General features: G+C 43.4%; 5 protein-coding genes across 6 annotated transcripts in view; 4 read left to right on the top strand and 1 right to left on the bottom strand.

The window, feature by feature from the left end:
- The first annotated feature begins 31,364 nt into the window (after positions 1-31,364).
- Positions 31,365-34,109, top strand: LOC121554575 (claudin-15-like). Its single transcript, XM_041868192.2, has 5 exons — positions 31,365-31,769; positions 32,316-32,480; positions 32,602-32,683; positions 32,837-32,944; positions 33,162-34,109. Exons 1-5 carry the CDS (start codon positions 31,553-31,555, stop codon positions 33,256-33,258), a joined length of 669 nt encoding a protein of 222 aa, XP_041724126.2. The 5' UTR covers positions 31,365-31,552; the 3' UTR covers positions 33,259-34,109.
- Positions 34,110-37,200: 3,091 nt separating this feature from the next.
- Positions 37,201-44,932, top strand: LOC121554522 (dnaJ homolog subfamily C member 3). Its single transcript, XM_041868135.2, has 12 exons — positions 37,201-37,722; positions 38,147-38,257; positions 38,605-38,729; positions 39,007-39,081; positions 39,480-39,623; positions 40,091-40,272; positions 40,614-40,733; positions 41,798-41,903; positions 42,170-42,290; positions 42,744-42,876; positions 43,110-43,258; positions 43,469-44,932. The coding sequence occupies exons 1-12, from the start codon at positions 37,638-37,640 to the stop codon at positions 43,612-43,614; spliced, it is 1,497 nt and encodes a 498-aa protein (XP_041724069.1). The 5' UTR covers positions 37,201-37,637; the 3' UTR covers positions 43,615-44,932.
- Positions 44,933-55,374: 10,442 nt separating this feature from the next.
- On the bottom strand, positions 55,375-58,083 carry LOC121554537 (N-alpha-acetyltransferase 38, NatC auxiliary subunit). The gene is made up of 3 exons (XM_041868148.2): positions 57,977-58,083; positions 56,226-56,403; positions 55,375-55,899 (listed from the first exon to the last, which is right to left on the bottom strand). The coding sequence occupies exons 1-3, from the start codon at positions 58,013-58,015 to the stop codon at positions 55,775-55,777; spliced, it is 342 nt and encodes a 113-aa protein (XP_041724082.1). The 5' UTR covers positions 58,016-58,083; the 3' UTR covers positions 55,375-55,774.
- A 274-nt stretch (positions 58,084-58,357) lies between these two features.
- LOC121554536 (cytochrome b5 domain-containing protein 1) lies at positions 58,358-60,803 on the top strand. The gene is made up of 4 exons (XM_041868147.1): positions 58,358-58,656; positions 58,725-58,801; positions 58,906-59,124; positions 60,495-60,803. The coding sequence occupies exons 1-4, from the start codon at positions 58,536-58,538 to the stop codon at positions 60,723-60,725; spliced, it is 648 nt and encodes a 215-aa protein (XP_041724081.1). The 5' UTR covers positions 58,358-58,535; the 3' UTR covers positions 60,726-60,803.
- A 1,877-nt stretch (positions 60,804-62,680) lies between these two features.
- Positions 62,681-70,323, top strand: part of LOC121554402 (chromodomain-helicase-DNA-binding protein 3) — a 50,319-nt gene continuing 42,676 nt past the window's right edge. For both annotated transcript variants that reach the window (XM_045211907.1, XM_041867977.2), the window contains exons 1-6: positions 62,681-63,068; positions 65,185-65,321; positions 65,541-65,720; positions 65,828-65,952; positions 66,255-66,544; positions 66,934-67,097. In XM_045211907.1, coding sequence (XP_045067842.1) covers positions 62,903-63,068; positions 65,185-65,321; positions 65,541-65,720; positions 65,828-65,952; positions 66,255-66,544; positions 66,934-67,097 — 1,062 coding nt within the window. In that variant the 5' untranslated portion in view covers positions 62,681-62,902. The remainder of the gene's footprint in view (positions 63,069-65,184; positions 65,322-65,540; positions 65,721-65,827; positions 65,953-66,254; positions 66,545-66,933; positions 67,098-70,323) is intronic.

Raw genomic sequence — 70,323 nt, 5'->3', positions numbered from 1 at the left:
TGGACTCTACAAGGTGTCGAATGTTGACTCCAATGCTTCCCAATTGGCTGGATGTCCTTTGGGTGGTGGACCTTTCTTGATACACACGGCAAACTGTTGACCGTGAAAAACCCAGCAGCATTGCAATTCTTGACACACTCAAATCGGTGAGCCTGGCACATACTACCATACTCCATTCAAAGGCACTTAAAAAAAAATCTTTCCCATTCACCCACTGAATGGCACACATACACAATCCATGTCTCTTTTCTTAAGGCTTAAAAACTATCCTTTAACCTGTCTCCTTCCCTTCATCTACACTGATCGAAGTGGATTTAACAAGTGATATCAATAAGGGATCATACACTATATTTTCAAAAGTATGTGGACATCGCTTCAAATTAGTGGATTTGGCCATTTCAGACACACCCGTTGCTGACAGGTGTATAAAGTAGAGCACACAGCCATACAATCTCCAAAGATTAACATTGGCAGTAAAATGGCCTTACTGAAGAGCTCAGTGACTTTCAACGTGGCACCATCATAGAATGCCACCTTTCCAACATGTCAGTTCATCAAATTTCGGCCCTGCTAGAGCTGCCCTGGTCAATTGTAAGTACTGTTATTGTGAAGTGGAAACGTCTAGGAGCAACAACGGCTCAGCCGCGAAGTGTTAGGCCACACAAGCTCACAGAACGGGACCGCCGAGTGCTGAAGCGCGTAGCGCATAAAAATAATCTGTCCTCGGAAGCAACACTCACTACCAAGCTCCAAACTGCCTCTGGAAGCAACGTCTACACAATAACTGTTCGTCAGGAGCTTCATGAAATGGGTTTCTATGGCCGAGCAGCCGCACACAAGCCTAAGATCTCCATACGCAATGCCAAGCATCGGTTGGAGTGGTGTAAAGCTCGCCGCCATTGGACTCTGGAGCAGTGGAAAAGCATTCTCTGGAGTGATGAATCACGCTTCACCATCTGGGTTTGGCGTACGCCAGGAGAATGCTACCTGCCCGAATGCATAGTGCCAACTGTAAAGTTTGGTGGAGGAGGAATAATGATCTGGGGCTGTTTTTCATGGTTCGGGCTAGGTCCCTTAGTTCCAGTGAAATGAAATCTTAATGCTACAGCATACAATGACATTCTAGACGATTCTGTGCTTCCAACTTTGTGGCAACAGTTTGGGGAAGGCCCTTTCCTGTTTCAGCATTTAAATGCCCCCATGCACAAAGTGAGGTTGATACAGAAATGGTTTGTCGAGATCGGTGTGGAAGAACTTGACTGACCTGCACAGTGTCCTGACCTCAACCCCATCGAACACCTTTGGGATGAATTGGAACGCCGACTGCGAGCCAGGCCTAATCGCCCAACATCAGTGCCCGAACCTGACTAATGCTCTTTTGGCTGAATGGAAGCAAGTCCCTGCAGCAATGTTCCAACATCTAGTGGAAAGCCTTCCCAGAAGCGTAGAGGCTGTTATAGCAGCAAAGGGGGGACCAACTCCATATTAATGCCCATGATTTTGGAATGAGATGTTCGACGAGCAGGTGTCCACATACTTTTGGTCATGTAGTGTTGCTTTCACCTGGATTCGCCTGGTCAGTCTATGTCATGGAAAGAGCAGGTGTTCCTAATGTTTTGTAGAGTCAGTGTATTTATCCCAAAATATTTATTCCAGTGGATATTTCCTTTTTCTGGAGATTATAATTTCAGGAAAATGTTACATTTCAAGCCCTGTACTTGGTCCCACTTTCCTGTCCATCTCGCTGATGTGTTCCTTTAGCAGGCTGATGTTCAGGGCCATGAGTAAGTATCTGCGCTCTGTTTCCTGTCTGTGCTCTTCTACATCAATGTCCTGCACCTCAGCTTCAGCCCTCATCAGCCTTACATCTATAGGGAAAAGGAGACAGAGATACTAGAGTTGTCAGTACACTGCACACGCATACACACACACACTCACTCTCTCTCCCTGAATGTCAACACAAAGAGGCTAGATGATTAATCCACTCCTGATGTCCACCAGAGTGGCAAGGGAGTTCTCTGTTCGTTCTTAACTCGTACACAGAGGGAGGACTGTACACTATAGAGAGAAAGAGAAAGAGAGAGATACTTCCAGCAGTGGACAAAACTTTATTCAAAATGTCAGGAAAATGACCTTAACATTTCTATTCCTCCTCCTTGCCCTGTGCAAAGATACTTTTGAGGAGACGGGAAACTTCATTGGAAAGCCCATTGTGTATATTGCCCATGCATTGTCAATGGGCCGTGCGGTGCATTCTGGGCGATTCTGGGACAACGAGAGCTCTCCTTCAAGGCGTGAATGGGAGTCAATTGGGCGCTAGCTCAAAAACCCAACATTAGCATGAATTTCATCAACAAAAAGTACAACATTACAAATATTTTCCGAGATGTGAGATAATTAACCAGTTCTCTGTCATATCATATAGCTTTGGAATTGTGACATTACGTACTTTTTAGGAAAATAGGCAGGTTTTGCGACTCATACTCTGACTTTGAGATTGCGTTACGATTAGATTAGCAAACGCGTGACGCAGCATGACAAACTGAACGCGATTGGTCGACAGTCTGCTGGGCGGGGCGTTTTACGTTCCGCCATTGATTGCCAAAAGGGATTCCTATCTCCTCCTTTCTCTAATATCTTTGTCCTGTGTCACTCTCCTGTCCATCTCGCCGATATGTTCCTTGAGCAGGCCGGTGATCAGATCCATGAGCGCTTGGAGGGTTCTTTTCCCTGTCTGCACTCCTCCACTTGCACACTCTGGATCTCCGCCTCGACCAGCCTAACACCTAAAGGGAGAAGGAGCGGGCAACTGAATAAGCAATTCAAAATCAACAGGTTTTTTAATATACGACTGAGGCCTGTATGTACCCCACCTACAGTAACTGGGACTGGATCGCAGCCTGGGGAGTGGGGACAGACCATTGTAAACGGTTTAGGTAGGGCTTTACGTGAATGCAGCCAATGTAAAAGAGAAATACATTATTTTCTACTTTCTGTCGTGCTTCTACTAAAACTCCAGATCTAACTGGGTGATCAATAAATCTTGGGATTTATGTCAGTTGTGAGGTCTTAGCAGGTGAATGATTCCTTTCTAATGAATATGCCAGCTATGGCTCCATACATAAGAATTAAATAGTTGGCAAAATAACTTCACCTAAAAGTTTTCGGTAGCAGACAGAGTTACACTTACAGCAAACTCCTGATAATAATGACTTAGATAATAGGTTCCAAAAAAAAGTATTTAATAGAAGAAAAAAGCTTGCTACCTAGCCAGAGCAGAAAGTAAATGAAACTTACCCACCATGACAGCTGTGACAGATGGGCTAGTTTGATGGATATGCGCACTCAGTGTTAGTTAAAATCGTCAAGAAATTACCATTGAAAGGCTCGCCTATCACACAGTCCGACGTGTGGTTCTGAATCACCATTTAAGGGTATCAAATAAAATGTTATTGGCGCGTACACATATTTTGCAGATGGTATTGCAGGTGTAGCTAAATGCTTGTGTTCCAACAGTGCAGTAATATCTAACAATACAAAACAAAACAATACAAATCCCCAAAATAAAAAGAAAGGGATTAAGAAATATAGAAATATTACAACGAGCAATGTCAGAGTCCAGAATATAAATATTCTGTATACAGTGCATTCGGAAAGTATTCAGACCCCTTGACTTTTTCCACATTTTGCTACGTTACAGCCTTATTCTAAAATCAATTACATTGTTTTTTTCCCTCATCAATCTACACACAATACCCAATAATGACAAAGCAAAAACAGGTTTTTAGAAATGTTTGCAAATGTATTCAAAATATAAAACTGAACTATCACATTTACATAAGTACTCAGACCCTTTACTCAGTACTTTGATGAAACACCTTTGGCAGCGATTACAGCCTCGAGTCTTCTTGGGTATGAAGCTACAAGCTTGGCACACCTGTATTTGGGGAGTTTCTGCCATTATTCTCTGCAGATCCTCTCAAGCTCTGTCTGTTTAGATGGGGATTGTCGCTGCACAGCTATTTCAGGTCTCTCCAGGGATGTTCGATCGGGTTCAAGTCCGGGCTCTAGCTGGGCCACTCAAGGACATTCAGAGACTTGTCCCGAAGCCACTCCTGCGTTGTCTTGGCTGTGTGCTTGGGGTTGTTGTCCCAGTCTGAGGTCCTGAGAGCTCTGCAGCAGGTTTTCATCAAGGATCTCTCTGTACTTTGCTCCGTTCATCTTTCCCTCGATCCTGACTGGTCTCCCAGTCCCTGCCACTAAAAAACATTCCCACAGCATGATGCTGCTTCACCATAAGGATGGCGTCAGGTTTCCTCCAGACATGACGCTTGGCATTCAGGCCAAAGAGTTCAATCTTGGTTTCATCAGACCAGATAATCTTGTTTCTTATGGTCTGAGAGTCCTTTAAGTGCCTTTTGTTAAACTCCAAGCTGTCCTGTGCCTTTTACTGAGGATTGGCTTCCGTCTGGCCACTCTACCATAAAGGACTGATTGGTGGAGTGCTGCAGGGATGTTTGTCCTTCTGGAAGGTTCTTTCATCTCCACAGAGGAACTCTGGAGCTCTGTCAGAGTGACCATCGGATTCATGGTCACCTCCCTGACCAAGGCCCTTCTCCCCCAATTGCTCAGTTTGGCCGGGGGGCCAGCTCTAGGAAGAGTCTTGGGGGATCCACATTTCTTCCATTTAAGAATTGGGGACCCTCAATGCTGCAGAAATGTTTTGCTACCCTTCCCCAGATCTGTGCCTCGACACAATCCTGTCTCGGAGCTCTATGGACAATTCCTTCGACCTCATGGCTTGGTTTTTGCTCTGACATGCACTGTCAACTGTGGGACCTTATTTAGACCGGTCTGTGCCTTTCCAAATCATGTCCAATCAATTGAATTTACCACAGATGGACTCAAATCAAGTTGTAGAAACATCTCAAGGTTGATCAAATGAAAAAGGATGCACCTGAGCTCAATTTCGAGTCTCATAGCAAAGGATCTGAATACTTATGTAAAGAAGGTATTTCTGTTTTTTGTTATTTTATACATTTGCAAAAAATTATAAAAACCTGTTTTCACTTTGTCATTATGCAGCATTGTGTGTAGATTGATGAGGGGAAAAAACTATTTAATCCATTTTAGAATAAGGCTGTAACATGAAGGGGTCTGAATACTTTCCGGATGCACTGTATATACATTGATTTACAAAAGTATTGGGACAGTGACAATTGTTTTGTTGTTTTGGCTCTTTACTCCAGCACTTGAAATGATACAATGAGGTTGAGGTGCAGACTGTCAGCTTTAATTTGAGGGTATTTTCATCCTTATCGGGTGAATCGTTTAGCAATCGATGTGGATGGGGGCGGGGCGTTCTCCCTCTGCTGTCTCCTGAAGTCCACGATCAGCTCCTTTGTTTTTGTTGACATTTTACATTTTAGTAATTTAGCAGACGCTCTTATCCAGAGCGACTTACAGTTAGTGAGTGCATACATTTTTCATACTGGCCCCCCGTGGGAATCAAACCCACAGGTCATGGATGAACAGGGAGTACAGGAAGGGGCTGAGCATGGCGTGTGATTGGTAAGAGGATTTACACCTTTTAATGGTGTGATTGTAGTCTAATCGGGTGCACTTATCTAGTTAACTAACAAACTGTTAGTTAATGAGTTAAACAAATTAATTTAGTGTGACAACAAAGCAACATTGGTTAGATATGAGTTTTGGGTCATAAAAGCATTTGGATAAAATGCTAGTTGCCTATCTAAATGCCTTGGCCAACGAAATATTTAAAATGTATTTATTTCTAATGATGTACAATTAACCCTAATATGTGTGCAATGTAATTCGACATATGCCTACTTAATATTATTTTTCATTTTCTCCCAATTGTATTTACTCCTACATACTTTATATACTAGAAATACCATTCAAACGTAAGTATGTACTATGTACTTATGTATGCTATGTCTTTTATTTTTTACTTAAACGTTTTTAAATGTATACTTCCATAGACTTCCAATGTATTTATAATTCAATGACTCTTTATGCTTCAGACTCCATTTCAATTGCAAAATACTCATACTGGTGAGATGATTCAAGTTAAAGAGGCTAATTTTTATACCATTTTTAGCATTGAACTACAAAATGTATTTGCGATCAATGGAGCGCTAAAATGCACTGTTGTCTATGAGGACTATACTTTAAATTATTGCTGCTCTCTAAAACTTTGAAAGAAAAACACTGTAAAGTGGCTTGTAAGACCAGACTAAAGAAGTGTTGTAGTGTAACGAGACTAAAGACTGTAGTTGTGGGTGGATGCTAACTGCCAATTCGGCTCCGGTTTGAAAGCAAGGTGGACTTCAATGAACATTTCACCTTTTATTGTAGCACCAAAAACCGTCCCAAGGTAACTGAAATATTAGCATAAAGCTTAACATTAGAATTAACACACTGTGAATTGATCAAAGAGTACACAATAGTCATAGGGTAAACATAAAGGGCAATTAGTGGCATTGTTAGCAGTAATATTAAATCAAATCAAATGTTATTCGTCACATACACGTGTTTAGCAGATGTTATTGTGGGTGTAGCGAAATGCTTGTGTTTCTAGCTCCAACAGGGCAGTAATATATAACAAGTAACATCTAACAATTTCACAACATATACCCCATACACACAAATCTAGTAAGGAATGGAATTAAGAATACATATATGGACGAAAAATGTCAGAGTGGCATAGACTAAGATACAGTAGAATAGTATAGAATACAGTATATACATATGAGATGAGTAATGCAAGATATGTAAACATTATTAAAGTGACTAGTGTTCCATTTCTTAAAGTGGCCAGTGATTTCTAGTCTATGTCTATAGGCAGCAGCCTCTAATGTGCTAGTGATGGCTATTTAACAGTCTGATGGCCTTGAGATAGAAGCTGTTTTTCAGGGTCTCGGTCCCAGCTTTGATGTACCTGTACTGACCTCGCCTTCTGGATTATAGCGGGGTGAACAGGCAGTGGCTCGGCTGGTTGTTGTCCTTGATGATCTTTTTGGCCTTCCTGTGACATCGGGTCCTGTAGGTGTCCTGGAGGGCAGGTAGTTTGCCCCCGGTAATGCATTGGGCAGACCGCACCACCCTCTGGAGAGCCATGCGGTTGCGGGCAATGCAGTTGCCGTACGAGCCGGTAATAAAGCCCGACAGAATGCTCTCGATTGTGCATCTGTAAAAGCTTGTGAGGGTTTTAGGTGCCAAGCCAAATGTCTTCAGCCTCCTGAGGTTGAAGAGGCGATGTTGCGCCTTCTTCACCACACTGCCTTTGTGGGTGGACCATTTCAGTTTGTCAGTGATGTGTACGCCGAGGAACAGTATAATCATACACAACATAGATAACTTGCAGGGGCGGTGTGTTCATTAGGGCGATATGGGCGACGCACTGCCAAACGGGAAAAGGAAGGGATTTTTTTCTAATCAATTATATCACGGCAACAGTAGTTATCAGTGTTCTAATCTAGACGTCTGATCTGCCACTAAATGTCCAATCAGGCTAAAGTCGTGCTTCAAATGCCCCCTTTTGGGGCGATTTCAGTCAGGTTGAAAATCGCCCCAGAAGTCTCTCATAGACTCTCATGTAAAAAAAAAAAATTCAAATATCAGAGCTTTCAATACAATCTCTATGGGTTTCTGAGGGCTTGCACTTACGCGCTTTCGTCATACGTAACATAACCATGAACGTAACTAAGAAAAGAGCGGGTAGCAGCGTCAATCAATTCACGTACTACTCTCTCACTCAAGATGGCTAGCGTTCAGTGCAACTCGATTGTCTCTTTGAAAGAAGTTCACATCAAAGACCATTCAAAACGAGCTACTGGAGTGTATGCTAGCGGTCATGAGGGAACATATTGTGGAGGAGGTGAAGTCGGTGAACTTCGTAGCTATCCAAGCTGACGAGACCACGGACGTTTCTACACAGACACAGCTGGTGCTTGTGCTGAGGTACATAGATAGCAACCACAAAGTGCAGGAGCGCTTTTTTGAGTTCCTTCCCATCTCGGAATCAACCTCAGTCTCAATCGCCAGTGTGCTTTTGGAGAGACTGAACGGTATTTTTGCCGACTGACGAGAAAGTCAAACTGTGGTGCACTGGCACTGTACCAGGTTCTCATGAGCTACAACCTCCAGGAGACGTTCTCTGAGACTGTGACTCTGTTGAACATCCTCATAACTACTCCAATGACAACAGCTGAAGCTGAGAGATGTTTCTCAACTTTGACACGAGTTAAGACATTCCTGCGAAATTCAATGGGCCAGGAACGTCTGAATGCACTGGCCATGCTTTCCATGGAGAGGGAACTAGTCTTCAGCATGCCTGATTTCAATGAGAAAGTCATTGACCGCTTTGCTGCATTGAAAGAGAGAAGAGAACAGTTTCAGTACAAGTAATGTAGCCTCTCGCTCTCTTTGTCCCTCCCTGTCTGTCTCTTTAACACACTCACGCCCAAATCAGTTCACAGTTGATGTTGTTTAAAATAGTTATTTTTCATTTTTAAAAAAGTAAAAAAAAAAAAAAATTCTGTTCATGTTCATTTTTACAAATCTATACAATTGGCCAGAATATGGTTGTTCATATTTACAAATCTATACAATTGGCCAGAATATGGTTGTTCATTTTTACAAAGCCATACAGATAGCTGTGTTTACCTTTTCTAGAAATTATTTTCAAATTCTGTTTTCAGGCAAAATGTCTATTACTGTTCATTTTCACAAATATATACAAGAGGGCAGAATATGGAAGTCTATAAAAATTTCTTATTACCAATAACTTGCATCAATGTTTTCAGTAGCCTCTATCAAAAGCTCCTGCTTGCTTGTTGTGAATTATGCTCAGGTGCACATATTTCCAATTCAACCATGAGGCAAAAAATGTGGTAAAAGCTCTTGTTGATCCTGCAATCTGAACAAATACCAAGATGCTGTATTTTCAGCTGATATTTCATTTGTTTATGGAAATGCATATTGTTTATGCAGTGTTGAGGAATGTGAAAGAACACCCTTGATTATTTTTACTGTGATAACTTATTTTGCTTTTGTAAGCCAACACTTTTGAGATCAGTCAATAAATGCTTCTGGCATTGACTTATATGCTGCCCCTGTCTTCATGTTGTTGCTGGACATATCTTTTTGAAAATGTGTGTAGGTCACCTAAATCATCAGAAAAATTGCCCCCCCTGAGAATTTTTTCAGGAGCCGCCACTGATAACTTGTATACAGACCTGAATGTGGTTCTACTAGCAAAAAATATGCTAAATAGGCTTGTAGTTAGCATGACAATAGACAATGTAGCTAGAATGCTAATGAGTCCAAACATAACACATCAAGCTAGTGAGTTGAACTACGAGATAAACAATGTCAAAGGCACAGGTAACACACTCACATTTTCGTCATTTATACTACATTTATACTATATTTTCCATTCATATTACTTAATGAACCCTCCCTAATTTTTTGAATTAGGGGTTATGTAGACTCTCCATAGCCCATAGCATTGATAACTTATTTAAAACTGCAATATGTAACTTTTTGAGTGACCAGACCAAATTCACATAGAAGTGTGAGTTATAAATCTGTCATTCTCATTGAAAACAAGTCTAAGAAGTTATGTGCAATATTTCTATGCTTCCTGTTCTTAAGTTTCATTTTTGCGTCTTTTACTGTTAGTTTTGTACAACAGCTTCAAACAGCGAATATAAAATATTTTGGGTTATGGAAAAGGTATTTCACAGTGGTTTGGATTGTATAATGACACTCTACACAATGACTGCTTCTTTTGACACATGAAATGAAATTAGGCGAACTATGAATTTCAGCAACCAGAAAATGGCGGAGAGATTTCTGTATATTTCTGCACCTTTAAGCTGTAGGCCTAGACTCCATTTCAAATGCTCAGGGTGATGAGATTATTAAAGCTGCCAAGACACAATTTGATTGAATTTATACTTTTTTTTTTAAGTAGAGGCTTGTGTCTCATAGCTACTTTTAAAGCTGTGATTAATATCCATTACTATACCACTTTCAGGTGCTGGTAAGAATGCTTTCAAAAGCACACACACTGTAGATATGGTGGCTAAATTACAATACATTACCAAAGGTATGTGGACATCTGATCGTCGAACATCTCATTCCAAGATACTTACTCATGGAACTGAACACCAACTTGCTAAAGGAACACATCAGCGAGATGGACAGAAAAGTGGGAAATGTAAAATGTTCCTGAAGTTATTGACTCAGAAAAGGAAATAACTATTGGAAGAAGTACTTTGGGTTAAATACACTGAGTCTGCAAAACATTCGGACTGAGAATCCAGGTGAAAGCTACACTACATGACCAAAGGTATGTGGACACCTGCTCATCGAACATCTCATTCCAAAATCATGGGCATTAATATGGAGTTGGTCCCCCCTTTGCTGCTATAACAGCCTCCACTCTTCTAAGAAGGCTTTCCACTAGATGTTGGAACATTGCTGCAGGGACTTGCTTCGATTCAGCCACAAGAGCATTAGTGAGGTCTCACAAAGACACAGCGGTTCGAATCAAAAATCTCAAATTTGGACTCCAGACCAAAGGACAAATTTCCACTGGTCTAATATCCATTGCTCGTGTTTCTTGGCCCAAGCAAGTCTCTTCTTTTTATTGGTGCCCTTTAGTAGTTGTTTATTTGCAGCAATTCGACCATGAAGCCCTGATTCACACAGTCTCCTTTGAACAGTTGATGTTGAGATGTGTCTTTTACTTGAACTCTGTGAAACATTTATTTGGGCTGCAATTTCTGAGGCTGGTAACTCTAATGAACTTATCCTCTGCAGCAGAGGTAACTCTGGGTCTTCCATTCCTGTGGCGGTCCTCATGAGTTCCAGTTTTATCATAGCGCTTGATGGTTTTTTTCGACTGCACTTGAAGAAACGTTCAAAGTTCTTGAAGTGTTCTGTATTGACTGACCTTCATGTCTTAAAGTAGTGATGGACTGTCGTTTCTCTTTGCTTATTTGAGCTGTTCTTGCCATAATATGGTCTTGGTCTTTTACCAAATAGGGCTAGCTTGTGTATACCCCACCTACCTTGTCACAACACAACTGATTGGCTCAAACACATTAAGAAGGAAAGAAATTCCACAAATTAACTTTTAAGAAGGCACACCTGTTAATTGAAATGCATTCCAGGTGACTACCTCATGAAGCTGGTTGAGAGAATGCCAAGAGTGTGCAAAGCTGTCATCAAGGCAAAGGGTGGCTATTTGAAGAATCCCAAATATAAAATGTGTTTTTGGATACTACATGATTCCATATGTGTTATTTCATAGTTTTGATGTCTTCACTATTATTCTACAATGTAGAAAATAGTAAAAATAAAGAAAAACCCTTGAATGAGTAGGTGTTCTAAAACATTTGACCGGTAGTGTAGATACTTTATCCCAACTATGCAACTTCATTGTGGTCAAAGTGACTGCTCATAAAGGAATATATTTGTATGTACAGTTGAAGTCGGAAGTTTACATACACCTTAGCCAAATACATTTAAACTCAGTTTTTCACAATTCCTGACATTTAATCCTAGTAAAAATTCCCTGTCTTAGGTCAGTTAGGATCACCACTTTATTTTAAGAATGTGAAATATCAGAATAATAGTAGAGAGAATGATTTCTTTAAGCTTTTATTACTTTCATCACATTCCCTGTGGGTCAGAAGTTTACATGCACTAAATTAGTATTTGGTAGCATTGTTTAACTTGGGTCAAACTTTTCGGGTAGCCTTCCACAAGCTTCCCACAATAAGTTGGGTGAATTTTGGCCCATTCCTCCTGACAGAGCTGGTGTATCTGAGTCAGGTTTGTAGGCTTCCTTGCTCGTTCACGCTTTTTCAGTTCTGCCCACACATTTTCTATAGGATTGAAGCCAGTGCTTTGTGATGGCCACTCCAATACCTTGAGTTTGTTGTCCTTAAGCCATTTTGCCACACCTTTGGAAGTATGCTTGGGGTCATTGTCCATTTGGAAGACACATTTGCGACCAAGCTTTAACTTCCTGACTGATGTCTTGTTATGTTGCTTCAAAATATCCACATCATTTTCCTTCCTCATTATGCCATCTATTTTGTGAAGTGCACCAGTCCCTCCTGCAGGAAAGCACCCCCACAGCATGATGCTGCCACCCCTGTGCTTCACGGTTGGGATGGTGTTCTTCAGCTTGCAAGCATACCCCTTTTACCTCCAAACATAACAATGGTCATTATGGCCAAACAGTTCTATTTTTGTTTCATCTCACCAAAAAGTACGATCTTTGTCCCCATGTGCAGTTGCAAACCGTAGTCTGGTTTTTTTATGGCGGTTTTGGAGCAGTGGCTTCTTCCTTGCTGAGTGGCCTTTCAGGTTATGTCGATATAGGAGTCGTTTTACTGTGGATATAGATACTTTTGTACCTGTTTCCTCCAGCATCTTCACAAGGTCCTTTGCTGTTGTTCTGGGATTGATTTGCACTTTTCGCACCAAAGTACGTTCATCTCTAGGAGACAGAACGCGTCTCCTTCCTGAGCGGTATGACGGCTGCGTGGTCCCATGGTGTTTATAATTGTGTATTATTGTTTGTACAACGTGGTACCTTCAGGCGTTTGGAAATTGCTCCCAAGGATGAACCAGACTTGTGGAGGTCTACAATTCTTTCTGAGGTCTTGGCTGATTTCTTTTGATTTCCCCATGATGTCAAGCAAAGAGGCACTGAGTTTGAAGGTAGGCCTTAAAATACATCCACAGGTACACCTCCAATAGACTCAAAGTATGTCAATTAACCTATCAGAAGATTCTAAAGCCATGATATCATTTACTGGAATTTTCCAACCTGTTTAAAGGCACAGTCAACTTAGTGTATGTAAACTTCTGACCCACTGAAATTGTGATACAGTGAATTATAAGTGAAATAATCTGTCTGTAAACAATTGTTGGAAACATTACTTGTGTCATGCACAAAGTAGATGTCCTAACCGATTTGCCAAAACTATAGTTTGTTAACAAGAAATGTGTGGAGGGGTTGAAAAACAAGTTTTAATGACTCCAACCTTAGTGTATGTAAACTTCCGAATTCAACTGTATTCTGCCCTGTAATAAAGATAACATTTTATTGTCAGCCATGTTTACCAAAGCCTAGTTTTATGGCTCCCTCAGCAACAGCATGGATTGTGAGCTGTTCTCCGAACCATTAGTTATTCTGTCGCTGTGACTTTTACTCTGAAAACATTTTAATGTGATGTTTTTATGACTTTTTTCTTGGAAGGGTTTGTAACTTTCCCTAACTCTTTCCAGGTATTTGTCATCATTACTCTACACTGGCTAAAGCTGTGAGCCAAGGGTGGGTTAGATTAATCTAATGTAGCAGGCGCCTGAGCGGAGTTCCCACATCAGGTTTTCAGCAGAAAAGGGAGCTAATTGAATTAGCTGTATCCCTGAAAACCGGATGCATCCGGTTGTTGGCAACTCCGCTAAGGGTGGGCGTAGATGTACGTTAGGGTTAAGGTTTGTCTGGACCAGTGTTTCTCAGTGTTGATTATGGGGACTCGCGGTCTATGTTGATTTCACTCCAGCTAATTATCAATTAGGCACTAATTACTGTATCTGACAATTAAATAGTTAGTTAGCTATATACACTGAGTGTACAAAACGTTAGGAACACCTTCCTAATATTGAGTTGCACCCCCTTATGCCCTCAGAACAGCCTCAATTTGTTGGGGCATGGACTCTACAAGGTGTCGAAAGCATTCCACAGGGATGCTGGCCCATGTTGACTCCAATGCTTCCCAATTGGCTGGATGTCCTTTGGGTGGTGGACCTTTCTTGATACACACGGCAAACTGTTGAGCGTGAAAAACCCAGCAGCATTGCAATTCTTGACACACTCAAACCGGTGAGCCTGGCGCAGACTACCATACCCCGTTCAAAGGCACTTCAAAAAGATGTCTTGTAAAAAAATAAAATGTATTCACTAACTGTAAGTCGCTCTGGATAAGAGCGTCTGCTAAATGACTAAAATGTAATGTAAATGTAATGTCCACCAGAGTGGCAAGGGAGTTCTCTGTTCGTTCTTAACTCGTACACAGAGGGAGGACTGTAAGAGAGATACTTCTAGCAGTGGACAAAACTTTATTCAAAAATGACCTTAACATTTCTATTCCTCCTCCTTACCCTGTGCAGAGATACTTTGAGGAGACGGGAAACTCCATTGGAAAGCCCATTGTGCATATTTTGCAGATGGTATTGCAGGTGTAGCTAAATGCTTGTGTTCCAACGGTGCAGTAATATCTAACAATACAAAACAAATCCCCAAAATAAAAAGGAAGGGATTAAGAAATATAGAAATATTACAACGAGCAATGTCAGAGTCTGGAATATAAATATACTGTATACAGTGCATTCGGAAAGTATTCAGACCCCTTTACTTTTTCCACATTTTGCTACGTTACAGCCTTATTCTAAAATGAATTACATTGTTTTTTTTCCTCATTCATCTACACACAATACCCAATAATGACAAAGCAAAAACAGGTTTTTAGAAATGTTTGCAAATGTATTCAAAATATAAAACTGAACTATCACATTTACATAAGTATTCAGACCCTTTACTCAGTACTTTGATGAAGCACCTTTGGCAGCGATTACAGCCTCAAGTCTTCTTGGGTATGAAGCTACAAGCTTGGCACACCTGTATTTGGGGAGTTTCTCCCATTATTCTCTGCAGATCCTCTCAAGCTCTGTCAGGTTAGATGGGGATTGTCGCTGCACAGCTATTTCAGGTCTCTCCAGAGATGTTTGATCGGGTTCAAGTCCGGGCTCTAGCTGGGCCACTCAAGGACATTCAGAGACTTGTCCCGAAGCCACTCCTGCGTTGTCTTGGCTGTGTGCTTGGGGTTGTTTTCCTGTTAGAAGGTAGACCTTTGGCCCAGTCTGAGGTCCTGAGAGCTCTGCAGCAGGTTTTCATCAAGGATCTCTCTGTACTTTGCTCCGTTAATCTTTCCCTCGATCCTGACTGGTCTCTGCCACTAAAAAACATTCCCACAGCATGATGCTGCTTCACCATAGGGATGGCGTCAGGTTTCCTCCAGACATGACGCTTGGCATTCAGGCCAAAGCGTTCAATCTTGGTTTCATCAGACCAGAGAATCTATTTTCTTATGGTCTGAGAGTCCTTTAAGTGCCTTTTGTTAAACTCCAAGCTGTCCTGTGCCTTTAACTGAGGATTGGCTTCCGTCTGGCCACTCTACCATAAAGGACTGATTGGTGGAGTGCTGCAGGGTTGTTTGTCCTTCTGGAAGGTTCTTTCATCTCCAGAGGAACTCTGGAGCTCTGTCAGAGTGACCATCGGGTTCATGGTCACCTCCCTGACCAAGGCCCTTCTCCCCCGATTGCTCAGTTTGGCCGGGGGGCCAGCTCTAGGAAGAGTCTTGGGGGATCCACATTTCTTCCATTTAAGAATGATGGAGGCCACTATGTTCTTGGGGACCCTCAATGCTGCAGAAATATTTTGCTACCCTTCCCCAGATCTGTGCCTCGACACAATCCTGTCTCGGACCTCTACGGACAATTCCTTCGACCTCATGGCTTGGTTTTTACTCTGACATGCACTGTCAACTGTGGGACCTTATATAGACCGGTCTGTGCCTTTCCAAATCATGTCCAATCAATTGAATTTACCACAGATGGACACAAATTTACATTTTAGTCATTTAGCAGACGCTCTTATCCAGAGCGACTTACAGTTAGTGAGTGCATACATTATTATTTTTTTATTTTTTCATACTGGCCCCGTGTGGGAATCGAACCCACAACCCTGGCGTTGCAAACACCATGCTCTACCATCCCTGCCGGCCATTCCCTCCCATACCCTAGACGACGCTGGGCCAATTGTGCGCCGCCCCATGGGTCTCCCGGTCGCGGGACAGAGCCTGGATTCGAACCAGGATCTCTAGTGGCACAGCTAGAACTGCGATGCAGTGCCTTAGACCACTATGCCACTCGGGAGATCAAGTTGTAGAAACAACTCAAGGTTGATCAAATGAAAAAGGATGCACCTGAGCTCAATTTCGAATCTCATAGCAAAGGATCTGAATACTTATGTAAAGAAGGTATTTCTGTTTTTTGTTATTTTATACATCTGCAAAAAATTCTAAAAACCTGTTTTCACTTTGTCATTATGCAGCATTGTGTGTAGGTTGATGAGGGGAAAAAAGTATTTAATCCATTTTAGAATAAGGCTGTAACATGAAGGGGTCTGAATACTTTCGGGATGCACTGTATATACATTGATTTACAAAAGTATTGGGACAGTGACAATTGTTTTGTTGTTTTGGCTCTTTACTCCAGCACTTTGGTTTTGAAATGATACAATGAGGTTGAAGTGCAGACTGTCAGCTTTAATTTGAGGGTATTTTCATCCTTATCGGGTGAATCGTTAAGCATTCGATGTGGATGGGGGCGGGGCGTTCTCCCTCTGCTGTCTCCTGAAGTCCACAATCAGCTTCTTTGTTTTTGTTGACATTTTACATTTTAGTCATTTAGCAGACGCGCTTAACCAGAGCGAATTACAGTTAGTGAGTGCATACATTTTTCATACTGGCCCCCCGTGGGAATCAAACCCACAACCCTGGCGTTGCAAGCGCCATGCTCTACCAACTGAGCTACAGAAGGCCTTGACATTGAGGTTATTTTCCTGGCACCACTGCCAGGGCCCTCACCTCCTCCCTGTAGGCTGTCTCGTCGTTGTTGGTAATCAGTCCTACCACTGTTATGTCATCTGCAAACTTGATGATTGAGTTGGAGACATGCGTGGCCAAGCAGTCATGGATGCAGTCAATGACTGCTTGGCAGGCCAAGCAGTCATGGAAGCAGACAATTTGAGTCCTGAGTGGCGCAGTGGTCTAAGGCACTGCTTTGCAGTGCTAACTGTGCCACTAGAGATCCTGGTTCAAATCCAGGCTCTGTCGCAGCCGGCCGCGACTGGGAGACTCATGGGCGGCGCACAATTGGCCCAGGGTATGGGAGGGAATGGCCGGCAGGGATGTAGCTCAGTTGATAGAGCATGGCGTTTGCAACGCCAGGGTTGTGGGTTTGATTCCCACGGGGGGCCAGTATATAAAAAAAAATATATATGTATTCACTAACTGTAAGTCGCTCTGGATAAGAGCGTCTGCTAAATGACTAAAATGTAAATGTAATAAATGGATGAACAGGAAGTACAGGGGGGGGGCTGAGCATGGCGTGTGATTGTTAAGATGATTTACACCTTTTAATGGTGTGATTGTAGTCTAATCAGGTGCACTTATCTAGTTAACTAACAAACTGTTAGTTAATGAGTTAAACAAATTAATTTAGGGTGACAACACAGCAACATTGGTTAACATTTGGATGAAATGCTAGTTGCCTATCTAAATGCCTTGGCCAACTAAATATTTAAAATGTATTTATTTCTAATGATGTACAATTAACCCTAATATGTGTGCACTGTAATTCGACATAGGCCTACTTAATATTATTTTTCATTTTCTCCCAATTGTATTTACTCCTACATACTTTATATACTAGAAATACCATTCAAACGTAAGTATGTACTATGTACGCTATGTCTTTTATTTTTTACTTAAACGTTTTTAAATGTATACTTCCATAGACTTCCATTGTATGTATAACTCAATGACTCTTTATGCTTCAGACTCCATTTCAATTGCAAAATACTCATACTGGTGAGATGATTCAAGTTAAAGAGGCTAATTTTGATACAATTTTTAGCATTGAACTACAAAATGTATTTGCGATCAATGGAGCGCTAAAATGCACTGTTGTCTATGAGGACTATACTTTAAATTATTGCTGCTCTCTAAAACTTTGAAAGAAAAACACTGTAAAGTGGCTTGTAAGACCAGACTAGAGAAGTGTTGTAGTGTAACGAGACTAAAGACTGTAGTTGTGGGTGGATGCTAACTGCCAATTCGGCTCCGGTTTGAAAGCAAGGTGGACAAGACTTCAATGAACATTTAACCTTTTATTGTAGCACCAAAACCGTCCCAAGGTAACTGAAATATTAGCATAAAGCTTAACATTAGGCTTAACACACTGTGAATTGATCAAAGAGTACACAATAGTCATAGGGTAAACATAAAGGGCAATTAGTGGCATTGTTAGCAGTAATATTAAATCAAATCAAATTTTATTGGTCACATACACGTGTTTAGCAGATGTTATTGTGGGTGTAGCGAAATGCTTGTATTTCTAGCTCCGACAGTGCAGTGATATATAACAAGTAACATCTAACAATTTCACAACATATACCCCATACACACAAATCTAAGCAAGGAATGGAATTAAGAATACATATATGGACGAAAAATGTCAGAGTGGCATAGACTAAGATACAGTAGAATAGTATAGAATACAGTATATACATATGAGATGAGTAATGCAAGATATGTAAACATTATTAAAGTGACTAGTGTTCCATTTCTTAAAGTGGCCAGTGATTTCTAGTCTATGTCTATAGGCAGCAGCCTCTAATGTGCTAGTGATGGCTAGTTAACAGTCTGATGGCCTTGAGATAGAAGCTGTTTTTCAGGGTCTCGATCCCAGCTTTGATGTACCTGTACTGACCTCGCCTTCTGGATGATAGCGGGGTGAACAGGCAGTTGCTCGGCTGGTTTGTCACGATCGTCTTGAAAAGGAGTAGACCAATACGCAGCGTGTTGAGCGAACATGATAAACTTTATTACCGTCAGTGATAATAAGCACACTAAACAAAACAATAAACGATTCGTGAAGTCCACGGTGACAAAGACCGACAAGGAACAAAACCCCACAAACCCAAAGTGAAACACAGACAGTTAAATATGGCTCCCAATCAGAGACAACCAGCAAACAGCTGACACTCGTTGCCTCTGATTGGGAGTCACTCAGTCAAACATAGAAACATAACACATAGAATGAACACACCCTGGCTCAACATAATGAGTCCCAGAGCCAGGGTGTGACAGTACCCCCCCCTAAAGGCGCGGACTGCGACCGCGCCTCAACTAAACAAAACAGGGGAGGGCTGGGCGGGCATACCTCCTCGGCGGCGGTTCCGGCTCCGGCCTTGACCACCACCCTCCAATACACCCCCCATAGTGCCCCTGGTCCAGTCTGTCGACTTGCACCCCTGGCTTGGTGCGTGGAGGAGGAACGGGCCTTACCAGGCTGACTTCTCGCACCCCTGGCTTAGTGCGAGTGGCAGGAACAGGCCGGACCGGGCTGGCGACGCGCACCGTAGGTTTGATGCGAGAGGCAGGAACAGGCCGGGTCGGGCTGGCGACGCGCACCGTAGACTTGGTGCGGGTGGCCGGAACAGGCCGGGTCGGGCTGGCGACGCGCACCGTAGACTTGGTGCGGGTGGCAGGAACAGGCCGGACCGGGCTGGCGACGCCGCACCGTAGGTTTAGTGCGTGGAGCAGGGACAGGCCGGGCTGGGCTGTCGACGCACACCGTAGGCTTGGTGCGTGGAGCAGGGACAGGCCGGGCTGGGCTGTCGACACACACCGTAGGCTTGGTGCGTGGAGCAGGGACAGGCCGGGCTGGGCTGTCGACGCACACCGTAGGCTTGGTGCGTGGAGCAGGGACAGGCCGGGTCGGGCTGGCGACGCGCACCGTAGACTTGGTGCGGGTGGCCGGAACAGGCCGGGTCGGGCTGGCGACGCGCACCGTAGACTTGGTGCGGGTGGCAGGAACAGGCCGGACCGGGCTGGCGACGCGCACCGTAGGTTTAGTGCGTGGAGCAGGGACAGGCCGGGCTGGGCTGTCGACGCACACCGTAGGCTTGGTGCGTGGAGCAGGGACAGGCCGGGCTGGGCTGTCGACGCACACCGTAGGCTTGGTGCGTGGAGCAGGAACAGGCCGGACCGGGCTGGCGACGCACACCGTAGGCTTGGTGCGTGGAGCAGGGACAGGCCGGGCTGGGCTGTCGACGCACACCGTAGGCTTGGTGCGTGGAGCAGGAACAGGCCGAACCGGGCTGTGGAGACGGATAGGAGGCCTGGAGTGAATAGCGGCCACCACCCGTCCTGGCTGAATGCCTACCCTCACACACTCTGTGTGAGGCATCCGCACAGGACGTACAGGGCGGTGTACCCTGGCCTGGTGGCCTTCTGGATCCGCCCCCTTTTTCTCCTCCGTCAGCCCCGTCGTCCATGCCGTGTGCCCCCTAAAAATTTTCTGGGGTTGCCTCACGACCGTCCGACGACGACCCTGATCACGCCGTAGCTCCTCTCTACGGCGCGCCTCCACCGTCTCACTCCATGGCCGGCGATCCATCCCGGCCAGGATTTCCTCCCAGGTCCAGGACCCCTGCCCATCCAAGATCTGCTCCCACGTCCAGGCTGCCTGCTCCTGGACACGCTGCTTGGTCTTGGTATGGTGGGTTCTTCTGTCACGATCGTCTTGAAAAGGAGTAGACCAATACGCAGCGTGTTGAGCGAACATGATAAACTTTATTACCGTCAGTGATAATAAGCACACTAAACAAAACAATAAATGATTCGTGAAGTCCACGGTGACAAAGACCGACAAGGAACAAAACCCCACAAACCCAAAGTGAAACACAGACAGTTAAATATGGCTCCCAATCAGAGACAACCAGCAAACAGCTGACACTCGTTGCCTCTGATTGGGAGTCACTCAGTCAAACATAGAAACATAACACATAGAATGAACACACCCTGGCTCAACATAATGAGTCCCAGAGCCAGGGTGTGACATGGTTGTTGTCCTTGATTATCTTTTTGGCCTTCCTGTGACATCGGGTCCTGTAGGTGTCCTGGAGGGCAGGTAGTTTGCCCCCGGTAATGCATTGGGCAGACCGCACCACCCTCTGGAGAGCCATGTGGTTGCGGGCAATGCAGTTGCCGTACCAGCCGGTGATACAGCCCGACAGAATGCTCTCAATTGTGCATCTGTAAAAGCTTGCGAGGGTTTTAGGTGCCAAGCCAAATGTCTTCAGCCTCCTGAGGTTGAAGAGGCGCTGTTGCGCCTTCTTCACCACACTGCCTATGTGGGTGGACCATTTCAGTTTGTCAGTGATGTGTTACGCCGAGGAACAGTATAATCATACACAACATAGATAACTTGTATACAGACCTGAATGTGGTTCTACTAGCAAACAATATGCTAAATAGGCTTGTAGTTAGCATGACAATAGACAATGTAGCTAGAATGCTAATGAGTCCAAACATAACACATCAAGCTAGTGAGTTGAACTACGAGATAAACAATAGATCATCATGTCAAAAGGCACAGGTAACACACTCACTTTCGTCGTTTATACTATATTTTCCATTCATATTACTTAATGAACCCTCCCTATTTTTTTGAATTAGGGGTTATGTAGACTCTCCATAGCCCATAGCATTAATAACTTATTTAAAGCTGCAATATGTAACTTTTTTAGTGACCTGACCAAATTCACATAGAAGTGTGAGTTATAAATGTCTAAGAAGCGGTAGATCTGTTTTATGTGCAATATTTCTATGCTTCCTGTTCTTAAGTTTAATTTTTGTTATGGAAAAGGTATTTCACAGTGGTTTGGATTGTACAATGACACTCTACACAATGATTGCTTCTTTTGACACATGAAATGAAATTAGGCGAACTATGAATTTCAGCAACCAGAAAATGGCGGAGAGATTTCTGTATATTTCTGCATCTTTAAGCTGTAGGCCTAGACTCCATTTCAAATGCTCAGGGTGATGAGATTATTAAAGCTGCCAAGACACAATTTGATTGAATTTATACTTTTTTTTTAAGTAGAGGTTTGTGTCTCATAGCTACTTTTAAAGCTGTGATTAATATCCATTACTATACCACTTTCAGGTGCTGGTAAGAATGCTTTCAAAAGCACACACACTGTAGATATGGTGGCTAAATTACAATACATTACCAAAGGTATGTGGACATCTGATCGTCGAACATCTCATTCCAAGATACTTACTCATGGAACTGAACACCAGCTTGCTAAAGGAACACATCAGCGAGATGGACAGAAAAGTGGGAAATGTAAAATGTTCCTGAAGTTATTGACTCCAGAAAAGGAAATAACTATTGGAAGAAGTACTTTGGGTTAAATACACTGAGTCTGCAAAACATTCGGACTGAGAATCCAGGTGAAAGCTACACTACATGACCAAAGGTATGTGGACACCTGCTCATCGAACATCTCATTCCAAAATCATGGGCATTAATATGGAGTTGGTCCCCCCTTTGCTGCTATAACAGCCTCCACTCTTCTAAGAAGGCTTTCCACTAGATGTTGGAACATTGCTGCAGGGACTTGCTTCCATTCAGCCACAAGAGCATTAGTGAGGTCGGGCACTGATGTTGGGCGATTAGGCATGGCTCGCAGTCGGCGTTCCAATTCTTCCCAAAGGTGTTCGATGGGGTTGAGGTCAGAGCTTTGTGCAGGCCAGTCAAGTTCTTCCACACCAATCTCGACAAACTATTTCTGTATGGACCTCGCTTTCTGCATGGGGGCATTGTTATATTGAAACAGGAAAAGGCCTTCCCCAAACTGTTGCCAAAAAGTTGGAAGCACAGAATCATCTAGAATGTCATTGTATGCTGTAGCGTTAAGATTTCCCTTCACTGGAACTAAGGGGCCTAGCCTGAACCATGAAAAACAGCCTCAGATCATTATTCCTCCTCCACCAAACTTTACAGTTGGCACTATGCATTCGGGCAGGTAGCATTCTCCTGGCATCCGCCAAACCCAGATTCGTTATTCGGACTGCCAGATGGTGAAGCATGATTCATCACTCCAGAGAACGCATTCCACTGCTCCACAGTCCAATGGTGGTGAGCTTTACACCACTCCAGCCGACACTTGGCATAGCGCATGGTGATCTTAGCTTGTGTGTGGCTGCTCGGCAATGGAAACCCATTTCATGAAGCTCCACGACGAACAGTTCTTGTGCTGACGTTGCTTCCAGAGGCAGTTTGGAACTTGGTAGTGAATGTTGCAACCGATATTTATAGTGTATCTACATGAAACGGAAAAAGCAGATTCAACACTAAAGATTATTGACCAAGTATACACTAACGGTCAAAAGTTTTAGAACACATACTCATTCAAGGATTTTTCTTTGTTTTACTATTTTCTACATTGTAGAATAATAGTGAAGACATCAAAACTATGAAATAACACATATGGAATCACGTAGTAACCAAAAAATGTTTTAACAAATCAAAATATGTTTTATATTTGAGATTTTTCAAATAGCCACCGTTTGTGAAAGGTGTGCTTTGCACACTCTTGGCAGCTTTGCACACTCTTGGCATTTTCTCAACCAGCTTCACCTGGAATGCTTTTCCAACAGTCTTGAAGGAGTTCCCACATATGCTGAGCACTTGTTGGCTGCTTTTCCTTCACTCTGCCATCCAACTCATCCCAAACCATCTCAATTGGGTTGAGGTCGGGGGATTGTGGAGGCAAGGTCATCTGATGCAGCACTCCATCACTCTCCTTCTTGGTAAAATGGCCCATACACAGCCTGGAGGTGTTGGGTCATTGTCCTGTTGAAAAACAAATGATAGTCCCACTGAGCCCAAACAAGATGGGATGGCGTATTGCTGCAGAATGCTGTGGTAGTCATGCTGGTTAAGTGTGCCTTGAATTCTAAATAAATCACAGACAATGTCACCAGAAAAGCACCCCCACACCATAACACCTCCTCCTCCATGCTTTACGGTGGAAAATACACATGCGGAGATCATCTGTTCACCCACACCGCGTCTCACAAAGACACAGCGGTTCGAACCAAAAATGTCAAATTTGGACTCCAATATCCATTGCTTGTGTTTCTTGGCCCAAGCAAGTCTCTTCTTTTTATTGGTGCCCTTTAGTAGTTGTTTATTTGCAGCAATTCGACCATTAAGCCCTGATTCACACAGTCTCCTTTGAACAGTTGATGTTGAGATGTGTCTTTTACTTGAACTCTGTGAAGCATTTATTTGGGCTGCAATTTCTGAGGCTGGTAACTCTAATGAACTTATCCTCTGCAGCAGAGGTAACTCTGGGTCTTCCATTCCTGTGGCGGTCCTCATGAGAGCTAGTTTCATCATAGCCCTTGATGGTTTTTGCGACTGCACTTGAAGAAACGTTCAAAGTTCTTGAAGTGTTCCGTATTAACTGACCTTCATGTCTTAAAATAGTGATGGACTGTTGTTCCTCTTTGCTTATTAGAGCTGTTCTTGCCATTATATGGTCTTGGTCTTTTACCAAATAGGGCTAGCTTGTGTATCCCCCACCTACCTTGTCACAACACAACTGACTGGCTCAAACACATTAAGAAGGAAAGAAATTCCACAAATTAACTTTTAAGAAGGCACACCTGTTAATTGAAATACATTCCAGGTGACTACCTCATGAAGCTGGTTGAGAGAATGCCAAGAGTGTGCAAAGCTGTCATCAAGGCAAAGGGTGGCTATTTGAAGAATCCCAAATATAAAATGTGTTTTTGGTTACTACATGATTACATATATGTTATTTCATAGTTTTGATGTCTTCACTATTATTCTACAATGTAGAAAATAGTAAAAATAAAGAAAAACCCTTGAATGAGTAGGTGTTCTAAAACATTTGACCGGTAGTGTAGATACTTTATCCCAACTCTGCAACTTCATTGTGGTCAAATTGACTGCTCATAAAGTACTATATTTGTATGTACAGTTGAAGTTTACATACACCTTAGCCAAATACATTTAAACTCAGTTTTTCACAATTCCTGACATTTAATCCTATTAAAAGTTCCCTGTTTTAGGTCAGTTAGGATCACCACTTTATTTTAAGAATGTGAAATGTCAGAATAATAGTAGAGAGAATTATTTATTTAAGCTTTTATTACTTTCATCACATTCCCAGTGGGTCAGAAGTTTACATACACTCAATTAGTATTTGGTAGCATTGGCTTTAAATTGTTTAACTTGGGTCAAATGTTTTGGGTAGCCTTCCACAAGCTTCCCAAAATAAGTTGGGTGAATTTTGGCCCATTCCTCCTGACAGAGCTTGTGTATCTGAGTCATGTTTGTAGGCCTCCTTGCTCGTTCACGCCTTTTCAGTTCTGCCCACAAATGTTCTATAGGATTGAGGTCAGTGCTTTGTGATGGCCACTCCAATACCTTGAGTTTGTTGTCCTTAAGCCATTTTGCCACACCTTTGGAAGTATGCTTGGGGTCATTGTCCATTTGGAAGACACATTTGCGACCAAGCTTTAACTTCCTGACTGATGTCTTGAGATGTTGCTTCAAGATATCCACATAATTTTCCTTCCTCATGATGCCATCTTTTTGTGAAGTGCACCAGTCCCTCCTGCAGCAAAGCACCCCCACAGCATGATGCTGCCACCCCCGTGCTTCACGGTTGGGATGGTGTTCTGCAGCTTGCAAGCCTACCCCTTTTACCTCCAAACATAACAATGGTCATTATGGCCAAACAGTTCTATTTTTGTTTCATCTCTCCAAAAAGTACAATCTTTGTCCCCATGTGCAGTTGCAAACCGTAGTCTGGCTTTTTTATGGCGGTTTTGGAGCAGTGGCTTCTTCCTTGCTGAGCGGCCTTTCAGGTTATGTCGATATAGGAGTCGTTTTACTGTGGATATAGATACTTTTGTACCTGTTTCCTCCAGCAGCTTCACAAGGTCCTTTGTTGTTGTTCTGGGATTGATTTGCACTTTTCCCACCAAAGTACGTTCATCTCTAGGAGACAGAACGCGTCTCCTTCCTGAGCGGTATGACGGCTGCGTGGTCCCATGGTGTTTATAATTGCGTATTATTGTTTGTACAACGTGGTAACTTCAGGCGTTTGGAAATTGCTACCAAGGATGAACCAGACTTGTGGAGGTCTACAATTTTTTCTGAGGTCTTGGCTGATTTCTTTTGATTTTCCCATGATGTCAAGCAAAGAGGCACTGAGTTTGAAGGTAGGCCTTGAAATACATCCACAGGTACACCTCCAATTGACTCAAATGATGTCAATTAGCCTATCAGAAGCTTCTAAAGCCATGACATCATTTTCTGGAATTTTCCAACCTGTTTAAAGGCACAGTCAACTTAGTGTATGTAAACTTCTGACCCACTGGAATTGTGATATAGTGAATTATAAGTGAAATAATCTGTCTGTAAACAATTGTTGGAAACATTACTTGTGTCATGCACTAAGTAGATGTCCTAACCGACTTGCCAAAACTATAGTTTGTTAACAAGAAATGTGTGGAGTGGTTGAAAAACAAGTTTTAATGACTCCAACCTAAGTCTATGTAAACTTCCGACTTCAACTGTATTCTGCCCTGTAATAAAGATAACATTTTATTGTCAGCTTAGTTTTATGGCTCCCTCAGCAACAGCATGGATTGTGAGCTGTTCGAACCATTAGTTCTTCAGTCGTAGTGACTTTTACTCTGAAAATGTCATTTTAATGTGATGTTTTTGTGACTTTTTTTCTTGGAAGGGTTTGTAACTTTCCCTAACTCTTTCCAGGTATTTGTCATCATTACTCTACACTGGCTAAAGCTGTGAGCCAGGGGTGGGTTAGATTAACCTAAAGTAGCAGGCGCTTGAGCGGTGTTCCCACATCAGGTTTTCAGCGGAAAAGGAAGCTAGTTGAATTAGCTGTATCCCTGAAAACCGGATGCATCCGGTTGTTGGCAACTCCGCTAAGGGTGGGCGTAGATGTACGTTAGGGTTAAGGTTTGTCTGGACTAATGACTCCAACCTAAGTGTATGTAAACTTCCGACTTCAACTGTACATTGAATGAAGGCCTGAGTTCTTCAACCTTTTTTGCAAACATGAAAGCACCAGGACAAAGAGATGAAGGGCTTGCATGGAAAACCTGAGAAGGCATCATGAGAAGTGCTTGGCTCGCCAAAATAACATGATGGAATTCCACACACAGGTAATGGTATGTCTAGCCCAAGTGGATTAGCCACGTAAACTCACACATTTGAGTGTTAGCGGTTAGTGTAAACCATTCCCAACATGTCTTCGACGATTCGGTGTAATATTACTGCAGAGATGGTAGCATCCTAACTGGTTTAGTAGTGTAAACTCTCTCTCTATGATGTAGGGGAACGAAACCAATGCTCCTCTGTCTGTTCTAAATGCCACGTAAACTAGTGGCTAATGTTCTAAATGTGTGCGTCTGTTCTCCAGTCCTCGGGAAACTTGGAACGCTATGAAGGCAATGAGACAGACCAGTCATCATCCCCTGTGAACGAGGCAGTTCCAGCTCCAGAAATATGTGTATAGCAAACACTGGTTAGTTTTTAAACCATTCCCAAGAGGCTTAAAGCAGAAAGGTTTCAATGTGTTTATGGTTTTGGAAAGGGCAAGGGTATTGTGTATATTTCCAGGCCTCCATGCATACAAGCCACTAATACCCGCCTTTGAAACATCAAAGTCGAATAAATCCATTTAATTCTTAAAAGTCTAAACCGTAGGCACACATATTTAACCCTTTTCTTGGGGTAGGCACAAAACTTCCTCCATACTTCCATTCATTTATTAAACCGGTACCGATTGCTTTCAGAGGAGTCCCATGACACTTGTGGTGGTCGTAAAGCAAAACATGGTCACATTAGTTTGTGGTCCAAACGGTTCGGACGCTACAAATAGAAGTTGGCACATCAACTGTACCGACTTCAGACGAGTCCCGTGGGGCTTGTGGAGGTCGTAGAGCAAAACGGAGACAACCATCGTGTTCGTGAGTCTCATATTTCTATAGAAATATGTGAAAAATATGTGAGAAGGATGTGAGAAGACTGTTTTTCGGGATGTCTCATGCTCTGACAAACACCACTATAGCTCTGCCACCTTCCACGGCAGATATCTCTAGCTTAAACTGACGGATTTTGATGGGGATTTTTTTATTATGTTACTTAGATTGACGCACCGGTGCTTCAATAGACTATATAAACCATCACAATAAATCCATTCTTTATTTTAGGCAGGTCTTAAAGCAAAACTCAGTAAGTTTCATTTACGTCATTTGTATTTATGAAATATCAAACTGTCGGGCGACAAAACAAACCCAGGCAAGACATGTAAACAAACCCAGGCAAGACATCAGGTAAACAAACCCAGGTAAGACATAGTGTAACAAACCCAGGCAAGACATCATGTAAACAAACCCAGGCAAGACGTCATAACGTGCTCTGAGAGTTCTCAAGCAGCCGCTGGGCCAGCCACCCTTTGATCAGTCAGTATCAGACGGCTGGTGTTCTCGTTTGCTTGTAGCCTACAACAAGCATGTAGGCTACTTTACTGTATTATAAAAATTACAAGTGGAGTGAACGTTACAGCTGTAAAATTGTACTCTAATTTACATAGACAAGTTCAATAATTTAGCCCGCTTACTGAGGTGCTTGATCGCTTGCAGTGCAAACACTTGCCTGGAAAAGTCGACCCTCAGCAACTATAGCAGGGTTGAATTATAAAGTAAATTTGCCATCAAAAGGATACAATAGTAAACTCAACATCCAAGAGGAAAAATATTTGCCAGCTAGCAACTCCATCAATGTTTGCAAGTAAGTGCATGAATGTTTATTTGGCTGTAGGCTAATCACCAACTGGTAGGCTCTGTACATTAGCAAGCAATGCATTTGTAGATCTGTTTGCTAGCCAGCTAATTCACATGGAATTTGACTGCGGTCATGAGTCATGTCATGCTTTTAGTCATGAACCTTGTCATTTTGGCTTGGATCCCAGTAATCGCTGCTTGCAGCTATATTTTTCAGGTAATTTTTTTCAGGTAATAGACCTTTGCTCTGACAGTGATGTGGATATGTTTGTAATATCCACTTTAAAATGTCAGACTTAATTTGCCCAAATGAAAAATTTTATCAACCCGTACAAAAATGTTCCTGTTGCTGCCGGATTATTTTCCTGTTGTAGCAAACTGGCTCAAAATAAGATCCTACATCTGTACACTAACCTCGTGACCCAGGCTTCTATTGCAACATAGTATCTAATGAAGGAGATAGCCCCACAAATAGATGCACCATTAAAAGTTATGTTTGTCTGTTGCGCCTACAGGGAAAACTATCCCAGCAAGAGGGACAAGCACTGTTTAATATACTGTCTTAAGCAGGGGGACACGTCTGGCACTGCAGGATTTGAGTCCCTGGCGGCGTAGTGTGTTACTGATGGTAGGCTTTGTTACTTTGGTCCCAGCTCTCTGCAGGTCATTCACTAGGTCCCCCCGTGTGGTTCTGGGATTTTTGCTCACCGTTCTTGTGATCATTTTGACCCCACAGGGTGAGATCTTGTGTGGAGCCCCAGATCGAGGGAGATTATCAGTGGTCTTGTATGTCTTCCATTTCCTAATAATTGCTCCCACAGTTGATTTCTTCAAACCAAGCTGCTTACCTATTGCAGATTCAGTCTTCCCAGCCTGGTGCAGGTCTACAATTTTGTTTCTGGTGTCCTTTGACAGCTCTTTGGTCTTGGCCATAGTGGAGTTTGGAGTGTGACTGTTTGAGGTTGTGGACAGGTGTATTTTATACTGATAACAAGTTCAAACAGGTGCCATTAATACAGGTAATGAGTGGAGGCCAGAGGAGCCGCTTAAAGAAGAAGTTACAGGTCTGTGAGAGCCAGAAATCTTGCTTGTTTGTAGGTGACCAAATACTTATTTTCTAAGCTACGTTCTGCCACCATGGACTGTAAGCTAGGTTCACGACTGTTGCTGCCACCATGGACTGTAAACTAGGTTCACGACTGTTGCTGCCACCATGGACTGTAAGCTAGGTTCACGACTGTTGCTGCCACCATGGCGCATCGGATATAATGCAAGTGAGGAGATGGAGCAGGAATAGGGGTATTTATTACACCCACTTGAACACAGGAATGAACAGCACATGGGGGGAGGGTTCTGATGGAGGTTAGTAGTTGGGGCTTGTAGGTAGGTAAGATGTGTTAGGAGTTGTGGCTTGTAAGGCCTTGAGATACGATGTGGCTAACAAGGATGTGCTGGTCTGGAAGGGAGATACAAAAGGGAAACATTTGAAACACATCAAAAGGTGTAGACATTACAAAGTGACTGTGGAATAGGCTTAACATACAACTGAGGAGACTGCCAGGATAAACATAACAAAGGAGCAATTAGAATTAACAAATTGAGGACATGAACATCAAAAATACATAATGTGGGCGGTGATTAGAGGTAATTAGGGAGTGGGAACAGGTGTGGAGGGAAGTGGTGTGACCTGGGGTAAAAAGTAAAGGAGAGGTGATTAGGGAGTGGGAACAGGTGTGGAGGGAAGGGGCGAGACCTGGGGTAAAAAGTAGAGGAGAGGTGATTAGAAGTGAGAACAAGTTTGGAGGGAAGGGGCGTGGCCTAGGGTAATTGGAAGCAATTGGAGTCCTGTAGGGGTGCCATGACCCTTCAAAACAGAAGGGTTATAGGATATACAAGCATGTCCATCTGTCCTCAGGAATGAAGTGAGTGCAATATGAATGCATTTATTCCTCAACATTCTGATTTTTTGGTGCCTCAACACCATCCAATGATTTAGTCCATGTGTAGTTTATTTTTATCAGTGAACGTCTTCAGTGTATGTCTAGTTGTCGAGCATCCCTCCTATCCCTTTGTTTGCTAGAGTGTGACAGCTTCCCTAAAGATGTATAGGATGTGTTCACATATTGGAACACTACAGACTTAACTCCAGCAGACAAGACCCAGCAACCTTGTTATCCAAACTGCCAGGTGATAGTAAGGAACTGCACAATGGGAGCTGTGGTATCTGTTTTTAGGGAAGACTCACTTCTGAGGCAGATTGAGGATTACAGAATATAAATCCTGTATAACCATTCTCCACCCCTCTAGACCACTATCCCATATGGACTTAAAAGCGTTAGAATGTAAACCATTAAACGAAATACAAAGATGCACCAGAAGCTTGGTCCCCTGTAGTACCACCCAGTGATGTCACACTTTGTAAAGCAAATAGTAATGACATCACTGGTCCTCATTAGGGTGGATAATCTAACACATTACTCAACAGGATGTGAAATGTCAAGTGTGGTTAATATGATTAAATCTTGATATTTCAAGTCATTTCTAAGATTGCAGAAGCACAAGAAACTTGTATCAGTTTAGATCATGTCCCTAGACCATTTTGAAAGTGCTGTCCCGTCAGGCACCTCCCAGTTATGTGTCCCCATGATGTAGCAAAAACAAGTGTGTGTGTGAGGGGGTGGGAGAGAACACAGGTAGGCAATGATAAATCACTGACCATATCTGTTGCTCATTGACAACCTGACACAATCGTGACCAAGAAGGGGAGCAGACACTCAACAGAATTTCAACCGGTGGAGCTATATGCTTATAATTCTTTAAGCACAAATATCATAGACAAAAATAAGTGAATCGAATAAAATCGAAGAGGATACAACCTAACGATAGGATATACTATTTTCTTTCTCCTTCTCTGTTTTTATTTACACCAATTACTAGAAAAAAACTAAATGGATCCTATACTGGAGGTTGTTAGCTTGCTGCTTGGGTTCATTGGATGGTTGATGGTGGGGATAGCTATACCGAACCGTTACTGGAAGGTTTCAACGGATGACGGGAACGTCATCACTACCTCCACCATCTATGAGAACCTATGGATGTCCTGTGCCACAGACTCAACTGGTGTCCACAACTGTCGCGAGTTCCCCTCTCTACTCGCCCTGAACGGCAAGTGCACCCAAGATAATTGGAATCTTTGTCAATAAAAAATGTAACAATTGCAATAGATACATTAACCAATAATGTTGAAGAGTAAATTGATTTATTGCCTGTGATGATCGATATTGTTTTGTTGTAATTAAAGCCCCATAGGTTACACTTTTACTTTTTAATTTGTGGATAAGAGGTCATAAGGTAAAAATATGATTATCCGTGAACAACGTAAATAACCAATCAATTTAGGTTGAATCAAGATGTAATTGGTTAAGATAAAATCTGCCAAATAATTTATTTATAGGTCTTTGATTGTGCCAATTTTCCTTCCCTACTCAACACAGCAGAAGGCTGTTCAACTTCAATACATCATATCCTTAAATATTTATTATCATAATTATTAGTTTCACGTGTGGTTAATAAAATGTGTATTACTCAATATGTTTCTGTACAAATCACATTTGATAATCATTTTATTTGTTATTACAGTATATAAAAAACGTGTAATAGCCCTATTAATCTTGATTGTAAAATGTACAATTTGCCTTTATTTTTAAGCAGGATACATCCAGGCGTCTCGAGCATTGATGATTGCAGCGATGGTTTTTGGATCTATCGGGCTCCTCGCCACCCTGGTCGGGGTACAGTGTTCTAAAGCGGCCGGAGAGGACATGGTTCTAAAGGGTAGAATAGCTGGCGTTGGTGGCGTGCTTTTCTTTCTTCAAGGTAACTGGGCATTCTCAAGTTTACTATAATTACTGCTTCTATATGTTATAACTGCTAAATCTCAATTACTTTGTGCACAATTAACTTCTCTCTCTTTCTCCCTCTCTTTTTTCTCTCTCAGGCCTGTGCACAATGATCTCAGTGTCTTGGTATGCTTTCAACATCACCCAGGACTTCTTTGATCCATTCTATCCCGGGATAAAGTAAGTGAGAGGAGACTGATGGCCTATTCCAACTAAAGTAATGAGGCTAGTAGCATACTACTGCCCTCTGCTGTATTTTAGACAGAAGAGCAGTCTCGCTTCCAACCCCTATTTATGAACTTGATTAACTGTGGGATGTACTGTGTGTTGCAGGTATGAAATCGGAGAGGGCCTCTACATTGGCTGGTGCTCGGCTCTTCTTGCTATCATTGGAGGGTCGTGTTTGACATGTGCCTGCAAACTGGGCACGTCTGAGAAACAGTGAGTTCAGTGGATACTGTGTGTCTATGTACATGTGTGTATGTGTGTGTGTGTGTGTGTGTGTGTGAGTGTGTGTGTGTGTGTGTGTGTGTGTGTGTGTGTGTGTGTGTGTGTGTTATGTGTGTGTGTGTGTGTGTGTGTGTGTGTGCTGTATCCTTCCTTATCCACATCTATGTGTGTCCTCATCCACTCTTCCTCTCTTCTTTCCCTTCCTCAGACCTTATGCATACCAGCCCAGGGGCATAGTGTCCTCTGGAGTTGCACCATCACGGAGTCAGGCTGCCACTTCCTACGGCCAGAACGCCTATGTCTGAGAAAGAGAGAGGGCACACCACTGGACCCTGTGGATCACCTTCATTCACCATGTCCGAAGCCTACCAGACACTGTTAAACTAACATTTTCTTATTTATTCTATTTTATTCCATGATATTGTTGTTACAAAACAGATTTGTGTTGACGGTGCTAAGGGCATGGGAATACAAGAGCATCTGCTATGCTAGATTAACAAACTAGGCATGCATAGCTCACCCCATGATCCTCAAACCAAAGACTAGCCAAACTCATGTTTCTAAAAGTGAATTCAAAGGTACTGTAAAATGACTGCACTGTAGAATACGTCATTTTTTGTTTTATTATTATTTAATTGTAAGGCATTATTTATTGTATACAGCCTAAATGCTAAATGTATAGGCTTGTTGTTGAAGTGCTGTTGTTGATGTGTTGTTGAAATGCTGAGCACCTGTAGCATGTCACAAATGCTTCACAATAGATTTTTTTAAACGGCAGGCTATAGCCTTGAAATAATAGTAATATAGCCTAAAGAAGACATTTTTGTTCTTTCTTAGGCTACCTGGCTTGCTTCTGACTGATTTAGAGTTAGTATGTCGTTTAATAGCCTGTTGAAATGTCGAACGTCAATTGATAGTGACAGAATCACACATTCCTTCCCAAGCAAAGTCATTTTTTTGTCTTCTCGGGTATAGAAGGTTGTAGCGCAGCCTTTGAATGTCATAGCGATAAACCAAAGATATCCCATATGCATCGGAGTCACGTCTTACCCCTGCATTTTACAGGTTGTTTCTAGCATAAAGCATTGCGGACTAAAGAGTTGTTATACATAGATTGCTTTATATAATCAGGTCCATTAAAATCTAAATCTTAAAAGTCTATGCTTTTAGCCATTTTCTTTAACAAAAGCGACAATACCCTCACATACCACCTCAATTCAGCTCTTCAATTACACTGAGATATTTAAGGAGTGCATGGTGACTGAAGGAAAATCTATGGATAGTAGACTATAATTTTGTCTGTTAAACAGGTGGGCCTACTTCTTTTTTTCTTGAATAGGAAGAAACAGGCTTCAACACAAAGCCTTCTTGTTGTTAGTAGCCTAAAGTCAAATCAAAAACTGTTTTAATGAATTAGACCTTCTGGAATTAGCCTACGCTCAGCACCAATGCGCTGTCCATCTCCGTGGCTGCTGCTTTATAATAATGTAAATTATGTAAATTACTCGAATATGGCTTATTGTAAGGTCAGTAACTCTGATAAATAGCTTCATTAGGAAACGCAACATATTGTTTTTATTCAAATCAATTATAGCAGTTGCAAGCTTACCTCAGGTCCTCATCTTCGTGCTCTCCCTCTCAAACTGAACAGGACATCAGTAGGCCTAGTCCGCGCCCACAGATATATATAGCATTTTTTTATAAATAAAAATTTATTTTCTGAAGAAGGCATTAAGAAGGAAAGAAATTCCACAAATTAACTTTTAAGAATGCACACCTGTTAATTTAAATGCATTCCAGGTGACTACCTCATGAAGCTGGTTGAGAGAATGCCAAGTGTGTGCAAAGCTGTCATCAAGGCAATGGGTGGCTATTTGAAGAATCTCAAATATAAAATATATTTTGATTTGTTTAACACTTTTTTGGTTACTACATGATTCCATATGTGTTATTTCATAGTGTTGATGTCTACACTATTATTCTACAATGTAGAAAATAGTAAAAATAAAGAAAAACCCTTGAATGAGTAGGTGTCTCCCAAACTTTTGACTGGTACTGTATATAGTATATGCCACAATAGGCTACAAAATAAACTTTCCAGTGACAGTGACTCAACCAATGATGAAGATGAAGCCTAGGCTAGGGTGATGGCCGATGGCTGTTCCTATTAAAGTCAGGACTGGCAGCCATTGCAAGTGTACCCATGGGTTTAACAGTTGAAGTGCCAGGGTTAGAGGTTCCAAAATCCTTCTATGGATGCATCAACCTGTTCAATATTTGGCACATGCCTGGCCCAAATTGGAGCCTTCATGACTCTAAGTGTTGTAATAAAACACTTTTTATCAATAGCTTCTAACATGTTTTAGAAGCTATTGATACTCTGTGGCAAAATTATGCTCTATGGTGTAGTATTTTGAAATATTGTATTTATGTCTGTTCAGACAAGAGTCATATAATTGTGGGGGAAATTATTTGTTACAAATTTGGCAAGATTATTTATATAATTTTGGCAAGATTGTGTTTTATAATTTTTGTAAAATTATTTAAATTGACCAGCACCCTTACTTCCCGCGGCTATGCTAATAATTACCTAAATGAAAGCTAGACAGTCAGGGAGCATAGAAAATTCAAAAAACGATGGCTAGAGAACCATTTTTTGCACATTTTGACCAATTTTCACTGCGGCCCTCTGGACGTTGTTGAAGACCGAATGCGGCCCAAAATGAGTTTGACACACCTGCTGTAACCAATATGATCATGTCTTTGAGTTGGAATCATCTCAAATTGAAGAAGTGTCAGTTAGTTATGTTGTTGTGCACTGTGAAAACATATTGCCTGTAAAATAATGTGCAGAAGATGGGATGCCTTATAATTGATACATTCATTACAGTATATGTACATTTCACACATTTATTTTCATAATGATATAGGCTCATGTTGGCATTGCATATTGACAATCAGGTAGTTTGTTTCTTTGGAAAAGGAATCACTTGATGATCTGTTGTTGTACAAACTTCTAGATCTAGGGGGAAGTCATAACCAGCAGATTCAAACTTGATTGATTCTCATATATTGATTTGTATTTCTGGTATCGAAATGTTTTGCATTGTTTGTACAGTTTTATCATGTCTGAGATGTGTGTGGTGGTCATATGCCATTCTGAATGTTTGTTTTAGTGTTTTATAATTCCACCCAATAAAATTCCTCTTTAAATACTCAAATTCCTATTTTGTTTGTATCTAATAAGGAATGAACATCGTCAACCATATGCTTATTATTACCACAGAAAATTTGACATAGGGTAGGCCTATCAATGATATTCCTTGTATGATTATTATGGTATTTCCACTGTGTGTGTATGCCTGCCTGTTCAGTGATGGTATTCTGTACCATACAAGGACATGGGAGTGTCGTCTACGAGCTAAAATAGTTCAACCAATGAGACCGCCCTACGTTTTAGGCAACAAGGATGTGTGACGCGAGGTCTGGCCAGTGGCCACTCACCGCACAGAAATTAGTGATGGGAAATTCGGCTCTTATTACTGACTCGGATATTTTCGACTCGTTCAGTCCAAAGAACGAATCTTTCGACTCATTTATTTCATTTGAGTCAGTAATGACCAGAGCACGCAGGACCCCGTACTGGCGAATGATGAACTGAAAACTTGAAAAAGTAACGATTCTACAAGCCACTCGTTCACATCTCATTCATAGGGAGGTTATTGGAGCTGTCATTTGTGATTGAGACTTGTAAACGTGTGCTTTAAACAATGTACATTTGTTGATTGCTATGCATACAAATAAGATTATTTATTGAATTATACATTTGAAACGAGGTCTAGTTGTGGACTGCCGTGAGAGTGATAAGCACAATATCGTTCGCGAACTGCAGCCCCCCAGACGATTCGTTCTCGAGTTCGGGTTTGTTGAGCAGATGGCTCTGAGGCTGTATATGTTTTGGTTCTACAACGCTGTGTCCATCATAACATTCAATAATACATTATTACATGAATTCTTGCACCATGCGATCAATGATTACTTCTAAACATGTATTTGTCTTCTCTATGCTCATTATCTATTTCTCTGCGCGCATTTGACAGACAGTTGGTCGTCAGATCATGTCTCTGGAGCCTCTGTGCCGGAGGAGCGTGAAGCCAACCTATACTGTAGGACTCGTTGCGGCCAGCACTAGTAAGTCATTCGAACGACTAAAATGAACGAATCACTCAGAAAATGAATCATGACTCTCGAGTCAGTAAAAATAATAGTTCAAAAAGAACGAATCGTTCGCGAACTGAAAGAGGTTGCCAAAACGGGACCGGGTGAAGTTTCACTTTAGAAAGCACCTATTGTTGACATTTGCCGAAGTTATTCAATAGTATGCCACGTAGAGAAAACGAGAACAATATATTAGATCCATGCAATCTTTTTGCTCACTCTTGGCTGTCTAAACAACTTGTGTTGTCCTTTGCAAGGAAATTGCAGGAACCTTCCAGTTGCGTTTCACGGTATCACTCGGAACTATTTCTTAACCGGATTATGGGAACACTAGCTATCCTCAAAGGTTCAGGAGGAAAAACGATGAAGGAAATTACAGTTTAAATGATAGCGTACGTAGTTTACAGTATAATTATATCAGAGACGTGAAATATACAGCTCCAGGAGAAGTGTGAAGTATTCAAGTATGGAGTCGGGTCGACGGAAAGGTCTCAGCGGGGTCCTGTCTTCCTTGTCACTGCTCTGTGTCATACTGGACCTCCAGTTGGACGGTAAGACAAGGCAGACAAGCTAGTTAGCTATGTGTTTTTTTCTGCAATAGTTCTGCCTGCGTTGTTGGTAACTAAAGTATTCAGTAATTTCCATATGGCTACGACCGATTGTAACGTTATAGGATTCAGCATGATCAGGTAGCTAACTGTGTGCCCCTCATTACTTGCTACTAGCTGTAGGCTAAATAGGCTACCCAAACCCTTTGGCTATCGCAGGTTTTCCACTTGTATTTTGAATATCCCCTTTACAAACAAAGCCCTTGATTTAAATCTAGAGGGAAGAATGCATGTCTACAAATAGCACATAATTGAAGAACATACTCTGGTTCCTGCATTAAAGTCAGTTCCTATGTGGTTAGCTGAACTAGTTATATGTATTGCTTTGGGGGCTTCTAAGAGACTCACACAAAGTGTTGTGTTTCAGGTGTCTTGGGGGCAACTCATGTGGAGATTGAGCAGCACTTGGACATGGGCCGTAAGCTGTTGGCCGCCGGTCAACTGGCGGAGGCCTTGTCCCACTACCACTATGCAGTGGGTAAGGTTACCAACCAGACACAAGTCATCATAGCTCAAACATCCTTAGATCCCTGCCTGTAGCCTTTGTGTCTTAAAAATAAGTCAGGCTGCTGCATTGCATAACACAGTCCTTCCAAAGGATGGATCATTGTAGGCCAACTTTGTCATGCATTCTTTCAGATCTCTCTCTCCCCCTCACTCTCTGTCTTAAACCTATTCACCTAGATAAACACATTGACCATTTATGCCTACACACTTTCAGTCAATGGATGGCCATGTAATCAATATAGCCACATGAAAATAGCTAGATATAAAGTATGTGATCACCTACTAACGTACTGTATTTCACCCAATGCCTTCCCTCAGAGGGAGACTCTAAGAACTACCTCACCTACTACAAGCGGGCAGCTGTGTTTCTGGCAATGGGGAAGTCCAAATCCGCCCTTCCAGATCTGACCAGAGCCATCCAGCTCAAACCAGACTTCCTGGCTGTAAGTGGACACAGTCAGTCATCAACAATAATATAATCTCTGTTGTCATGATAAATCACAGTTATGGACAACAATGTTGTGATAACTCTTTCTTTCTCCATCTATCTCTGCCTGTTTACCTGTATCTTTCTCTATATTTGTGTCCTATCTTTCTCCCTCTCTGGCTCCCTATCTTTCTCCCTCTCTGGCTCCCTCCCTCATTCTTTCACACTCTCTCCTCCTACTTTCAACATCCATCCCTCTATCTCTCTCCCTCCAACTGCCTCCATGTTTCCAGGCCAGACTGCAGAGAGGGAATATCCTCCTGAAGCAGGGCAACACCCAGGAGGCTCGGGAGGACTTTGAGGCTGTGGTAAGTCTAGATGCATAGAAATATAACTACTATAATGCTACTATTACCATACTATTAATTATATTTCTATGTCTAGATGCACCTTATTCTTCTTTCAATCAAAATCTCACTGCTGTATTTTCTGAATGCTCATACCATCATCGTATCCTCTCGCTGTCTCATGTTGCGCTTAAAATAAAATCTCATTCATTATCCTTTTTTTATTGCAATTATGTGATGTGGGCGAGGTAAAGGGAATCTGAAGGATTAGATTACATACTTGATATGAGTTGTGTGGTATTATGTCTTTTTAGACCTGATATGAGTGATCTGTTATAGCAATTATAAGCATGTAATAAATGACACACAGTTTCTTCAGAAACTTTACCTCTCTATTTTCTTTATTTTCTCCTCCTCAGCTGCAGCGCTCCCCTGACCAGGAGGAGGCGCAGGACCAGTTGATGAGGGCAAACGAGCTGGAGGAGCTCCAGGAGGAGGCCCACGCGGCCCACCACAGAGGAGACTACAGCACCACCATCACTGTGCTGGACCGCGTCGTAGAGGTAGGAGTTAGCACCGCCACAGGGCCTAGATATTGGGCCTGGTCATGGAGGTAGGGGTTAGCTCTGCCACAGGGCCTAGATATTGGGCCTGGTCATGGAGTTAGGGGTTAGCTCTGCCACAGGGCCTAGACATTGGGCCTGGTCATGGAGGTAGGGTTAGCTCTGCCACAGGGCCTAGACATTGGGCCTTGTCATGGAGGTAGGGTTAGCTCTGCCACAGGGCCTAGACATTGGGCCTTGTCATGGAGGTAGGGTTAGCTCTGCCACAGGGCCTAGACATTGGGCCTTGTCATGGAGGTAGGGGCTCACTCTGTCACAGGGCCTAGTCTGAGGATGGAAAGAAATGCCTATTCACCTAAACAATACCTTCATCATCAAACAGTGCTGTACTATACTTCAACAGTCTTTGTATCAGATCATAAAAAGGGAAAATTCACACCACTGACCTTACCTCTCTTTCTCCTCAGCTCTCCCCCTGGGACCCTGAGTCTCGGGAGCTCCGGGCTGAATGCTACATCCGCCTGGGAGACCCCAGGAAGGCCATCCAGGACCTGACTCCCACCACCCGGCTGAGGAACGACAACCGAGCTGCCTTCCTCAAGCTCAGCACCCTGCACTATAACCTGGGGGAACACCAGGAGTCACTAGGGTACGCTCACTAGGAATTTGTATTAGTAATAGGGCGGAGTGATTTAAACAAACAAACAATCAACCACATTTATCAAGCAAATACATGTAAATGAAGAGGTTTTGGGCTTCAGAGCAACATTGGTTTGAGTTTTTGTATTTGTGGTTGATTGTGGCACTTGAGGTTTGTTAGTTAGTAAATAATACTCACTCTCTTTCAAAATACATGAAAAAATAAATAAATAGAAATCTCAATCCGCTTTACATTATACGTAAATCTCTCTCTTTGCTCTCTCTTTCTCTCTCGCTCTCTCTTTCTCTCTCTCGCTCTTTCTCTCTCTCCTCTCTCCTCTCCCTCTGCAGTCACGTCCGGGACTGTCTGAAGCTGGACCAGGACGACAAGGAGTGTTTCTCCCACTACAAACAGGTGAAGAAGCTCAGCAAGCAGCTGGACTCTGCCGAGGAGCACATCAAGGAGGAGAGGTCAGTACCACTATCTATAATGAACAAAAATACAGTTCATATAAGGAAATCAGTCAATTTAAATGAATGTATTAGGCCCTAATCTATGGACAATACTGGGCAGGGGTGCAGCCAACTGTGGGCCTGGGTGGGCACCCACTGGGGAGCCAGGCCCAGCCAATCAGAATTAGTTTTTCCCCCACAAAAGGGCTTTATTACAGACAGAAATACTCCTCAGCACCCCCACTCAGACGAACCTGCAGGTGAAGAAGCCTGATGTTGAGGTCCTGGGCTGGCGTGTTTACACGTGGTCTGCGGTCGTGAGGCAGCTTATGGTAGAGAAATGAACATTCAATTCTCTGGCAACAGCTCTGGTGGACATTCCTGCAGTCAGCATGCCAATTGTACACTCCCTCAAAACTTGAGACATCTGTGGCATTGTGTTGTGACAAAACTGCACATTCTAAAGTGGCCATTTATTATCCCCAGCACAAGGTGCACCTGTGTAATGATGCTGTTTATTCAGATTTTTGGCCAAAAATTAAAATAAGCTATTTACATTCAGAAGTGGCATATATTGTCTGCCTTTCGCCTACAAATAGGGGAGGAATCAGTAAGATCAGTAGTGGAATTATTTTGTATTTTGGTTGTTATCAGTAAAAAAATCTGAGCAGGCTCAACTTTTACTAAAACAATGGGGAGGAACCAGAATATAATCAGTTTTAGGCTGCTGGAATTCTTTGCAGTTTGGTTGTTTAAATGGGGCAACCTCAGAGCAGGCTTAACATGCACAACTGCTCAGTTCACTTGCCCCAGGCAATAGGGCAACCCTTAATACCTTCCTATGTGGTCTTAAATAGTAGTCCCTCCATGCGGGCTTATGTTTCAGTTCCCATGCAAGTTTTTTATATTTCAGTCCTTGTGTTCCTTTGACAGTTTAATATTTTAGGTTTCTTCTCAGGTTTCTTTTACAGTTTTAGCAATAAACCTATCCTATTTGTATCGACTTTGGTTGATTTTAGTCATGACTATTGTACAGTGGTTGTATTGCCCTTAAATGTATATTATCGAATGTTTGTTCTCAGGTATCAGGAGGCCATAGTCAAGTATGAGTCAGTGATGAGGACAGAGCCTAATGTCCCGTACTACACCAACAAAGCCAATGAGAGGATCTGCTTCTGCCTGGTCAAGGTGGGTCCGATCACAGAGAAATATTGAACCTATGGAGTGGACCATTACCATGGCCTCAGCCATAGTCATTTGATAGTAAAACCTTGGCCTGTTCTTCTACTAAAGTCAGAAATTCATTGGTAGTGTGATCGAATTTTCATAATTACTTTTACAACCACTGATTTCACATAACTCTTTAAGTATATTAGTTAATGATTAAGTAATTACAAATGGACTGGGTCCCAATAATAATGCTTTATATACGTTGCTCCATTATTCTCAACCAGAAAAAGATGGCTGCTAAGGCAATAGACATCTGTTCTGAAGCCCACCAGAGAGACCCACGCAACATCAACATCCTCCGAGACAGAGCTGAGGCTTTCATCCTCAACCAGGACTACGAGAAAGGTACTTTCACCATTGCTATTACTGTAGCAAAGAGAATGATGGCATGGAATGATAACACTTTATGTCGCATTGTTTTTCACTCCCTCAAGTACTCAAACACTGGCTTTGTTTACTTGTGGGCTTTTTGTAGCTCAGGGGCGCCCAAACTTGCCATGTAACCCAGTGTTTGTAGCCAGGAGCCAGTCTAAAGCCTGAACTAAAACTAGCATTTTCCCCCTCTTAATAGCTCTGACTTTGTGATAGCTACTTTATTGAGGACAAATGTACTTACTGTGATTTGTGGTTGTCCCACCTAGCTGTCTTAAGATGAATGCACTAACTGTAAGTTGCTCTGGATAAGAGCGTCTGCTAAATGACTAACAGTGGGATCATTGTGCCAGCTTTGTCAAGTATCCATTTGAATCTTTCTTTCGGTCTCTCTCTGCCTTTCTTTACCTCTCCCTCCCTCTCTAGCGGTGGAAGACTACCAGGAAGCGAGGGAGTTTGACATGGAGAACAATGAGATCAGGGAAGGTCTAGAGCGAGCCCAGAAACTGCTCAAGCTCTCCCGGAAGAGGGACTATTACAAGGTCCTGGGTGTCAATAGGTATGGCTGACCTAGCGAAGGGAGCCCTGTTCAAATACTTCTTAAAAACAGAATTCCTTCCTTCCTTGACATAATCTACTCTCTTTGTGATCTTTAAGCAATTGGACAAGTGAAAGGTTCATTATGTTGCAATTATTTTCACCAACCTCTGTGATCACCTCAGGGAAATTGGAATGCTTTTGCTCCTTGTATTCAAACAGGCTTTTACCTTAGCTTATGGTATTTTTCTCCAGGAGTGCCAACAAACAGGAAATCATCAAGGCGTACAGGAAGCTGGCCCAACAGTGGCATCCTGACAACTTCAGAGAGGAGGCGGAGAAGAAGGAGGCGGAGAAAAAGTTCATCGACATCGCCTCTGCTAAAGAGGTGCTCACCAACCCAGGTACCGTACTGTATATGCACCTGATAGTGTTGGTCAAGCTTGTAGATAAGAGTACTATTAACCTGTGATTGTATTTAAGAAGATGTAGCCTATTTGCAGTATGATGACATCCTGTCAGACCTGTTTTCAGGAATCTAAATGTGTGTTGAAAACACAGCTGGAAACAAGATGAACTAGTTTTTTATTTGCACGTCTCTCCATCCCCTGTAGAAATGCGTCAGAAGTTTGACTCGGGCGAGGACCCCTTGGACCCAGAGAGCCAGCAGGGTGGAGGAGGGGGTCAGGGTGGCCAAGGGCCCTTCCACTACAACCCCTTCGAGTCCGGCAGCAACTACCACTTCAAGTTCAACCACTAGTGAGGACGAGAAACATGGGGGGGCTGACAGAACCGGAAAGGACCTACGATTGGAGGATTTAAGGCCTATGACAGCCCGTGGAGTAATTGATGGATGTACCCAGGCATTGTATTTGGGGGATTGTGGGTAATGTAATGAGACTACGGGGATGTGAATGACTGTCAAAGGGCGTTGGACTACTACTGTCAGGTGAGGGGTTGCATCGTACAGAGTTAAACTTTCCTAACACAGAGTCTACATGGATGAGACTGAGTGACAATGTTGTCAGCAGTTGACTCTGAAAAGTATTTAAGTATTTTATTAGGATCCCCAATTAGCCGCTTCCAAGGCAGTGGCTACTCTTCCTGGGGTCGAAACAGGAAACAAAAGACAATAAATAATATACATAATACAATACAAAATATATAAAAATGTCTGTGTCTCTCCACAGTCTCCGTAAGGTGTTTTTTTAATCTGGTTTTATTGCTGCCTAATTATGTTACCTGGGGTGACAGAGAGTTCTATGTAGTCATGGCTCTATTTAATACTGTGTGTTTCCCAGCCTCTGTTCTGGACCTGGGGACTGTGAAGAGTCGTCTGGCTGCATGTCTTGAGTGGTACTGATGAGTGTCCGAACTGTGTACCAACTGCTTGAACAGACAGTTCAGTACCTTTAACCCATCAACACCTCGCACAAAGACCAATAGTGATCCAGTCAATCTCTCCTCAACTTTGAGCCAGAAGAGATTGACATGTATATATCAATGCAATTTTCCACTCGAGTGGTCGAAGATGTGAGAATGAAGACCTGTATAGGTGCGCTGTTCAGTCCTCCCAACTAGACCCAGGCTGTTGATGACGTCATTGCATCCGTGTTCCAGTACCCATGTTATTTTCCTTTGGGATGTCTGTCTGCTGCTTTTGCTTTGTGTTTGTGCAATTTTTTTCGCCTCATTCTTCCTCAAAGGGCTCGTTTTGGTAGCAATGTAGCTCTTTTGGTTTTTGCTCTGCTAGAATAGCCTGTGTGCCGGACTCGTTCTCCATTCATTTAATAATGCTAAGACAAGCTCAAGTCGGATAAAAGCAGATTCAGACTGACACCCAAGCTACTCAGATTGTATTCAGAAAAGCACAACATTCAGAGCTTTCAGAATGTTTTATAAGAGATGGATGTCGGCGCATTCATACTACTTGCGCTTCCCGGAGCAGAGCTGTTGTTATGGAAATTATTTTATGTTTATACAGGACCTTTCACCCCCACCTACTGTCAACCAATCATGTCAATGCAGAGCTACAGTTGAAGTTGGAAGTTTACATACACATAGGTTAGAGTCATTAAAAGTCGTTTTTCAACCACTCCACAAATGTCTTGTTAACAAACTATAGTTTTGGCAAGTCGGTTAGGACATCTACTTTGTGCATGACACAAGTTATTTTTCCAACAGTTGTTTACTGACAGATTATTTCACTTATAATTCACTGTATCATAATTCCAGTGGTTCAGAAGTTTACATACGCTAAGTTGACTGTGCCTTTAAACAGCTTGGAAAATTCCAGAAAATGATGTCATGGCTTTAGAAGCTTCTGATAGGCTAATTGACATCATTTGAGTCAATTGGAGGTGTACCTGTGGATGTATTTCAAGGCCTACCTTCAAACTCAGTGCCTCTTTGCTTGACATCATGGGAAAATCAAAAGAAATCAGCCAAGACCTCAGAAAAAAATATTGTAGATCTCCACAAGTCTGGTTCATCCTGGGGAGCAATTTCCAAATGCCTGAAGGTACCACATTCATCTGTACAAACAATCGTACGCAAGTATAAACACCATGGGACCACGCAGCCGTCATACCACTCAGGAAGGAGACGCGTTCTGTCTCCTAGAGATTAACGTACTTTGGTGCGAAAAGTGCAAATCAGTCCCAGAACAACAGCAAAGGACCTTGTGAAGATGATGGAGGAAACCGGTACAAAAGTATCTATATCCACAGTCCTATATCGACATAATCTGAAAGGCCGCTCAGCAAGGAAGAAGCCACTGCTCCAAAACAGTCATAAAAAAGCCAGACTACGGTTTGCAACTGCACATGGGGACAAATATTGTACTTTTTGGAGAAATGTCCTCTGGTCTGATGAAACTAAAATATAACTGTTTAGTCATGATGACCATCGTTATGTTTGGAGGAAAACGGGGGACGCTTGCAAGGCGAAGAACACCATCCCAACCGTGAAGCACGGGGGTGGCAGCATCATGCTGTGGGGGTGCTTTGCTGCAGGAGGGACTGGTGCACTTCACAAAATAGATGGCATCATCTGGATATATTGAAGCAACATCTCAAGACATCAGTCAGGAAGTTAAAGCTTGGTCGCAAATGGGTCTTCCAAATGGACAATGACCCCAAGCATACTTCCAAAGTTGTGGCAATATGGCTTAAGGGCAACAAAGTGAAAGTATTGGAGTGGCCCCTGACCTCAATCCTATAGAAAATGTGTGGGCAGAACTGAAAAAGTGTGTGCGAGCAAGGAGGCTTTACAAACCTGACTCAGTTACACCAGCTCCGTCAGGAGGAATGGGCCAAAATTCACCCAATTTATTGTGGGAAGCTTGTGGAAGGCTACCTGAAACGTTTGACCCAAGTTAAACAATTTAAAGGCAATGCTACCAAATACTAATTGAGTGTATGTAAACTTCTGACCCACTGGGAATGTGATGAAAGAAATGAAAGCTGAAAAAAATAATTCTCTCTACTATTATTCTGACATTTCACATTCTTAAAATAAAGTGGTGATCCTAACTGACCTAAGACGGGGAATTTTTACTAGGATTAAATGTCAGGAATTGTGAAAAACTGAGTTTAAATGTATTTGGCTAAGGTGTATGTAAACTTCAGACTTCAACTGTATGTGGAGCCCTCCGCATCGTTACAGAATCTGGGAGGCGCGTGGTGATGCAGTACAGAGCTCGATTTGGCCTCCGGAGGCCCCGCAATTGCATCAACCCCTCTGTACGGAGCCTCTGGATCGCTTTTCCGCAGCAAGCATAAATTGGCTTTCACTCCTTCCTGGTTGTGTACCCAATCACCATAGAAACGTATAGAGGCCTCTAGTGGCCAAAAGGCAGTTTTAGCATGGGCAGCGCCATTGAGGGCTTCCACCATTGTAATGTAGTCAACTGGGTGGGACTTCCAACTTCATTGGCTGATCCCTCCCGATGACCCGGTTGGAGTCATGTTCAACCGGGATTAGCCAATCATGAAGAAAATTGACTACTTAAAACTTGAGATTGCTATAATGGCACAGATATAAAGATGAGTCCTTTATCTCAATGCCATTCACACGACTCCTTCCTAGTTGTGTACCCAATCAAAAGGGTGGGAGTGAAGCTTGTCTGTCTACTTCCTGAAAGAGCCTGCGTTGTTGCATTCTCTCTCCTTTTTCATTGATTTCAAAGCATGTCTATGAAAACTTGCACTTTTTGTAAATGTGTTCCACAGTTCAAAGCAACTGAAGGGACTCCCTGCAACAACGAACGAACTGTTGAGTCATTTTAATGTATCAAACAAATGATGGACTGCAAAATGTATGGACTGTCAATATCATTGACAGTCCATACATTTTGGGATGGGTTAGGGGTTATTTTGACTGGGATGGGTTATTTTCTGGTGTTTGTTTCTATGGAGATTTTCTCCTGGTTTTAGTTGCTACGGATAGTTTTTACATTGCCAAACAGAATCAACTGAAATGCTCAAACTGTATTAAAATATGTAAACAAACCCTGTTCTTATGTGGATGGTGTTATCTTATTTGGTCTATAGATGAAGTTTGAAAATTGTTTGTACAATACTGATAGCAAACCATCTCTAGCTCTTGTTTGAGTTGTCTTTATTGTTGTGCAAGTATGATAATCATCTTCCAGTAATCTGTGGTGGGTCTGTCTAGTTCCATGAAAATGATGTTTATGTGTGCTTGAATTATTTGTTTGACACACCTACAAGTTTGGTTCCTACTACACTGCAATCACAACCAATAACTAGATGGTAACTTTACAAGTAAAGTTGTGGGGCTTGCTAAAGCTCTTTTAAAAGTAGTTTTGTGGTAGTGTAAGAAGTTTAAAAAGTGTTACTTTAATATTATTCGAATAGTGATAATTTCAAATGCCAATCAGTAGTAGTGGTCAGTAGTTGTGCGGTTCAGTAGTTGTGTGGTCAGTAGTTTTGGTAAGTAGGTGTGTGGTTCAGTAGTTTTGTGTTCAGTAGTTGTGGTTTAGTAGCTGTGTGGTTGTGGTCAGTAGTCGTGTGGTTGTGGTCTCATTGTGTGGTTGTGGTCAGTAGTAGTGTGGTCAGTAGTTGGTTGGTTGTGGTTGTGGTCAGTAGTTGTGTGGTCAGTAGCTTTGTGGTTGTGGTCAGTAGTTTTGTTAAGCAGGTGTGTGGTTCAGTAGTTGTGGTCAGTTGTTCTGTGGTTGTGGTCTAGCTGTGTTCAGTTGTTGTGGTCATTAGTTGTGTGGTTTAGTAGTTGTGTGGTCTGTAGTTGTGTAGTTGTGGCCAGTAGTGTTCAGTAGTTTTGGTAAGTAGGTGTGTGGTTGTGGTCAGTAGTTTTGTCATCAGTTGTGGCTCAGTAGTTGTTTTCAGTAGTTATGGTCCGTTATGGTCTGTAGTTGTGTTGTTGTGGTCAGTAGTTGTATGGTGGTCAGTAGTGTTGTGGTCAGTATGTTTGTGGTTCAGTAGTTGTGTGCTTGTGGTCAGTATTTGTTTTCAATAGTTGTGGTCAGTTATGGTCTGTAGTTGTGTTGTTGTGGTCAGTAGTTGTGGCCAGTAGTTGTATGGTGGTCAGTAGTTTTGTGTTCAGTAGTTGTGGTTTAGTAGTTGTGGTCAGTAGCTGTGTGGTTGTGGTCAGTAGTCATGTGGTTGTGGTCAGGAGTTATGGTCTCATTGTGTGGTTGTGGTCAGTAGTTGTGTGGTAAGCAGTTGGCTGGTTGTGGTCAGTAGTTGTGTGGTTTTGGTCAGTAATTGTAGTCAGTTGTGGTCAGTAGTTGTGTGGTCAGTCGTTTTGTGGATGTGGTCAGTCGTTCTGTTAAGCAGGTGTGTGGTTCAGTAGTAGTGGTCAGTAGTTGTGGTATCTAGTTGTGTTTAGTAGTTGGCTGGATGTGGTCAGTAGTTGTGTGGTTGTGGTCATTAGTTGTGTGGTTTAGTAGTTGTGTGGTCAGTAGTTGTGTAGTTTTGGTCAGTAGTGTTCAGTAGTTTTGGTAAGTAGGTGTGTGGTTGTGTTCAGTAGTGGTCAGTAGTGGTTCAGTAGTTGTGGTCAGTAGATGTGTGCTTGTGGTCAGTAGTTGTTTTCAGTAGATATGGTCAGTAGTTGTGTGGTTGTGGTCAGTAGTTTTGTGGTTCAGTAGTTGTGTGCTTGTGGTCAGTAGTTGTTTTCAGTAGTTGTGGTCAGTTATGGTCTGTAGTTGTGTTGTTGTGATCAGTAGTTGTGGCCAGTAGCTGTGTGGTTGTGGTCAGTGGTTGTGGTCTGGAGTTGTGGTCAGTAGTTGTGGTCTCATTGTGTGGTTGTGGTCAGTAGTTGTGTGGTCAGTAGTTGGTTGTGGTCAGTAGTTTTGTGGTTGAGGTCAGTAGTTTTGTTAAGCAGGTGTGTGGTTCAGTAGTTGTCAGTAGTTGTGGTCAGTAGTTATGTGGTTGTGGTCATTAGTTGTGTGGTTTAGTAGTTGTCTGGTCTGTAGTTGTGGTCAGTAGTGTTCAGTAGTTTTGGTAATTAGGTGTGTGGTTGTGGTCAGTAGTTTTGTCGTCAGTTGTGGTTCAGTAGTTGTGGTCAGTAGATGTGTGCTTGTGGTCAGTAGTTGTTTTCAATAGTTGTGGTCAGTTATGGTCTGTAGTTGTGTTGTTGTGGTCAGTAGTTGTGTGGTGGTCAGTAGTGTTGTGGTCAGTAGTTTTGTGGTCAGTAGTTGTGGTTTAGTAGTTGTGGTCAGTAGCTGTGTGGTTGTGGTCAGTAGTCATGTGGTTGTGGTCAGGAGTTATGGTCTCATTGCGTGGTTGTAGTCAGTAGTTAGTTGGTTGTGGTCAGTAGTTGTGTGGTCAGTAGTTTTGTGGTTGTGGTCAGTAGTTTTGTTAAGCAGGTGTGTGGTTCAGTAGTTGTGGTCAGTAGTTCTGTGGTTGTGGTCAGGAGTTGTGGTCTAGCTATGTTCAGTAGTTGGTTGGATGTGGTCAGTAGTTGTGGTCATTAGTTGTGTGGTTTAGTAGTTGTCTGGTCTGTTGTTGTGTTCAGTAGTTTTTGAGGGGCGGCAGGTAGCTTAATGGGTAAGAGCGTTGTGCCAGTAACCGAAAGGTCGCTGGTTCTAATCCCCGAGCCGACTAGGTGAAAAATCTGTCGATGTGCCCTTAAGCAAGGCACTTAACCCTAATTGCTCCTGTAAGTCGCTCTGTATAAGAGCGTCTGCTAAATGACTAAAATGTAAATGTAGTTTTGGTAAGTAGGTGTGTGGTTGTGGCCTGAGTGGCGGTTGTGGCCTGAGTGTGTGGTTGTGGCCTGAGTGGCGCAGTGGTCTAAGGCACTGCATAGCAGTGCTAACTGTGCCACTAGAGATCCTGGTTCGAATCCAGGCTCTGTCGCAGCCGGCCGCGACCGGGAGACTCATAGGCGGCGCACAATTGGCCCAGCGTCGTCCAGGGTAGGGGAGGGAATGGCCGGCAGGGATGTAGCTCAGTTGATAGAGCATGGTGTTTGCAACGCCAGTGTTGTGGGTTCGATTCCCACGGGGGCCAGTATAAAAAAATATGTATTCACTAACTGTAAGTCGCTCTGGATAAGAGCGTCTGCTAAATGACTAAAATGTAAATGTTGTGGTCAGTAGTTTTGTCGTCAGTTGTGGTTCAGTAGTTGTGGTCAGTAGATGTGTGCTTGTGGTCAGTAGTTGTTTTCAGTAGTTATGGTCTGTTGGTGTGGCCAGTAGTTGTTTTCAATAGTTGTGGTCAGTTATGGTCTGTAGTTGTGTTGTTGTGGTCAGTAGTTGTGTGGTCAGTAGTTGTGTGGTGGTCAGTAGTGTTGTGGTTAGAAATTGTGGTCAGTAGTTTTGTGGTCAGTAGTTGTGGTTTAGTAGTTGTGGTCAGTAGCTGTGTGATTGTGGTCAGTAGTCATGTGGTTGTGGTCTCATTGTGTGTTTGTGGTCAGTAGTTGTGGTTTAGTAGTTGTGGTCAATAGCTGTGTGGTTGGTCAGTAGTCATGTGGTTGTGGTCAGTAGTTGTGTGGTAAGTAGTTGGTTGGTTGTGGTCAGTAGTTGTGTGGTTTTGGTCAGTAATTGTGGCCAGTTGTGGTCAGTAGTTTTGTGGATGTGGTCAGTAGATTTGTTAAGCAGGTGTGTGGTTCAGTAGTAGTGGTCAGTAGTTGTGTTCAGTAGTTGTTTGGATGTGGTCATTAGTTGTGTGGTTGTGGTCAGTAGTTGTGTGGTTTAGTAGTTGTGTGGTCAGTAGTTGTGTACAGTAGTGTTCAGTAGTTTTGGTAAGTAGATGTGTGCTTGTGGTCAGTCGTTGTTTTCAGTAGTTATGGTCTGTAGTTATGTGGTTGTGGTCATTAGTTGTGTGGTTTAGTAGTTGTCTGGTCTGTAGTTGTGGTCAGTAGTGTTCAGTAGTTTTGGTAATTAGGTGTGTGGTTGTGGTCAGTAGTTTTGTCGTCAGTTGTGGTTCAGTAGTTGTGGTCAGTAGATGTGTGCTTGTGGTCAGTAGTTGTTTTCAATAGTTGTGGTCAGTTATGGTCTGTAGTTGTGTTGTTGTGGTCAGTAGTTGTGTGGTGGTCAGTAGTGTTGTGGTCAGTAGTTGTGGTTTAGTAGTTGTGGTCAGTAGCTGTGTGGTTGTGGTCAGTAGTCATGTGGTTGTGGTCAGGAGTTATGGTCTCATTGCGTGGTTGTAGTCAGTAGTTAGTTGGTTGTGGTCAGTAGTTGTGTGGTCAGTAGTTTTGTGGTTGTGGTCAGTAGTTTTGTTAAGCAGGTGTGTGGTTCAGTAGTTGTGGTCAGTAGTTCTGTGGTTGTGGTCAGGAGTTGTGGTCTAGCTATGTTCAGTAGTTGGTTGGATGTGGTCAGTAGTTGTGGTCATTAGTTGTGTGGTTTAGTAGTTGTCTGGTCTGTTGTTGTGGTCAGTAGTGTTCAGTAGTTTTTGAGGGGCGGCAGGTAGCTTAATGGGTAAGAGCGTTGTGCCAGTAACCGAAAGGTCGCTGGTTCTAATCCCGAGCCGACTAGGTGAAAAATCTGTCGATGTGCCCTTAAGCAAGGCACTTAACCCTAATTGCTCCTGTAAGTCGCTCTGTATAAGAGCGTCTGCTAAATGACTAAAATGTAAATGTAGTTTTGGTAAGTAGGTGTGTGGTTGTGGCCTGAGTGTGTGGTTGTGGCCTGAGTGGCGCAGTGGTCTAAGGCACTGCATAGCAGTGCTAACTGTGCCACTAGAGATCCTGGTTCGAATCCAGGCTCTGTCGCAGCCGGCCGCGACCGGGAGACTCATAGGCGGCGCACAATTGGCCCAGCGTCGTCCAGGGTAGGGGAGGGAATGGCCGGCAGGGATGTAGCTCAGTTGATAGAGCATGGTGTTTGCAACGCCAGTGTTGTGGGTTCGATTCCCACGGGGGGCCAGTATAAAAAAATATGTATTCACTAACTGTAAGTCGCTCTGGATAAGAGCGTCTGCTAAATGACTAAAATGTAAATGTTGTGGTCAGTAGTTTTGTCGTCAGTTGTGGTTCAGTAGTTGTGGTCAGTAGATGTGTGCTTGTGGTCAGTAGTTGTTTTCAGTAGTTATGGTCTGTTGGTGTGGCCAGTAGTTGTTTTCAATAGTTGTGGTCAGTTATGGTCTGTAGTTGTGTTGTTGTGGTCAGTAGTTGTGTGGTCAGTAGTTGTGTGGTGGTCAGTAGTGTTGTGGTTAGAAATTGTGGTCAGTAGTTTTGTGGTCAGTAGTTGTGGTTTAGTAGTTGTGGTCAGTAGCTGTGTGATTGTGGTCAGTAGTCATGTGGTTGTGGTCTCATTGTGTGTTTGTGGTCAGTAGTTGTGGTTTAGTAGTTGTGGTCAATAGCTGTGTGGTTGGTCAGTAGTCATGTGGTTGTGGTCAGTAGTTGTGTGGTAAGTAGTTGGTTGGTTGTGGTCAGTAGTTGTGTGGTTTTGGTCAGTAATTGTGGCCAGTTGTGGTCAGTAGTTTTGTGGATGTGGTCAGTAGATTTGTTAAGCAGGTGTGTGGTTCAGTAGTAGTGGTCAGTAGTTGTGTTCAGTAGTTGTTTGGATGTGGTCATTAGTTGTGTGGTTGTGGTCAGTAGTTGTGTGGTTTAGTAGTTGTGTGGTCAGTAGTTGTGTACAGTAGTGTTCAGTAGTTTTGGTAAGTAGATGTTTGCTTGTGGTCAGTCGTTGTTTTCAGTAGTTATGGTCTGTAGTTGTGTTGTTGTGGTCAGTAGTTGTGTGGTTGTGGTCAGTAGTTTTGTGGTTCAGTAGTTGTGTGCTTGTGGTCAGTAGTTGTTTTCAGTAGTTGTGGTCAGTTATGGTCTGTAGTTGTGATCAGTAGTTGTGGCCAGTAGTTGTGTGGTCAGTAGTTGTGTGGTGTGTCAGTAGTGTTGTGGTTAGTAATTGTGTGGTTGTGGTGGTAGTGTGGTTCAGTAGTTGTGTGGTCAGTAGTCTTGGTCAGTAGTTGTCAGTAGTTGTGTTGTTGTGGTCAGTATTTGGTTGGTTGAGGTCAGTAGTTGTCGTTGTGGTCAGTAGTTTTGTAATTGTGGTCAGTAGTTGTGGTCAGTAGCTATTGTCTGTTGTTGTGGTCAGTAGTTGTGTAGTAGTTGTGTGGTCAGTAGTTGTTCTTGTGGTCAGTCGTTATGGTCAGTAGTTGTGTTGTGGTCAGTAGTTGTGTGGTGCAATTGTTGTGTTGTAAATAGTTGTGGTTGTGGTCAGTAGTTGTGTGGTGCAATAGTCGTGTTGTAAATAGTTGTGGTTGTGGTCAGTAGTTGTGTGGTGCAATAGTTGTGTTGTAAATAGTTGTGTAGTTGTGGTCAGTAGTTGTGTGGTGCAATAGTCGTGTTGTAAATAGTTGTGGTTGTGGTCAGTAGTTGTGTGGTGCAATAGTTGTGTTGTAAATAGTTGTGTGGTTGTGGTCAGTAGTTGTGTGGTGCAATAGTTGTGTGGTTGTGGTCAGTAGTTGTGCACTTTTAAGAAAAAAAGGTTCTGGAAATAATCAAAAAGGGTTATTTGCTTGCTTCATATACGGCACCCCTTAAGGTTCTATATAGACCCAAAATTGGTTCCATATAGAACACTATATAGAACCAATTTTGGTTCAGTAAAGAAGAACCCCTTGGGTTCTGATCAAAGAACCCTACAAAAAGGGTTCTATATAGAACCTATAGGGGTGCCATGTATGAAGCAAGCAATATAACCCTTTTTGGTTCTATCCAGAACCTTTTTTTCTAAGATTGTGGTTGTGGTCAGAGTCTAAACTACAGTTGTTGCGTGTGAAAACTGAACAAAGTGCGATGAGAAGTTATCGGGTGAAATATGAAGCGAGTGAACGGAGACAGCTTCGCTCTATCCAATCAGAGCAACAGGATCAACATACAGCCCGCCCTTCTCTTTACAGACAGGCAAACCAGCCAGTTTAGTTATTTAGAGCACGGAGCACAATCCTGAGAAGGAGGACGAAGCTAGCGAGGCACGTGTTGCTAAAGCCAGTGTGAGAAACATGCTAACAAGTTTGTGCTTTGAAACTAAATAAATACTGCACTCTGACCCACAACTTATTTGACAGATTCATGATAGTGTTGTTAGACAAAGCAAGGAAAGTCAACTTCAAAATGTGATTTAGTTGTATTGGAATTTGCTGCTGTTGTTGGTAAGTAATGAATCTGCTAGCTTCTGACATGAATTACTGCATCTATAATGAAAGCAGTTGATGGGTTACTAAAACAGCTCAATCTATTAATTTGAAGAAGCTATTCCTAATCCGTTTTCAGATTTGAAATGCAGAGAAGTAGAGGATGATTTCATACACTAACTTTTTGTCTAAGTTGTTGGCAAAGTAGTCAAAGTAGCAGATTTGTGTCAAAGGTTCAATTGTTACATTTACAGTGAATGGAATGTTGGAAGTGATGATGTCACAATGAGGAGATTTAGAAAGTTGAAAAAAGTCCCACGAAAATGAACGAAGATGGTCTACTTCGTTCACTTTCGAAGATGGTCTACTTCGTTCACTTTCGAAGATGGTCTACTTCGTTCACTTTCGAAGATGGTCTACTTCGTTCACTTTCGTGGGACTTTTTTCAACTTTCTAAATCTCATTGTGACATCATCAAGTATAAAAAGTTGAATACGAGCAACTCTACCCAGACCAGTCTACACGTTTTAAGTTTGAATGGCATTTCTAGCTTATATGGTGTAAAAGGAGTTGAGTGCTAAAGAATAATAAGAATAATAAGTATGTCGAAGATTTAAGTGGGGGCTTTTGCTTCGCAAACCCCACAACATGGGCAAATATTGATACGACAACTACACATTACCAAGAAATAATGGCAAACTTTTGCAATCATGTGTCATCATGTAACTCTCGTACTGAACATATTTTCCTAGTAACACGTGCACTTTAACATGTGGCCTCAACTGGTGTGACCTGGAAAGACTTGCCCCGAAAGGAGTGAGATGGAGGACATTTGTCAATGGCCTATGCTGCTAATAGGAGACTAGGGTTTAAGTCGAGTAAGTCATGCACTTTAGCTAGTCATGCTCTGGACCATCTGTAACTGATACAGTCTGTATCATTCCTCATTAACAGATCAGACAGAGGTTTAGATACTGAAATGTATTAGGAAAACATTTATCCATATTGCATACACTTTGCATTTTAAACAGCAGTTCCACACAAACACAGATATACTGTACAGCCTGGCTCAGTACATGCCCCTCCTTGAACAAACATCTGTTGTACTCAGTATATCAACTTCACACACACACACACACACTATAATGTCACTGGGCGTGCCAGGTTAGATCTCACACACCATGGCTGCCTGCTAAACCAAATACACTGGCACCAGAGATCAGCTGCATCTGGAATTCTCCTTTGATTGAATTCTCAATTTCAAGTCTGTACTGTAGCATCTTCTAGGCTGCTGAGACATAGACCTGGCTAGCCAGGATGCTAGCTAGTCTCCTCCAGCTTTGGGCGAGCTGATCTTGTTCCTCAGTGGCTGGACCCGAACCCCTGTGTGTCGGCCAGGCTGTCTGACTCCACCTCGATAGAGACCACGTGGTGACCGGGAATCATGGCTAACCCCAGCACTCTGGGCTCACCCTGGGAGAAGGAGTCTGATGCAGAACAAGTAAGACACACACAAAATACATTTTAAAAATGAACATGTACACAGTACACAGTATATTAACGGCCATGTTACACTGTTACAAAGCAGAATATGCATATCATGTGGGGAAGCTAGAGTAGTGTTCACTCCCGGTCCCGGAGAGCTATAAGGTTTTTACAGCAAATAAACTAAACAATACATTCACTAGCTGAATCGGGTTTGTTAGTGCTGGGTTTGGACAAAACCCAGCACCCACTGCTCTGCAGGAACTGGGGTGAGGAGCAGTGAGCTTACTAGAGTATGTGGGCTGGGCCTAATATGTACTTTAGTTACCTGAGGATTTGAGGAACTCCTGAGCGGACCCCAGGATGACGTTGCAGTCTCTGTCTGTGCACAGGAACAGTCCCACCAGTGTCCGTCCATCAGTCATTCTGATTCTCATGTTTTTGTTCAGCAGGCTCTCCAGCTTTTGACGCGCTCTGGAGGAGTAAGATGACAGTTCCCCCTGCCCCTAGAAATTAGATGATAGGACTATAATTGTAAAGGAAGCATAATGGTGATACTGGGTGCATCTCAACCGTCTAAAGTGGCTTGCTCTCTTTGTAGCCTATGCTTGTCAAACTTCCCCTTGGCAAGGTTGACAAGGAGACACGACTTTCGAACACTTTATTTACCTAGCTCTGGTCCATGCGCATGCATCGGATGTGCACGCATATCGTAGTGACGCATGCGCTTGGACCAGAGCTAGTTTGACGGTAAATATAATGCTCAAAAGTAGCTTATTTGTCTTTTGGAGAGACGACGACTTGTGCATACAGAGAAAAGTTTGTCAGCACTATAGCAACACCTTTACTTTGGTAACGAAAGTATATTGAAGCCAGTCAATAGACAAAATCAGAGAAATCCTCTAAAGGAAATGGAAAGATGCCAGGGCGTTGAAGAAGGCGCATTTACCTGTACATATGAATAATGGCCGTTAAGGCTAGATTAGAGCTAAGGTCGGAAAGGAAGCTACTTTAGACTATTGAACTGCACCCTCTAAGCAATGCAAAAAGCATTCCATTCGTTTATTTTAACAGATGTTTCTGGTCGTACTATTCGTGGTAATGGTACTGTAGCTTGTAGACAGAGACAAATAATGCTAGCTGGCTACGTTAACCCTTGATCATGACTCTCAGTTCCATTACACATAAGGCGTCTTCTGTATGGGGGAGTTTTGTTAAGAGCCCCGACACTCGGTCTGAACATTAACAAGCATCGCTTGCGGTACGGTTTTGGAAGCATAAGGACTTTATGTTTCAGATCAGCAAAAATAAAGTTACATTGATACACACCTTTTTAGGGTTCCCAGACGGCCATACAGCCATGTTACAGCAGGTGTTTACAGAAGACAGAGGGACCACCTGCGTTAATTAGCTATCTAGCATGCTCTTAACACCTGTGTGTAATGTTAGAAGGCCGCCAGAAATGTATTGTCACTGAAAAATACTGTTGGCTGCAACTGTGATAAAGCCGGTTAAAACAGTGTACAGCACAGGAGGATGTTGCGCTTTAATTGGGGAGGACGGGCTCGTGGTAATGGCTGGAGTGGAATTAGTGGAATAGTATCAACTACATCAAACATAGTTTTTATGTGTTTGATGCCATTCCATTTACTCCGTTCGGGACATTATTATGAGCCGTCCTCCCCGCAGCAACCTCCTGTGGTGTACAGTAATAGTATATTTTGCATTTGTGAAATTATTTTGATGTGATATGAAAGTAAAGGGCTTTATGTTTCTAGAACCGTATCGCAATTGAGAATCGATTGACGTTTAGATGGAGTATTTGTCTATTTTGGCTGCCAGAGCCAGTCTATCTCTGAAAAAAAACATACGGACCTTAAGGAGTAATGTTAACGGTAGGCTCCTTAAGAGTACATCTTGGGCTACATTAGCTAGTTTTAGCTTAGCTAGCTAATGGATCCAACTTGCCCACGAAATGTATGGATCAGCTATGCACGCTCTCCTTTCAGTTTGGCAAAGTGAATACTATGTATTATAAGTGTGTAAAATACGACAATATTAAATGTATATCACCCCTACATGAGTTGATGGACCATTTTCTTCAATCATTGTTGCCATTCCACCCTTTCTTGATCGTATTTTTCTTGCGGAATTATTTCACTGACGTACAGCCGGAAATTTGTTAGGGAATACGATGCATTGTGGGTATCGTAGTATGCAATGTAGGTAGGTAAAGCCAGAGGTTTGGTAAAACTTTGCACCTATTTGGTTTTGGAACATTTAATGGAGCATTCAATTAATAGAGATCCTATTAAATTGGTAAGTATTGTAATCCCTAATTCTATAATAAAATTGGTCAAATGTGTGTCTTATGATTTATGGACTGTGCAACGCTCGTGAGATGCAGCAAAGCTGATTTCAGTGTCGCGCTGTCTTTACCAGACGCTTCCGTTCCGTGGTTACCACAGTAACGGAGCTCAAGCTGTTCGTGTGTACACTTGTTGATACAATAGCGAGTTAGCTTGCACATAAACAAGATAAGTTACTTTTTATATCTTTGACATATGCTCAGTTGTTACATTTTACATTACCTTTTATAGCTCTACATACATTTGGTAAAGTTGCGGAATTAATACAAATGCGGCCACCAAAGTATTTCACTCCAAACGAGGTGTCCCTTCATAACACCCTTGGCGACTTGTGGGTGTCATACCTGGGCAAGGTGTACGACTTGACACCGTTGGTGAATGAATTTAAAGGTAAGTTGTCGAATGCAAATAGGCTATTAGGTTATAATAGTTTACTAAATGACACAACTCTTTTTCAGGGGATGTACTTCTGAAACCTATCATTGAGTGTGCAGGAAAGGACATCAGTCACTGGTTTGACCCAAAGACAAAAGATGTGAGTGAGAAAATAATCAGACGTCTATCAAGAATGTAGCATATTTGTCTTTCTTTTTCATTATATTGATGATGAGTAGGCTAATTCCCCATTTGTATTTTCAGATTCTGACCCACATCGACCCACTATCTGGCTGTATGAAATACTACACCCCTAGGGGGCGCTTTGTGCACGTGCCGCCTCCCTGCCCTCGTACTGACTGGACCAATGACTTTGGGCGACCCTGGTGGAGGGATACGCAATATGAGGTGGGACTACTTTCTGTCAAGACCAGGTGGATCCGCATCATCAACACCCTCACATCCCAGGAGCAGGGTCTGGAGGTAAGTCATCCTTATTCTGATCAGGGAGAATGTCATGCATAGATCATGAGAGGCTACATGTGTACATGACACATGCATACATGTGTTATCATACTAATCTCACATAGCCAGACACCATCCCCTGGCAAGCGAGGCTAGTGCCATACATAGGTATCATAAATGCTGAATTCATGTATTATACATTAGCTATAGATATGCACACAACATACTGACATCATTCTGCACACATACATGTCACTTTCATGCATACATGCACCATTTATACATAACCATCATGCATACTATTGTAGCTGTTCAAGCCTTATCCTCCTACCTCTCCCTCAACTGCCTTATCAGCAAAGCATTGTCAGCGTATCACAGTAGCAGTCTATTAGGAGTGTGTCCATTCAGCTGGCACTGTTTCACACACACAGTGTAATATCACTGTCTGGAGCACAGGTGCTGTGTCTCCCTTACTCTGTGTGTCACTGGCTACATAAAATATGGGTTACCACACAGCACTCTAGGGAGCCCTGGCCTGTATGTGACTAGCTTCCAAAGGGACACTGTGGGGGGGAGTGAGTAGAACGGTAGTGCAGTGTGTCACTGTCAAGCCCTGGGGGGGTTTGTGAGCGAGTCTTGGCTTGGTTGGCTCATTCCCCCCGCAGCCCTCACACACACACACTCACACACACACAACACAACACAACACAACACACTCACACCCACAGCAGAGCACGCCTCTCCTCTCCAGCGTGGTGGGAGAGCAGGCTTTCCCGCCAACACGCCCCAGCTGGCACTAGTAGTCTTCTACTGGGCCAGAAGCTTAGTGTGGGTGCTCCACGGGCCACTCACACAGTCAGACACATGCTCTCTCTCTCTGATACAGTCACACACACTCAGGCACACGCCACACACAAATTCTCTATTTCCTTCTCTCACACACATACTCACGCTATATTTCTCTACCTCACACTCAATCTCTCCTCCTTTCTCTTTCTCCCTGCCTTCTCACTCCTGCTCACTTTCTCTCTAGTGGTTCTTGGCAAGTGTGCCCATTGGACCCTGCATAAACAAATTATTTTCTTATTTTTTTGTTGGCTCCTGGAAGCCAAGCTAGAGTGGTTTAACCACCTGTTGCAAAACAGAATGAGTTTCATGGGAAGAAACAATGAAAATATAGTTTTTTTTTAATGGAAAAATACTCAAATCTTCTTACTATTAAAATACAATGGCTGATGACAATGACTGATCATACCATATCATACCTATAGATCTAAAACTGCTGCAACAGATTTCAGCTGCAGAAGTCGGGAACTACTGTACATGTGTTGGAAAAGTAAAAGAAGAAAAAACAGCAACTCCTCCCTCCTCTCTCTCTCCTTCCCCAGGTGTGTTCCGAGGAGAACTTGAATGAGATTCTCCAGCGGTACCTCCACTACAACTCTCACGCCGCCAGCTACACCTGGAAGCACAACTGTGTCAACCTGGACATGAGCAAAACGCTGGAGGAGAACGGCATCCCCGACGAGGACGAGGACTTCTACAACAGACGCATGGACCGCGACCTCTTCTCCCAGTCCATCTGCCTATACTTCAACGACGACCTCACTGAACTTTGACCCCATATGTAAGGATGTCAGAAAATGGTGGTGAGCAATATGAGCAGACAATCTATTAAAATGTTGACTCACAAAATACATTTCCTGTATGTGTTATTTGTTTGTGTTATGATATTGTTGTAGCAATTTTATTATAGCCAATTTAACCCAAAAAGGACTTGAACTGGTAACCTCACAATTAATCTGTTCCTTTCCTTGTCATTCTATCCCAGTGTCATCCTTTTGTCATTCCGTCAAAGCATCTTGCATCTTTACAATAGGCCTATTTAAATTAATAAATTAACAATAGTCTGCCAACATTTTACATAAAATGGCATGGTAATGTTGATGATCACAAGTTTACTGGAGAACTGAGACCAAGTAGAGACTTTGGACAGGGTGGATATGGTATAATAAAGGCAGTTTATTCAGAGGTAAAGATATCTGGAATCGCGTGCACGGACCCGTTCGTCAAACTCTTAGGGAGCTATCTGAAGAGAGCCCCGAAACATTGTGTGCAGACATTTTATGCAATAAATGAAGTAGGTTGAATCTAGTAGTTCTGATCTTCTGATTGGTCCTGATGAGTTGGGCGAGGTCCCCTCCAGGCTAGTGTCACTGTTGCATTGGCTCTGAGTCGGGTTCTCTGTCTTCAAATGTTCAGCCTAAAGGAGGGGATTTTGTGTGTGTGTGTGTGTGTGTTTAACAGTGATGATGTGTGTGTGTGTGTGTGTGTGTGTGTGTTATCAGTGATGATGTGTGTGTGTGTGTGTGTGTGTGTGTGTGTGTGTGTGTGTGTGTCCTCAGAGCAAGAACTCGTGAGTTGGAAGAACTGAGAGGCCTATGGCGTGGGTGTTGTCCTTGGCCACCTGCTGACAAGGCTGACAAGATAGGACCCTTTTGTCCATTGTTATTGGATAGGAACAGAACTTATAACCAGCTCCTGACCTAAATAGATCTTAGCACAACATTTTACTCAACATATCATATTCCATATTGACTATAACAAATATATTTACTACGACAGTAACCATGGTAATTGTTTATGTGATATTCAACAGCTCCTTTGTGGCTCTGCTGGGTTAAGATGTCCTGTTGTACAGGATGTGCAGGAAACCAAATCTACTATAACAGTAGCAATATCAGGTTTAGTCAGTCTGATATATAATATAATGTTACCCTTATTTCTATTAATCAGTGACATGTAATTGTTATCAATATCTAGGCTACTTATCATTATTCACAACTATACACACATTCTTACTGTAAAATGTGCATACTGTATGCATGTCTGACCATAGACCCCTTTGTCAAAGCTGAGCTGCCTGAAGGGAGACCAACCACTGTCTGACTACTAGAGGTTCCCATGGCCTTACTGCCACCCATATCAAAAGGACTCTAGTGAAAGTGTGCAAGATTATTTTAAAATGTATCCTCTTTCATTTTAATGCTTTCAGAATGTTGAAAATAATATATTCGATTTCTATTCTTAATATCAAATAATCTCCAGTTGAAAAAAATGCCAGTTTGCATATTGCATTGATTTTTATCCCTACCACAAGTGGTTAATTTTTAAGCAATCCAATCTGATGTAAATCTGGGCATGGCTGCGGCAGATTTTCCCAACCCCCCCACTCTCAAACTACCTCCCCGACTCTCTCTCTCTCTCTCACACACACACACACACACGTTTCATTTTATACCATGGTGGGGGCCTTTAAGAATATTAATGTGGCCATATTTGATAGATTTGTATTGCGTTCTGCAGTGTAGAAAGGGAGAATTTTGTTGCGTGTGAGCTTGAGACAGTTAGCTGGCATGTCTGATCATGGGCGGGGGAGGGGGGGCAGTAACATTACAAGCAGTCAAATACCCCCTTTCTTGTAACAATGTGAATGGTTTTTGAGGAGGGAGGGGTGCGCGGAGAGAGGCAGAGAGACAGGAGAGAGAGAAAGGAGGAGGGGGGGGGGGCGTTCTGCAATAATATAGTCAGCCATTTTTTATGTAAGGGGATTTTTCTTATTGGGGGGGTTGTTAAAAAATAAATATAAGAGCGGCCATCTTTGTTTCCCTGCCTTGTAGTGTAAAATATTCCAAAACGGCCCCCACTTTTTTCTGGTGTCGATTTGAATATTAAATAAATATCATAATTCCAGAGGATTTCTGATTTCGAGGACGGAGCCGATGACAGGAATATAATGTCCTCTCCTCTCCGGTCCTGTGAGGAAGACCAGGGCATGTTGGTTAATTCCAAGGGAGGAGATTTTGATGAAGAAGACGAGGACCACGGAGATCTAGACGAGAACGCAAGCGACATAAACTCGCCGGCGGCGCCTCGAGAAACTGCAACACTAGCCGCGCCAGGTAGGCTATAGTAGGCTACAGTAGGCTAAAGTAGACAGACACTGGCGAAAGAATCGGGAGCGCGCACACAAAATAGAAACACATACGCCACATTTGGAAAAAAGTACGCCAGGACACCCTGTGCCGCTCATCTCAATAGTTATCTGTTCCTGCAATATAATTATTTGCGCCCCCGTTACTCCAAGGGATAGCGCAGCTTTGAAATAGAAAGAGTTGAAGATTCAAACTTCTAGACCAACTTGAGACCGCTCTTTTCGTTTTTATCCCATATACAATTTCACAAAGTTGATCCTCCTCGACGTTGCTTTTCATCCTGACAATGCTGCCATATTCATAGTAAATAATATCTCAATATTAATAGGTCGATGTGAAGTGTACAGCTCACGACATCACTGGCAGAAAACATGGACTCCCCAGCAATAAGCTTTCTGATAGTGGTCTTTAGAATAGTGCTGTGATGTCTGTTCCCGAGGCGTGAGCGTTAAAACCGGATGATGGAGTGAGTGCTGGATGATGGAGTGTAAATAAACTTGCCCCTACCCCATGACGGTCTCCACTGTCATACTGACAGGGACGGTTCATGATAGGACACTGACACTCTACTCCAAGTTCTGAATAGAACCGTTATGTGTCGCCTACAGGGCTTTTGTTCCCACTCTCTTTTCGATGTCATAGCAGACTAACACATGTAACACGTAGGCCTATAATAAACAATGACTAGAAAATATACTGTAAAGCCTCATAAAATAAAGGACTTGCCTACAATGTCATGTGCAAAACACTATCAACAGACATCTTATTTTTCTCCTAAATTTATTTTTGAGGGACTTCAGATTAGGGCTACCTGGTTCCTGCACACCAAAGAAAATGTTTACATTATTTTACAGTTCAATTTAATTAATACAATTAAATTAATTTGTATGTATTAAATAGTGACATCAGATATTGCATGTCATGATTTTGGGATATTCAACAAGGGCTCTTTTAGCATCAGTGTGAACTAGTAGGCTAAACTATGTCGTCTGTCTCGAGACAAAGCGCGCGCCGCGTATCAATTAGTGCGCTTCCTGCAGCGGCTCTAAACCCCCTGCGACCTGCGCCAGCGGTTGTTGCTGTTGTTGCTGTTGTGTTCGGGACCGAGGTGTGGGAATTAATTGCGGGGAAGTAGGGTAGGGAGTCGTTTCAGTTAATCCGATTGAGACAAACTAGCTTGCGGCCTCAGAATCACCGAGCCCCGAGTGAGTGCTAATGCCGCCCCTGGCTGCACTGTGCAGCAGAAATATGCGGAGACCTTGTCTGGGCACGCGCTGCGTGTTGTAGCTCTACCAACAAAGACATACCATAAAATCGAACTAATTTCTACCAAGTGCAATGGCGGCCGCAAGCGATAGATTTTTTGTGATGTTTTTTCCCCTTCTCTTCATCCCCCTGACAAAGCATAGGCTTCTCTCTCTCTCACTCTCCAATAGGGTGCTGTCTCACTTTTTGCCCGGGGAAAAACTTGAATAAAGGGATGAATGGCTCATTATCACTCACTGATCCTCAAAACGTGGGATGTTGTGGCTTCTAAATAAATCTATTACATGTTTGATTGGATTTTATTTTCCCAATTCATTATTGCGGGAAAAACATATTGCCATGGACATAACGTTTTAGAAGCCCTAAAGCACTGTGCAACATGTAGCCTACATAAGACCTTACTTTCATATGTCTCAGCCTCACATTTTCAATGCCACCATGAACAACATTCTTGTGTGTTATGAAGCATTCATTAACAGATGTCCATAAGCCAGTTATGGATTTGGTTTTCACTCAACTGATACCAATCAGCTGTCAATTCCACTTATCAGTCAAACACACTGACTGGAACTAATTCAGCTTGTCACAATTCAGTCAAGCTTGATGGTCGTGTTAAGACACTATACTCTCACTTATGACACGTGGTGTCAACTCACACATGACAGTGTGTTGGTGAGAGGCTTTTGTTGTGCTTAATTGTGTTCAGAAGAGATTAGATCGATGATTCAAAGCCTTCAAAGATGATTATAGTCAATATGATTTAATCACATCTCTCTCTTTCTCTCTTTCATCCCCCTCTCCTCTCTTCAATCCCCAGTGGAGGAAGAAAGGGAAGCATCAGACAGGGACAGTCTAGGGAGGAAGAAACGAGGTCCCAAGAAGAAGAAGGAGACAAAGAAGAAGGAGAAAGAGAAAGAAGGAAAACCAGTTAAAGCCAGAAAACGGAAAAAGATTGTAAGCTTCTCGATCATTACGGTTTAACTCCATCTACCGCCATACATTCTGATGACACTTCATTCTATTTCATTTGCTTAATTGAAGCTTTTTTTTAATATATCTGTGACATTACATATTGATTTAGCATCCTCACCCTCTCTTTTCTGTTCTGTTCTCTCTCTTTCTCTCTTTCTCACGTTCCCTCTCTCCCCTTCTTTTCTCCTCTCCCCCTCTCAGGAAAGTGATGTAGAGAGAGACTCGGAGCGAGAGAGAGATTATGGCGAGAACTCCGACAGCGCAGCCAGTGACTTCACTGGCGAGAAAAAGAAGAAGAAGAAACACAAGGAGAAGAAGGAGAAGAAAACCAAAAAGAAGAAAAAAGACGATGGGGACAGCACGCACGAGGAGACAACAAAGGTAAGAAGAACACAACAATAAAGTGCTATTGTTGTTTTTGTTGTTTTTTTACACATTCTGATGGCTCAAGTCTTCCAGCTCTCTGATTGGTTGTTTCTCTCCTGCAGCCAATAGAACAGAAGACGTCGGCCCAGCTGGCTAAGGACTGGGGTCTGGAGGATGTGGATCATACATTCACTGAAGACGATTACCGCACACTCACCAACTACAAAGCCTTCAGCCAGTCCATGAGGTACAGTTGGCCTGCTGTAGAGATTGAGGCAGCTGAGCTTTTGTCAAAGTGTTGACTGTCAGCGAGATGACTCAATGAGTTATTGTTTATTTCAGTTTTGTAGTTCACTACCAACCGTGGAACAATTCCCTCAATTCACAATCCCTCAGAAACAAAAATTTCTAGTTCAAGTTTATTTTCAAGTTCAAGATTATTTGCCACACTGTTCAAAATCAACTGTCATTACTGTTCTGTACATCAAACACTCAGCTCTTCTTCCTCTCCCCTCTTCCTCTTCCTCACCTTCCTCTTCGTCTACCCAGGCCCATGATAGCCAAGAAGAACCCTAAGATCCCCATGTCTAAAATGATGACCATCCTGGGGGTCAAGTGGAGGGAGTTCAGCTCCAACAACCCCTTCAAGGGCTCCGGTGCTGCAGCTGTGGCAGCTGCAGCAGCCGCCGCCGCCATCGCCGTCGCCGAGCAGGTCTCCGCGGCAACCCCATCCCCGGAGCCACCTCCCCCCCGGAAGCAGCCCCAACCCCCACGGCCGCCCCCCCAGCCGCCACCCCCGCCTCCCCCGCTCCGCAAGGCCAAGACCAAAGAGGGCAAAGGTCAGAGGATGAGAGAGAAGGGTGGAGTGGTGAAGTGGTTGAGGGTAGCATGTGTAGCAAGGACTGATTGAATTTAAATGGAATTGGTCACAAATTGTAGTCTGGACCCTCAGACGTTTCACATTTTTGTTGTAGCCCTGAACTGGCACACCTGATGCAATCCAAAGCGACTTACAGTCATGCGTGCATACATTTTTGTGTATGGGTGGTCCCGGGGATCGAACCCACTACCTCAAGGGTTTGATGATAGTCGACTAATTTAATCTTGTGTGCCAGTTTAGGGCTACAACAAATATGTGAAACGTCTGAGGACCCCGAGGAGAGGTTTGTGAAACCCTGCGCTAGAGCACTAGTACAATTCTTGACTTCACTCTGTCCCTATTTCTCAGGCCCTGGGTATAAGAAGAGTCGCAGTAAGAGTCCACGTGTTCTGGCTGAGAGGAAGAAGGCGGTGGCAGCAGCAGTAGCGGCTTCAGTAGCTAAAGCCAAGAAGATGGCCCCCATACGCATCAAACTGGGGGCCCTAGGCAACAAGAGGAAGAAGAGCAGCTCTGTAAGTATTAATATGCTGTGTATTTGGATCTATAGATGTGCTGTGTAGGCCAATGTATGTAGGAGCATGCTGGTGTATGAGTCGACAGATCTGTGTTTCTCTCCTCTCCCTCTCTCTCTCTCTCGCTCTCTCTCTCTCTCTCAATTCAATTGAATTTAAAGGCTTTATTGGGATGGGAAACATATGTTTACATTGCCAAAGCAAGTGAAATAGTTAAACTAAAGTAAAATAAACAATAAAAAGATTAACAGTAAACATTATAGTCACAAAAGTTCCAAAACAATAAAGACATTTCAAATGTCATATTATGTGCAAATAGTTAAAGTACAAAAGGGAAAATAAATAAACATAAATATGGGTTGTATTTACAATGGTGTTTGTTCTTCACTGGTTGCCCTTTTCTTGTGGCAACTGATCACAAATCTTGCTGCTGTGATGGCACGCTGTGGTATTTCACCCAATAGATATGGGAGTTTATCCAAATTGGATTTGTTTTCGAATTCTTTGTGGGTCTGTGTAATCTGAGGGAAATATGTGTCTCTAATATGGTCATACATTTGGCAGGAAGTTAGAAAGTGCAACTCAGTTTCCACCTCATTTTGTGGGCAGTGTGCACATAGCCTGTCTTCTCTTAAGAGCCAATAGCAAGGCTATGCTCACTAAGTCTGTACATAGTCAAAGCTTTCCTGAAGTTTGGGTCAGTCACGGTGTTCAGGTATTCTGCCACTGTGTACTCTCTGTTTAGGGCCAAATAGCATTCTATACGAATAGCAAACAATACGAAATACTAACTCTGACTGGAAAAACACAATGACACAGGGAGAACACTTCTCGAGTACCTGTAACTCCGTCACGTGATCCGACACTGATACGTTCTACTTGACATCAAGGAACTAGCAGAGAAAAATGAGCAAGGGGACACAGGGAAGGGAGGGCATAAATACACAGGTGAATCAGATAGCCACAGGTGACACCAATAGGCAGATAATTAGTCCCGACTGTGAGTGAGGAGGTGCCTAAGGTTGTCAGAGGATGACACCCCCCCCCCCCCGACGAACTGCTGCAGCCGTTCACCTCGGAGCCTCCGAATGGAGGCGACGGAATGCTGTATCAGCCCTGGGTCCAGAATGTCCCTCCTGGGCACCCCGGACCGCTCCACTGGCCCATAACCCTCCCAGTCCACCAGAAATAGGAGACCCCTCCCCACCCACCGGCAGTCCAGGATCCGGTCCACTGTAAAATCCGGCTGCCCTCCGAAGAGGTGCAGCGGGGGAACAGGACGAGGAGGGGGAGACAAGGGACAGGTGGTGATGGGCTTGAGGAGGGACACATGGAATGTGGGATGGACCCGCGTGGTGGGGGGGAAGTTGCAGGCCGTAGGTCACTGGGTTGACTCGCCGGACCACTCTGAATGGCCCGACGGGACCACCGCCTCCTTCTCTTGCTCGGGGAATAGGGGCGCTTGGGAACGGCAGGGGTCGGAGCAGCCCTGCCGCGGGCTGACGTGAGCTCTTCGTGCATGCGCACACCGGGCAAGCAGCTACGAAGGCGCGCGTATCCCCCTCAGCAGATGGCCACCAGAACCTCCTACGCAGGAACTCCAACGTCCTGGCGCCCCCCGGATGGCTGGTGAGGTCGGACACGTGCGCCCATTGAAGCAGTCGCGAGCGCGCAGCCTTGAGTACGTACATCCTACCCGATGGACCTCTGCCCGGATCGGGCTCCCGCTGTAGCGCTGCTCTGACCAGCCTATCAATTCCCCACGAAACTGGGGCAGCCATCAGGGCATGGGGACAATGGGGTCGTCCCTCATGGCCAGCATCTCCGGCTGGGACAAGGACAGCCATCGCCTTCGTGTGGGCATGGCGCCCGGCAGGAGATCGATAGCGCAGTCATCAGGCCTGTGAGGAGGTAGGCCCCCCTCCAGGATGAGCCGCCCCGTGGACCAGTCTATCCAGGGGTTGTGGGGGACCAGCCAGGGGTGCCCAAGGATGAGGGGACACTTCGGAGAGTCCACAATGAAAAACTGGATATACTCCCATAGCCACCCTGCCACCGGACACGCACGGGGACAGTGCGCCAGGTGAAGAAGCCCGACACCAATGGCCGGCCGTCCAGGCCCATGACCGGAACCGGCTCAGAGAGAGAGAGTAACGGAATGCTCCACCCTTGGGCCAGCCCCGCGTCCATCAGGTTTCCCGCGGCCCCAGAATCCACCAATGCATGTGCCCAACGCGCAGCGTGTGCCCACTGAACCCTGACGTGGAGAAAAGTGTCTCTGGAGTTGGGGTTTCGGTTCCGGCCTGCTAGCACCCCTCCCGATACCAGCGAGCCCTCCTGTTTTCCCGGCTTCTCCGCAGTACCGGCAACGTCCCTGGGGCAGACGCCTCTGCCTCGCCATCCGGGACAAGCGCGCCGCACCCAGCTGCATAGCCTCCTCCTGAGGCGTCTCCGGGCTGATAGGGAGACGCGGAGGCAAGCTTTGCGTCATGCCTCTCTCGTACGCCCTCTCACGACGCTGATTGTCCACCTGCACAGAGAGGTCAACGAGGCCGTCCAGTTGCACAGGCAGCTCCCTGGTGTTCGACACCCGAGAGGTGTCGAACACCTTGCGTAACTCCCGGGTGAATTGGTAGGAGTCGGCGCACGCCGGAGTTTGGCTCTCCCACTCCGTGGTAGCCCAGGAAAGGGCCCTACCTGTCAACTGAGTGATAATGTAGGCCACCCGGCCCTGCTCCGTCGGGAAGGAGGAGTGTTGTAGGCTGAACATCAGGGAACACTGGGTGATGGATTCCCTGCAGCCCCCTGGACGTCTGTCGTACCTCTACGGAGGTTCCCGCGATGTCGCAGGCAAGACTGGAGACGCGGCTTCCGCTCCACCGGCTTCCGGGACTGGTCGGGTGTCCACCCGGCTCTGCACGGAGATCGTCAGCTGGCGGAGATTCTCAATGATATGCTGCAGGCTGCGGTCGTGCTGATCATGGCTCCCTGCGCTGCCAATGCGCTATGATACTGTGCTGCCTCCATATTGGCTCAGTTTTCTGTAAGGGTTGGTGTGAGGTGTGACCCAGGTGTGGTGCAGGATAGACAGTAGGCAGTAGGCAGAGATGGTGAAACAAGGATCTTTACTGGTGGTCCAAAAGCCAGGATACAAAACAACGGACTATACACGAAAACAAATGAGGAGCACATAGGTCTCCAAAAAACAGGCTGACAGCAAACAATA

The sequence above is a fragment of the Coregonus clupeaformis genome, chromosome 39 (assembly GCF_020615455.1).
Source record: "Coregonus clupeaformis isolate EN_2021a chromosome 39, ASM2061545v1, whole genome shotgun sequence".
Lineage (NCBI taxonomy): Eukaryota > Metazoa > Chordata > Actinopteri > Salmoniformes > Salmonidae > Coregonus > Coregonus clupeaformis.
Note: the sequence above shows the minus strand (reverse complement) of the source record. Positions and strands in the feature narration are given on the sequence as shown.

Bases quoted from the DNA above. Each gene is read 5' to 3' on its own strand.
- LOC121554536 (XM_041868147.1), top strand. From the start codon at position 58,536: ATGCGGCCACCAAAGTATTTCACTCCAAACGAGGTGTCCCTTCATAAC. The intron at 58,657-58,724 runs GTAAGTTGTCGA...ACTCTTTTTCAG, and splicing joins GTTGGTGAATGAATTTAAAG to GGGATGTACTTCTGAAACCT. The intron at 58,802-58,905 runs GTGAGTGAGAAA...TTGTATTTTCAG, and splicing joins TTGACCCAAAGACAAAAGAT to ATTCTGACCCACATCGACCC.
- LOC121554575 (XM_041868192.2), top strand. From the start codon at position 31,553: ATGGATCCTATACTGGAGGTTGTTAGCTTGCTGCTTGGGTTCATTGGA. The intron at 32,684-32,836 runs GTAAGTGAGAGG...TGTGTGTTGCAG, and splicing joins CCATTCTATCCCGGGATAAA to GTATGAAATCGGAGAGGGCC. The intron at 32,945-33,161 runs GTGAGTTCAGTG...TCCCTTCCTCAG, and splicing joins CTGGGCACGTCTGAGAAACA to ACCTTATGCATACCAGCCCA.
- LOC121554537 (XM_041868148.2), bottom strand. From the start codon at position 58,015: ATGGCAACAATGATTGAAGAAAATGGTCCATCAACTCAT. The intron at 56,404-57,976 runs GTAGGGGTGATA...TCTAATTTCTAG, and splicing joins AAAATGGTCCATCAACTCAT to GGGCAGGGGGAACTGTCATC. The intron at 55,900-56,225 runs GTAACTAAAGTA...GTTCTGCATCAG, and splicing joins GGAGTTCCTCAAATCCTCAG to ACTCCTTCTCCCAGGGTGAG.
- LOC121554522 (XM_041868135.2), top strand. From the start codon at position 37,638: ATGGAGTCGGGTCGACGGAAAGGTCTCAGCGGGGTCCTGTCTTCCTTG. The intron at 42,877-43,109 runs GTATGGCTGACC...ATTTTTCTCCAG, and splicing joins AAGGTCCTGGGTGTCAATAG to GAGTGCCAACAAACAGGAAA. The intron at 43,259-43,468 runs GTACCGTACTGT...CATCCCCTGTAG, and splicing joins AGAGGTGCTCACCAACCCAG to AAATGCGTCAGAAGTTTGAC.